The 72,089-nt window shown below is 41.8% G+C and overlaps 1 protein-coding gene across 1 annotated transcript; it reads right to left on the bottom strand.

The window, feature by feature from the left end:
- Nucleotides 1-17,814: 17,814 nt before the first annotated feature.
- On the bottom strand, nucleotides 17,815-64,766 carry LOC144668612 (very long chain fatty acid elongase 5-like). The gene is made up of 7 exons (XM_078530801.1): nucleotides 64,737-64,766; nucleotides 64,570-64,615; nucleotides 58,438-58,633; nucleotides 40,614-40,695; nucleotides 39,293-39,439; nucleotides 32,394-32,564; nucleotides 17,815-18,535 (listed from the first exon to the last, which is right to left on the bottom strand). The coding sequence occupies exons 6-7, from the start codon at nucleotides 32,553-32,555 to the stop codon at nucleotides 17,981-17,983; spliced, it is 717 nt and encodes a 238-aa protein (XP_078386927.1). The 5' UTR covers nucleotides 32,556-32,564; nucleotides 39,293-39,439; nucleotides 40,614-40,695; nucleotides 58,438-58,633; nucleotides 64,570-64,615; nucleotides 64,737-64,766; the 3' UTR covers nucleotides 17,815-17,980.
- Nucleotides 64,767-72,089: the final 7,323 nt, after the last annotated feature.

The raw sequence follows: 72,089 nt of genomic DNA, 5'->3' as shown, positions 1-72,089 counted from the left end.
CCTCTATTGATTAAAGACACTGATTCATTGAACTTGAGTGAAGTACACCAAGTGCTTGCCTTCTATCATTCTGCCACAGGTAGGTGCTATACATTTCTTCCATCCTCATAGGTCAACCCTTGCTGTAGACAGAACAATTACTTGTACATGAATTAGCTGGTTTAACATATGTTTAGACAATGACACTAATACAAAAGATTATCCTGACAAGATTCTCTTCAAGAATGCCTTAATCTATCACTATTTTTTGTCTTGACTAATGCTTTTACAGGAAGAAAGACTTGCATTTATGTAGAACTTTTCACAGTCACCACATCTGGAGTACTGTGTATAGTATTGACCTCCTTCTTTAAGGAAGGATGTAAATGCATTAGAAACAGTTCAGAGGAGGTTTACTAGACTAATACCAGGAATGAGGAAAGGTTGGATAGATTAGGCTTGTATCCACTGGAGTTTAGAACAGTAAGAGGCAACTTGATTGAAACCTTTAAGGTCCTGAGGAGTTTTGATAGAGTGGATGTGGAGAGGATGTTTCCTTTTGTGGGAGATTCTAGAACTAGGGGTCACGGTTTAAAAATAAGGGGTCAGTCATTTAAGACAGAGATGAGGAGAATTTTTTTCTCTCAGAGGGTCGTGAGTCTTTGGAACTCTTTTCCTCAAAAGGCAGTGAAAGCAGAGTCTTTGAATATTTTTAAGGCACAGCCAGATAGATTCTTGATAAACAAGGGGGTGAAAGTTATCAGGGGTAAGTAGGTATGTGGAGTGGAGGTTACAATCAGATCAGCCATGATCTTATTGAATGGCGGAGCAGGCTCAAGGGCTCAAAGCCTACTCCTGCTCCTGATTCAAATGTTTGTATGTCTCATACAGTTTACAGCCAATAAAGTACTTTTTGAAGTGTAGTCACTGCTATAATTTAGGAAACAAGGCAGCTAATTTCCACTCAGCAATCTTCCACAAACAGCAATATGATAATGACCAGATTTTCATTTTTACCATTATTAGAATTAAACAGTGAATAATCTTCCAACGCTCCACATTTTTCCCCTGAATTGTGATTTTTAATCATTTGCTTCCTTAATGATAATTAGATTCAGACTACACATGACAATGCCATATATAATTTGGTTCAGTGGTAATACTCACCTCTGGGTCAGAAAATTGTGGCCCCAGGACTTGATCATATAATAGGCTGACACTTCACTGCATTAGTGAGGGAGCACTGTGTTGTAGGAGGTGACATCTTTCAGATAAGATGTTAAACCATGCTGAGATGGATGTAAAAGATCCCATGACACTATCTGAGAAACAGCAAGGAGTTCTCCTAGGGCAGAATTTTAACCATGTCGGGTGGGCTTGGCAGGGCCGCTCGGGAAGCCAACCACCGCCCGCGATCGGAGCCGGAAGGCAATTTCACGCTGGGCGGGCCAAGTAAGGCCCGCCCAGCGTGAAATGCGAGCGGCAGCGCTCAGCACTGTGTGTGTGGGCAGGGGGAGGAGGGCGAGCGGGGTGAGTGCGAACTTTGCGCATGTGAGCGAGTGCACACTTCATAATCTCCCTGAGGCACAGAGACGTCTCAGGAAGATGACGTGTTATAAAAACAAATAAAAAAGAAAAGAAAAATGTAATGAAACATGCTCCATCATTTGACTCTGTCACATGAGCAGGGACATGTCATTAATTAAGTTTTTAAATTTTTACTGTATTTTTATTTGCTTCAGGAAACCTCATCCCGCCTGTGGATGAAGTTTCCTAAAAGGCCTTTTCACCTGCTTGCCAACCATAAGGTTGGACGGGCAGCGAAAAATTCAAGTTAATTGATCATTTAATGGCCTTAATAGACCTTTTAATTGTCAGCAGGCACACTGCCGACTCCAGCATGCGCCCGCCAAATGAAATACTGCACAACTGCACATTGACATCGGGATGCTCGCCCAACGTCAACACTCATCATTTTATACTTGAGCGGGTCAGGCACGTGCCCACCAGCCAAGCTAAAAATTTTACCTCTCGTGCTTTGGCTGATATTCATCCCCCAATCAACATCACCAAAGCAAATTCATTGATTATTCATCTCACCTGCTGTTTGTGGGATCTTGCTTTACGCAAATTGGCAGCTGTATTAGTCTACACGACAACAGTGACTGAACTTCAAAAGTCATCCATTACCTGTGAAGTGCTTTGGCAAATTTGAGGACTTAAAGGCCCGATATAAATTCAATGTATTTTTTTCTTTAAATTAATTAATGCTTGATCAATCGCAGATCTTTCAAAACAGGATGAAAATAAATATCAAATTCAACAACTTTAACTAAGAAGAGTTCAGACTTTTGATTCATCAGAAATGGGGACAGTACTTCAGAAAACATTTGTTGCTCTAGTCCTCTATGATGACCTGCCCACCAGTACAAGTGTATACACACCACCCTGGAAATCAATGAAACTGTAGTCACAGTCATCTGTAGTCTGCTAAGAGGGTCAACAAGCTTTCTCACTAATAATACTTTTCTCAGAAGGTCAAGGAGACAAGAAACAACTAAGACAAAATGAATCCCTGCAATTAATTTGATCAGCCCTGCTTGCATGCATTCCAGTGATACTCTAATAGAAAGGTAAGCCCTCCACTTGTCTAGCAGTTTGAAGTGTTCCCTCTAGATATTCAATAGGCTAGATATTCAATCGTGCCAATAGAAGATTTTCAGTTGTTCCTGCAGCGGTTAATTGCCTCTGAAGAATCTTGTAGCCTATGGAGTAAATGTCCACTCACTAGATGACATATGAGTTTCCAGATGTATACATAAGAGTTCAAAAAGCAAATCTCATTTACTCAATCTGTTCCACCAGCCACCAACAAAGTAAATAAACTTACCTTAAATGGCCTCTCCTGGTCCCTGATCTTCCTCCCACTGTTCTTCCCCTGAAGGCAAAGCCACAAAGGCTTCACATTCAGGACACAAGAGAATCCTGTAAACATGCAGTTGTCAGGATAATTTGTCCTTGTCCTCCTCAACCTCACTGGAGCCTTTGATATGGTCGCCCACACTATCCTCTTCCAATGCCTGACCTCCTTTAGAATCATAGAATCTAATAGCACCAAAAGTCAATGGTGGCTCTTTGAAGGAGCTGTCAATTTAGTCCCACGACTAAGCATTCCCCATAGCCCTATTAACTAATTAGTTCTCTCCAATTACATGTCCAATTGTTTTTTAAAGTTCCCATGGAATCTAATTCACCACTCTTTTGCCAACTATTTTAAATCTATGATGACCTCTGCTTACCAACCTACTTGCCAGAGGAAATAGTTTCTCCTTAGCCTTCCCTGGTCTAAGGAGAACAATCCCAGCTTCTCCTATTTCTCCACATAACTGAAATCCCTCATCCCTGGTATCATCCTGGAAAACCTCCTCTGTACCCTCTCCAAGTCTTGACATACTTTCTAAAGTGTGGTGCCAACATTGTACACAATACTGCAGCTGAGGCCTAACTAGTGATTTGTAAAGGTTCAACATGACTTCCTAGTTTTTGTATTCAATGCCCCTATTTACAAAGCCAAGTATCCCATATGCTTTCTTAACTGCCTTATCAACTTGCCCTGCTACCTTCAAGGATTTGTGACTACACCCTAAAGTCCTTCTGCAAGCCCCCTCATTTAGATTACATTGCCTGCCCATGAAGTTTCTGCCAAAGTGTATGACTTCACACTTATCTGCATTAAATTGCATCCATGTGCCTAAGCAGTTTACCAGACTGTCCATGTCCTTCTGAAGTCTGCTTGTATCCTCTGCACTATAGTGCCAAGTTTTGTATCATCCACAAACTTCAAAACTGTACGCCACATGCCAACTCCAGGTAATTTATATTTAACAAGAAAAGGAATAGTCCTAATATCAATCCCTGGGGGACCCTACCATATACTTCTCTCAGAAAAGCACCTGTTAACCATTCCTTCTTGCCTCATATCCCTTGGCCAATGACATACCCAAATAACCACCAGCCCTTTAATACCATGCTCTTCTACTTTCCCAATAAGTCTGTTATGTGGTACTTTATCAAATGCAATTTGAAAGTCCTTATGTACAACATCTACTGCAATACCTTCATCAACCCTCTCGGTCACATCATCATTGTCCGTCTCAGTGGCACTGCCTTCACTTGGTTCCACTCTTACCTATCCAGTTGTAGCCACTTATCCAACAATGGTTTTTCTTCCTACTGCATTGTCACCTCCAGAGTCCTTGGTTTAATTTAATAAGCATATGAAGACATTCTGTAAAACTCTTGAGATAGATTTCAAGAGTCATTAGCTAGGCCTGGAGGAAATATTTGACAGGGTTTTTTTGAATGGAGATGCCAAGTGTCTTTTGCCGTGTTCTCAGTTATAAATGCATCACATCAAGAGAAGCAGTTCAGGAGCTAACTTACAACAACAAAGAAATTAAAAATCTGGGCCAATGGCCTTACCAAATGACATGATTCCGATAACCTACAGTCTTCATATTGGAAGGCAAAATAACCCAAGCCCTGTTTTACCAAGCTTACCCATTTTGGCTTCTGGAATAGTGGTGGATTCAGATTTATTAATGTCCATCACCTGAAACTCAGTGATTGTGGTGAGGATGCCAGTGAAGATATCACTTTAAGAATGGCTTTTTCTGTCATAGTCTAAACCAGAACCCAGGAAGGTGCCTTCAGGTTCACAGTAGTGACCGTTTGCAAATCTAATCAGCACAGTATGCACAATGAGGAGCTTCCACAGGCATATCTCAGAGCCTCAGAGCTGTGTGTGTGACCACTCAGCAGTTACTTTGCTGCTGAGTTTCAAATTACTTAATTCTTAGTTTCAGGACTCTTTTTCACATTTATTCATGGGATGTGGGAGTAGCTGGCAAGGTCAGCATTTATTGCCCATTCTTAATTGGCCTTGAGAAGTGGATTTGAATAAGTCAAAGCCTATATTTCCTCCCAAAAGCAAATGAGTTACTAAGATTCTCCTCAGCATAGCAGTAGGTCGAAGTGAAGCAGTAATGTCCAGAACATATTGTAGTTATTACCAAATTCAAGGGAGAAGATGAGATTCTATTAGTGAGAAATTATTTAGTCACCACAAATTTGACATTGATGCACTTGAGATGCACAGTTTTAATGGGCTACGGTTCAATCACACTATCAACTCTATATCATCATGTAAAACTGGGAACTGATAATAGTAAGGCAATTTTGTTTCAGACCAAGTACAAAGTGAAAATCCAAGGTTTTTGAAATGCATTTCCACCTGACACACCCATCAGTCTAAAATGGACAGTCTTTGCCACATGTAATGGTAGGAAGTGAACTGAGATTTTATCCGCTTCAGGCAGCCCAACACATTAAAGTTACCACATTCAACATTAGGGAATATTAGGGAAATAATAGAAGTTTATATAAGAAATATAGACTAAAAGTACTGTACTTCCATTAAATGTCAAAAATTATCATTTGTAGTAAACTTAGCATTCAACTGGTGTCACAAAACAAAACAATCATTCACTAGTGTTATGTTTCAGCTGAGGAGGGGGACAAGCAAGGTCATTTTTTTCTCTTTCAACTCAAAGTCACTATTTAACACCAACAATCAACTGTAATTAGAGTAATCCAAAAACTAACCAATTTCAGGAATTTTACTACAATAAAAGCCAAATACTGAGGATGCAAGAAAACAAAAACAGAAAATGCTGGAAAAGCTCAGCAGGTCTGGCAGCATCTGTGGAAAGAGAAACACAGTTGGTGTTTTGAGTCCGTATGACTCTTCTTCAGAGCTGAAGAGAGGTAGAAATGTGATGGATTTTATACTGTTTAAGAGGGGGTGGAGCAGGTGGAGCAAAATAGACCTGGTCTGGACCTGGAAAAATTCATCGATTTTGCTTCCAATTTCTACCCTTCTCTCACCTTCACATGGTCCATCTCCGCTTTGCAGAACACCTTCCCTCAGCCTACAGGCATGTCCCAGACCTTCCTGTCACTTACCACTTCAACCCACCATCTTAATCTCATGTCCACATGTCCGTCCTTGGCCTGCTGCAATGTTCCAGTGAAGCCCAACGTAAACTGGAGGAACAGCACCTCACCTTCCGATTAGGCACTTTACAGCCTTCAGGACTTAACACTGAGTTCAATAACTTCAGACCATGAACTCTCTCCTCTCTTTTGACCCTTTTTTCAATGCAATTTCCACCCCTGTCTCCCCACACCCACCACCCGCCCGCCCTTCCCCCTCAACAGGTCCATCTTTCACTTGTTCTTATGTTTTGCTTTCACAGAGTGCAGACCCTTTTTCTGCTATTAACACATTCTGCTGTCTTACCCTTATGCCACCATCAGCACCTTTAGTCTTTAACGCTACCATTAACACTGCTTTTGTCGTGTCCATGACATCTTTGTCAAATTTCTCCTGAGCTCATACCTTCCCCCGACCTTCTATTTTGCTTAACCTGCTCCACCCCCTCTTAAACAGTATAAAATCCATCACGTTTCTACCTCTTCAGTTCTGAGGAAGAGTCATACGGATTCGAAATGTTAACTCTGTTTCTCTCTCTACAGGTGCTGCCAGACCTGCTGAGTTTTTCCAGCATATTCTGTTTTTATTAAGGAATTTTTACATTGCTTTCTACAGCTTTGGAATAGGTGTTCCTTAATGATGATTAGATCAAATTATGAATATATCTGATCTGTTACAATGGATTCTTTTTTAACATGACCTGATCTGTGTCATCAGTGACTACTTTTATGAATCTCAAGTTTCTCTTTGAAGAAAGTAATTTGCATAAATAATCAATTGGGTATAAATTAATTCTGTTTTGAGAAATGGATCTACTTTGACCCACCAGATTCACAAAACAATTTACACCTATTCAAGAATCTAATTTCCCATTTATTCTCCTCCTCCCGTTATTTATCTTGCTACCCTCCAATTAAGCTCCTGGTCCAAAGCACCACACTGTACTTTAATTATTTTTTTTATTCGTTCATGGGATGTGGGCATCGCTGCCTGGGCCAGCATTTATTGCCCTTCCTAGGCCATTTCAGAGGGCATTTAAGAGTCAACCACATTGCTTGTGGGTGTGGAGTCACATGTAGGCCAGACCAGGTAAGGATGGCAGATTTTCTTCCATAGATGCATTTTTTTTTATGACAATCAACAATGGTTTCATGGTCATCATTAGACTTTTAATTCCAGACTTTTATTAACTTCAAATTCCACCATCTGCCAAGGTGGGATTTGAACCCAGGACCCCAGAGCATAACCCTGGGTCTCTAGATTACCAGTGACAATACCATTACGCCACCATCTGTAATTTAGTGGGATGGAAGAAATGCCAGGCCTTTGATAATGGGTAAATATAAACATGCAAGTGAAGAAACCCAATAATGTAGCCTACCTTTCTTCTTCATTCTGCACATGCATCTAACCCTCGCTTCTTGTTCCTTATGGATGGTGCAACCAAAACTACAAACTTGGTATTTGGAGAAATGTGGACGCTAGCCTGCATTCTTATACTCTGCAATGCAACACAATGGAGTCACAACAGGCAGACATATTAAATCAGTTTTATAATTGCCATATAAAACTTTCTTCCCCAGCAAGTTCCTGTTGATTCACTATCCCTCTTCAGAAGACACTAGCTCTGTCCTGAGGATAGGGCTAGGACAACAGAGCTTCACCCAAATAGTCATTCTTCATATGTGAGCCTAGGCAGTAAGTGTAGTCAGGCCATCAATCCATGTTATCATAGCTTGAGTTCAACGCTCTCCTCATGAGATCTGCATATACTCGAACTTCCAATGGGATTTGTTAGTTAACAACCAAGACTACAACCCCACACAGTTTTCCTTTCCTTAACCCGGGGAAGCTAATTGGGACAGCTTATCATCATCGTGAATCTGAAGTTTACATCATGCCATTCACTGGACTCAGCAATAAAGTCACAGGATGAAAAAAATGGCAGAGATACCATAAATCATGGTGTATAAATTGACCCGGTGTACAAGACAACCCCATTTTTCCAACCCCAAAAATCATATTTTTGCATATACTCAGCATATAGTCAAGACTACCACCACCCCCCCGCCTCCCCCACCCACCGCCCCCCACCACCCTTTTCAGCAACAGCATGCTAAGCTCGCATTAGTAGTCAGCCTCAACTTTTTACCCACAAATGTATGTTTTACTTAGCAGCACTTTTTAACTGGTTGCAAGAGCTCAAGCAGGCGATAGGGGCTGTGTTACAAAGATGCGCAGGAGTTTAAGACATTCTGCGTTGAATGCCAATGATATTTCAAAATGGCAGCCACCCACACCCATGACAGCAGGTCACTTTTATACTCAGTGTATAAGTCAACCCCAGTTTTTTGGAGGGATTTTTCGAGGCTTCAAGGGTCAACTTATATGTTGACATCGATGGTAACATTTCTACACACTTGCAAGGAGTTGTTATGTAATAATACAGTAGGGAGTAACTACAAGGTTCGGATGACATTGTCAGCCACAAGAGTGAACCTTTTAGTATGAATGTCAGTGTCATAAACACTGAGATTAGATTACAGATTTAAAATCCCTGCTTTTTTATTATTATTTAGAAAATTATATATACTGGGATTCCTCTCAAGGCAAGTCTTTTTTTGGTCTCAGCATTTTAAACACAGATCTGTGTTTGATGTCTGTGGTCAAGGTCATATTGTAAATATGTTTTTGTGAGGTGCCAGTGTCATGGAGGATCCAAGTACCATGATAGTAAACAAAAATGAGACAAAGTGAAACAAGCATGATTTTATTTGATTAATTTTATTTAGATCTGTTCTGCTAAGTCTCTTGCAAGTTTCCATGTTAAACTGACAACATAGATTACTGCAGAACCTTCACAGAAGAGCATTGACAATATTATTACTGGAAACTGGCAACAAAGTAACCTGCAATTGATCACAGGAATATTGTATGTCCACAATATTTTACAAGCAATAAACACACAAACACAGAAGAAAAAAAACACAGCTTTACACTCAGCCCATCACTAACTAATGTGGTCATATTTCCTAACAGCTGAAACACTTTTCACTCTATTTCAAAGTACAGCCTTACTACACGCTTCAGCATGGCTCCATCTCCTTATGTCCTTCCAGCACTTCCTCCTTCAGAAACTTCTCCCAAAAATATACTTTTCCGTGGCATTTTACCAATCACAAGTTAGTGTTACTGAAAGGTAACGCTTAAATTCTCCACTGGTTGAAATCAAACCGAGTGCAATGGAAAATTGTTGTGGTTGTCATCTCAGTCCCAGGACATCACTGCAGGAGTTCCTCAGGGTGGTGTCCTAGGCCCAACCATCTTCAGCTGCTTCATCAATGACCTTCTTTCCATCATAAGGTCAGAAGTGGGGATGTTCGCTGATGATTGCACAATGTTCAGCACCATTCACAACTCCTCAGATACTGAAGCAGTCCATGTCCAAATGTAACAAGGCCTAGGCAATATTCAGGCTTGGGCTGATAAGTGGCAAGTAACATTCTTGCCATACAAGTGCCAAGCAATAACAATCTCCAACAAGAGAGAATCCAACCATCTCCCCTTGGTACTCAACAGCATTACCATTGTTGAAACCCCACAATCAACATCTGGAAGATATCAATGACCAGAAACTTAACTGGACCAGCCATATAAATGCTGTGACTGCAAGAGCAGGTCAGAGCCTGAGAATTATGCAGCGAGTAACTCACCTCCTGACTCCCTAAAGCCTGCCCACCATCTAAAAGACACAAATCAAGAGTGTGATAAAATACTCCCTACATGCCTGGATGATTGCAGCTCCAATAACATTCAAAAAAGCTCGACATCCAGGACAACGCAACCTACTTGATCGGCATCCATCAACTACTTTAAACATTCACTCCCTCCACTACTGGCTCAAAGCGGCAGCATATACAAGATGCACTGCAGTAACTTACCAACACTCTTTTGACAGTGCTTTCAAAATCCACACCCTATAAAGCCAAGGGCAATATTTGCATGGGAACACCACCACTTGCAAGTTCCTTTCAAAGCCACACACCATCCTGACATGGAACTATATCACCATTCCTTCACTGTCACTGGGTCAAAACCCTGGATCTCTCTCAAACAGCAAGGTTGGTGCATCTACATCACAAGGGCTGCAGAGTTAAAGGTGGTGGCTCTTCTCAAGGGCAATTAGGGATAGAAAGTAATGCTGTCCTTGCCAGCAACACTTGCATCCCACAAAAGAATAAAAATATAAATAAATAAAATGGTTTGAATTCACTTGTTACGCATGCTGTCTCTCAAACCCACAGCCTAAACTCCAACTGAGCACATGCAACACCAAGGCCTGAATTTTCCCAAGCTAAATAATTCTTTTGAACAACTGGTCATTTTCTTCGTAAGTACTTTGTTTACATCAGCAATATACTTGGAGTGTAATTACCAATGGTGTGACCAAAATGATCACTTTGGAATATTTGTACCTCAGTTCATGTTCAATAAGAACCTTTAATTAATATTAAACACAGTTTACTGGAACAAATAGTTAACATGCAAAGGACAAGATTTTAACACATTTACTGATGAATTTATGTAATAATGTGAGATTAATAGTATGTTTCAGTTAAGTTTCTGTTTAATGGTGCCTAAGATGTAGTTAGTGAAGTCCTCACTTCCTCACTCACACAACTGGCCTTTCAAAGTTTAGATAAATGTATAGCCAGCCCAGTTTCTATTCTCTTTCATTATGTAAATGTATTAATCTGAACATAGGTGTTTGCATCATTCTGATCAGGAATAGCATCTTCCATGACCTCAACTTGAAGCAGGGATGCACCTCTTAAAGCGGGGTTGCAACCCTGCTTGTGTTTTGCATTATCAACTCTGGAAGATTTGTTGGCTGCAGACATGAGCCTAAGGGGTGTCCATCATTTTCCTGATACATTGAAATCTTTAATGTCAAACATTAAGGAAATATGCTATTCCTGATCAGAATGATGCAAACACCTATGTTCAGATTAATACATTTACATAATGAAAGAGAATAGAAACTGGGCTGGCTATGCATTTATCTAAATTTTGAAAGGCCGGTTAATAATAAAAACAACAAAAAGCAGTGTATTAGCCACTGGCTGCACATTTTCATTTTAGCATCACTTTATAAATGCATAATATATTTAGACAACAGGTTGGCTTCATTCCGTGGTTATATCAATTCAAGGATAAATTCAGAATATTAAAAATATATAATTTGTACATGTTTTGTGTTGCAATGCTTTGTGCTGGCTTGTGTCCATTTCTATCAACCATTTCCAAACATGTAAATTTTAAACTGAGGTGATTTGGTGTCTCCAGGGAAATTCCATGTATACACAAAATAAATACACTATCTGTCATCTACCCGGGGCTTGAAACCATAAAATAAAGTATTGCATTGTTACTATAAATATATTAAGAAGCAAAATACACAGGCAATGAGCAAATTCTAACCAATGCCCACAGAAAATTGGGATAGAACTTTGGGATGAAACTTCTCCACAGATACATGTAAAAAAAAATTCCATGGAACTCACTTAACTCTCCACTTTTGAATTATAAAAAGCTAACTACTGAATTTTTCAGTGTATGCTGCATGCATTTAACTAGAAGATTTTTCAATCCCTTCACACACAGGAAAAATGGTCATTAGCTCCATCCTTGAAAATAAACTCAGTGAAACAGCTTCCAGCAATCTAGCTGCTTGACTTGTCTGTGCAAATCAAAAATGAAAGTTAAAAAAAATCTGTCACAAGTCAAAAACATTTCTACTGTTGCAAACACTCCAGAGCCTACATTAATGCCAGCCTACCATTTTGACCCTCTTGTCAATCAAGCTGGCATGCAACAACGAAACCTCAATTAATCATTACAAAGTACAGATAAGGAAATATTTGGCCCATCCAGCCCTTTTTTCCATAGGAACTAAGGGTTGATTTTAACTCTGGTGGGTATTATATGTATGTGCAGGGACCAGGGACAGCAACAAACTGTCATCAATTTGTGGATGTAAAACCCAGGCCATTTCAATTCTTGGACCTCATTAGCACATGAAGAGCTGGCAGCCTTTCCAACTGCCTCAGGTCTGGGCCACCTGTCCATGTAACCTGTACAATTTTCAGCATCTTCCATGACCTCAACTTGAAGCAGGGATGCACCTCTTAAAGCGGAGTTGCAACCCTGCTTGTGTTTTGCATTATCAAATCTGGAAGATTTGTTGGCTGCAGACATGAGCCTAAGGAGTGTCCATCATTTTCCTGATACATCGCTGGTGGTGTCAGTGAGGAAGTGAGGACTTCACCAACCACATCTTAGGGGTCACCATTAAACAGAAACTTAGCTGAAACAGCCATTAAATATTGTGGCTATAGGAGCAGATCATAAGCTGGGAATCCTGTGATGAGTAACTCACCTCCAGACTCCCCAAAGCCTGTTCACCATCTACAAGGCACAAGTCAGGAGTTTGATGGAATACTTGCACAAATAACTGCGGCTCCAACAACACTGAAGAAGCTTGGCATAATCCAGGACAAAGCAGCCTGCTTGATCAGCACCCCATCCACCACCTTAAACGTTCATTCCCTCCACCACCAGTGCAGTGACAACAGTGTGTACCATCTGTAAGATGCATTGCAGCAACTCACTAAGGCTCCTTCGACAGCACCTTCCAAACTTGTGACTTCTATTACCGAAGGCAGCAGACACACGAGAACACCACCACCTGCAAGAGCCCCGCCAAGCCACACACGATCCTGAGTTGAAAATATATCACCATTCCTTCACTGTCACTGAGTACGAATCTTGGAACCTTTCCGACAAGTACTGTAGGTATAGCAACACCTCATGGACTGCAGCAGTTCAAGAAAGAATCTCACCACGACCTTCTTAAGGGCAATTAGGGATGGCAATAATTGCTGGCCTTGCCAGTGAAGCTCACATCCCATGAATGAGTGTAAGGGGAAGTACTGTTCCTCTGAAGTGGCTGAGGGTCAATGCCAGGATCTGGGTTCAAAGTAGAAAGGGGTTCAATGATCTGACAAGCAGCAAGAGTGTCTACAGCTCTTCAACTATTTACCGCTCAATACCTCTCACAACCCTTCCACCAACACCCACAGACAGGAGGTCATAACTATCACCTCCTTCAACATACAAATGCAAGGACACACAAAGACACCTCCCTTGTTCATTCCAAACACGCTCACCTCTTACCTTTCTTGCCTCATGCCACACACTTCCATCATTCTCTTCTCACATTCTAATACGTTCACAGCCACCAGCTGCTCCCACTCTTCAAGTCACAAACACACTTCCTTTTACAGTCAACATCTCCCCATCATTGTTCCATCTTGCTTATTCCATACACATAGCGCGTCCACTATGTGCATGAACCTCACACATGTCCATTCACCTTCTTAACATACATACACTCATTTGCAGGAGAAGACCCCAGACAATGGCAGGGAGTGGGGCAACATGGATAAAGGAGACCCCAACGTCATTGGCCTCACACAGGCAGAGCAGGAAGCACTGGAGATCATTGGCCCAGGCTGAATCATGAACATCAGAGAAGCTGATGGCATATCCAAGCAGGTTATTTGCTCCCTTCATTCAACTCAGCTCACATGTAACAAGCTAAGCAACTTCAGTGTGTATTCTCCAGACTGTTAACTGATCCTGTGCAGCTTCTCTCTGACATTTAACTCTACTCCCTTCTCTCTTTCTTCAAAAACCTCCCCAACAAAAGGCTTCTGCAGAAGAACAGACCTTGATAGAGGTCAATCCCTGTGAGACACTCCAGCCCACAGTGTGGGATCAATAACAAGGTAGAGGGGAATGGAGAAACATTCAGGACAATGGGCAGGGGAGGTCTTGCTGGAGGCCAAAGCCATCTCCTAGCTCTGCTGAGGATGACAAGAGGTTAGGACATCCAGGGCCCAGCCATGAGTAGAAAATTGCTGGTCACACCCAGAAAAATCCAGAAGGTATTTGAGGCTAGGCCAAGGTGTCTCATCAACTGCAGCTGGGTGTGTGGAGGCGTCTGCCTCTGTGATGCCTTCTCGCTTGGCATCACCGCTCTTTAGTCTATCCTAGAGAGAGTGTGACAACCTCCAGGAATGCTGCAGTAGAACCAGCACTGTAGAAGTCCACACAGACATGATTTTCAGTTTTGATGGACACTCAATCAGCTGCCATGCAGACTCTGGGCTCCAGAAAGCAGAGAATGATGGATCGATGGATAGGGACTTTGGAGAGATTAATCACTTTCTCACCTTCTCTCCTTCAGCTGACCTGTAAATGGTAAACCCCAGCCCAAAGGGATTATCAGTGATTTGTTGGGAGTAGCATACATTTACCTTACTCAGGATGTCAGCACATCTCCACAAAGGCCCCCACCACTGCCCTTCCCCCAGAAGTTCCCCTCCAAAGCACTTACTATCCTGACTTGGAAATATATTACTGTTCCTTCACTGTCACTGGGTCAAAATCCTGGAACTCACTCCCTAACAGCACTGTGGGTGTACCCACACCACATGGACTGCAGCAGTTCAAGAAGGCAGCTCACCACCTTCTCAAGGGCATTTAGGGATGGGCAATAAATGCTGGTCTAGCCAGCAACACTCTCATCCCATGAATCTATAAAAAACGCACCAACCATGAACACCTCAAGCACCCACATGAGGAGCAGCATCCTTCCACCAGCTCTGCTGAGGCTAGTAGGAAAGCACCTCATTGGGAATCTCCTCCACTCCTCAGTTAGGTCCTGGAAAGTTATTCTTGGCCTGTAGACCATGTTTGCTGGGTTTGGTCGGCAGCAGGCAGACTATGCCCTCCCCCACCCCACCCTCACACCTGCTCCAACAACACCATCCCACTCGCCTGTGGTATTCTGAAAGAACAACCAGCTGTACTCATCTTCCAAATCTTTCTCCATCCAAAATAGAGAATGAAGTGTAGCTCCACAGAGGCCAATGGCTGGAAACATTTCTGTCAAACGAGACAGCAAAAGATCCAATGATCCAGTGAGCTGTATCTGAGAGCTGCCTTTTATGACGCTTCAGGATATCTCGGAGACCAAGAGATCCAGGTCTTGCTGGCCTGAGAGTGAGCAGAACATCAAAGTTGAATTAAAATGCCACCTGAGGCTAAACTGGGCTGAGTTGAAAGGTACCTCTTGCAATATTCTAACACAACAGGTCAGAAAGCAGTCATGTGTCACATTGGCCAGCTCAGATTCTTGCCTGCTTGTGCATTCCCGGTGATTAGTTTGGTGAAATCAATTAGAACAATCATTCTATTTGCACAGACCTGTATTTTCCTTACCTCTTCATAGACCAAGTTGAGTTTGGTCTGGTAGTTGGCAGTTAACCCCAAACATTCTCTATTGCTTTTGCACAACATTCTTCTATCCAATTAACTTGTCAGAAAACTTATCTTGGACCAATGGGGTTAACGTCCTTTAATTCCAAGCTGTCCTTTCCTGTGAGTTGGGTATATACACTAAATGCTTATATATAGTACCCATATTCATCATTAAGTTATGACATCTCATTACACTGCAATTCCCAGTTGTCATAACAACCTTGAGTTCAATTGTTGTGACAGCTTCTACCATTCATTTATATACACTTTACCAGATAATATCAGGAAAAGAATAAAAACAAAAAACTACTGCGGATGCTGGAAATCCAAAACAAAAACAGAATTACCTGGAAAAACTCAGCAGGTCTGGCAGCATCGGCGGAGAAGAAAAGAGTTGACATTCTGAGTTCAGTTCTGCTGAAGGGTCATGAGGACGCGAAACGTCAATTCTTTTCTTATCCGCCGATGCTGCCAGACCTGCTGAGTTTTTCCAGGTAATTCTGTTTTTGTTCAGGAAAAGAATATTGTTCAGGATAGGTTTAATCTTTCTGCTATTAATTTTCTTTCCTTTCGGTCTATTTTTTTCCTACTCTATCCACTTTACTTGTTTAAATCATCCCCACTGCCCTGATAACCCTCATTGCAAGGGTATTGGCACCAAAGCCTGTCCATCATCTACAAGGCACAAGTCAGGAGTGTGATGTAATACTCCCCACTTGCCTGGATGAGTGCAGCTCCCACAACAATCAAGAAGCTTGACACTGTCCAGGACAAAGCAGCCCCGCTTGATTGGCACCACATCCACAAACATTCACTCCCTCCACCACTGATGCACGGTAGCAGCAGTGTGTGTACCATCTACAAGATGCACTGTGGGATTCACCAAGCTCCTTAGACAGCACCTTCCAAACCCACAATCGTTACCATCTAGAAGGGCAAGGGCAGGTGATAGATGGGAGCACCACAACCTGGAAGTACCCCTCTAAGCCACACACCATCTTGACTTGGAAATACATCACTGTTCCTTCACTGTTGCTGGGTAAAAATCTTGGAACTCCCTCCCTAACAGCACTGTAGGTGTTCCTACAATACATGGACTGTAGTGGTTCAAGAAGGCAGCTCACCATCACCTTCTCAAGGGCAATTAGGGATGGGCAATAAATGCTGGCCTAGCCAGCGACATCCACATCCCATGAATGAGTAAAGAACAAAACTCTTATTCATGCAAAGATCATGATGTCTAAACAAGTGCTCCTAACACAGAACTTTTTCCAATGTCCTAAAACCTCCCTTCTCAAGTCTGTATTGACATATCTAACCAACTGATCCAGCAAACAGAGCCAGAAATAATCTCAAGATTACTACCCTTGAAGGTTTACACTTTAAATGAAACCCAATTCCTCAAATTTCTTCTTTCAGACTGCTGTCTCATCTTTCCCAGGGCACTGCGTCCTATGAACCTCCAGCTGCTATGAGAGTAAAAACCCAGCCAACTGCAGTTCATCCAAGTGTGAGAACAATGTCAACAACTGTGTCCAATCACTACAGTAGACATGGTCAGTTACTTGAAAGTTTCAAGTTCCAAAATGGAGTTTAAGCCAAACCTACTGTAGGAGACTGGATGGTATGGAATTATGTATAAGTTTGTAAAGTGTCGGGATGTATAATATTCTATGAAATAACCTATTCTGGAGTTTACTAACAGATCAATCTCCAACTGCAATGTGCAACAAGATGATTCAGATCTACTTACGGTCCATCTGTTAATAAAGTGATTGCTCATCAACATGAAATTCTTGACAGTAATATGTCAAGTATTAATAGCCTCAAGACAAGTAATTGGTTACACAAGTTATCAATTTGAATCATGAAAGTGCATCTGTTGTCATGTTTAATTGTTATATTAGAATTACATGTTATTACCTGGAAACTTGGTAGGTTACCTCCTGTTTCCTGCCCCATCTTCAGCAGAAAACCATCAGGTCTCCCAGGGAAACAGCATAAGTGGCAATTTTTAGACTTTTACTCTACTCCTCTGGAGAGTTTTAAGTTTCTGTTAATGTTATTCTGGAACCAGTTGCTGAGAAGTGTATAAAATCAATTGACTCACACTTTAGGATTTCCCACCCTTACTATTGGGAAGTGTCAACTCTCTGGCATGCTCTCACACTGACAACCATACCAAGGCCTGAACTCATCTCATGGGGAATAACTCAAACCAGTTTCTGTTTAATCATTTCAACAGCACAGGATAAAGTGCCGGCAGACTATCCTAGCATGGGAAGCTTTCTAAAATATAAAGCTACAATAATAGCAACAGGCAAGGACAAAGCAAAGTACCCTAATCAGTGAGTAAAGACCACGCCAAAAAGAAACATGCATAATTCTATTTTATATATCCACAAACATTTTATTTGTTGAAATCGCATATAACTGTTTTGTGTTTCTAAATTAAACAATTACACTTTTAAAACAATTTAAATATTAACACTTGGCTGGACTTTTAATTACAGGAAAGGAAAACAATGTTCAAGTCAAATTTCTCAATTATAGGCACATTTAGGTAGCTTTTTTGGAATTAAAAGCTTTGCGATAAAAGTTTAAGAATAGTCCCAGCATTGTCAAACCATACATGATACTGTAAATACAAAATCCATGAAAGAGGTATCCCCATGTTGCAAGAATCAAGTCCATAAGGAATTGAAGGATTTGTAACTGGGTCATTCTTTTCTTCCATGCAGGTCGCTGGACCGGGTTCAGTGCGCTCTGCCCATAGTAGAAATACAGGATGACATGAATAAATGAATTAATTGCAAGGAAAGGAGCGATGGCTGGCCAAGGGTAGTAATGATAGGTCAGGTCACTCAGGATCAGCATGCTACAATGGTGATAGGTGTGTAGGAAGGATATCTGACGCTTTCGGTGCCTTAAGATCATGAAGACGGTGTCAAGCAGTTCCAAGTTTTTTATCACCCAATACATGAAGTAGGCATAGTACAGCTCTGAAAAGAACTCCTTTTGAAAAATGGAAGTTGCGATGCTAATGCCACGCAGAAACAGGAGAGTGGTGTACAGGCTCATGATGCTACAGGCCATGTTATAGACTAATAGGATCTGCAGAATTTAACAAACACAGACATTTACATGGACTCGTAAGCAGCAACTATTCAAATCACATTCTGTTCAACTTAACAAATGACAGTGCCTAAGAAAATTGAATTAATTTGACTTCTAGCAACATAATTATGAAAATACATTTTAGGTTGAAGTGAAACTAGATGACTTTTGGATTTAAACCTATAAATTATTTAACCAGAGGCTTTTATGTTATATTATTTTCCTAATAATGATTGTAACTGTCTTTCACAGCACAACTCACTCACTTTCTGCTGCAGTGTAGCTGTAATCTTTAACTTGACGTGACTGGGTGTTTCCAAGGGCTGGAACTGGAAGTTCACAGGTGTGGATTATTTTGTGACTGAGTTACATCCTGTAGCTCACAGCTAATACACAGCATTATTGGAACAAGATCCTGGCTGCAACACCATCTCCACAGCCATGCTATTCAATCACAAAAAATAGCTGTGTTTCAAACAAATGATCACACTTTTATCACTCTTAGCCCATAAACTATTATTTTTTTTAAAACTTCTGCATCGTTAAACGACATGGCATGAAAATCAAACACACAAATGGGGGAGTTCATTGTTTTATCAAAAATAAACAATGAAACTGGAGAAGCTGGGGTTGTTCACTTTACAGCAGAGAAGGTTAAGGGGAGATTTAATAAAAGTGTTCAAAATTATGAGGGGTGTTGATAAAGTAGATAGGGAGAAACTGTTTCCACTGGCAGGAGAGTCAGTAACCCGAGGACACAAGCTTAAGATAATTGGCAAACAAGTTGGGGGAGATAAGGGGAATTTTCTTTTTCTACAAGTTATGATCTGTAATGTACTGCCCAAAAGGGGGGTGGAAGCAGAATCAACAGTAACTTTCAAAAGAGATATTGCTTAAAAAAGAAAAAATTGTGGGGCTGTGGGGCAGGGGCAGGGGCAGGGAACTAATGGATAGCTCTTTGAACAAGCTGACCCAAACATGACAGGCTGAATCATCTGCTTCTGTACTGCATGATTCCATGAATGAGGATGAAGAGATATATAATGCATGCACACGTTGACTGAATTATTTACACTTGGCGACTCCTTTTCGATAAGCTGCCACTACCAGTCATGTATCCAATATGCGTTTAATTAATTAATGTTTTAGATAAATTCAGAAATGAAAAATTTCAAACATTTCTTCCACTGTAATAACTTAAAACAGGATGGCAGCAACCCGATAGTGCAGCGCACTTGTACACAAAAAGGTCAGAGTTTAAGGAGATACATTCACACAGCAATCCCACACATGGCAAATTCCAGTCCCAGTTCAGCGATCTGGGAGAAATAAGCAGAACTCACACATTTTCTGCAAGAAACAGAGAGAAATGGTGGCTGAGTTAATCCAGTCTTGTTCACCCAGTAATATTAGGTTACAGTGTGGCATAACCAGTAGCTGGGGAATGATTGTGCATTGGAAAAAAAAGGGAATAAAAAACAAGTTAGTGCAGAATGAATTTACGAGAATTATCCATCTTAACTCTCGCAAATCCTGAGATGTATTATATCTTTTTTAAATTTGACATTACTTTCCCCCCTCCCAATTTAGGTGTACTGAACTCCCTAAAAACACACCAATTTCTCACAGTCCATCTGGAACTTCTCTTCCAGTGCAGAGTAAGGAACAGCATACAAGCTTTAGCCTGCAACAAACTGCCTGTTCCCACTCTACTCACTAATAATCAGGATTATGGTCTTGGAAGAACACTATGTCAGGGAGGGGGTTGCAGTGGGGGTGGGGGGGGGTGGTGGGGGGGTGGTGGTGATCGGTGACAGATGGCAATGATGAGAAATGTACATTTCCCCAAAGCTGCACAAGTCTTTAAGTGTGTCTGGAGTAAAAGATACTTTTATCTGCCGAGGCACGGAATGCAATCAGTAGCTCTCACCTCCATGTGACAGCAGCACTAAGTACAAGATGCTAAGCTTGCCTTGAAGTCACATCACATGTGCTGACTGTTCATGGGCATGTGAATTGAGGGACAAGTATTACAATGACATGGTGACTACACTGCAATACAATATGCAACTTTCAGCTGGTAAATCCCAGCTGACAAATAAACTCGATTTTAAAAACGCAATAATGTGCTCAGGTAAAATCTTACTGATTGCTGTCCTGCTGCTGAAGTCAAGTCAAGCTGCAAAGTACTAAGATTAACTACACCAGGCATTGGTGTAGAAGGTGCTTATAATTAATACTTAGTTAGGTTGACATGCTACCCCTCAATAAAAATGTGTATCTCTGGTCTCTAATTTTCATATCTAGCACATGATGGCATTCAATTAATTTTGGGTATCCCATCTTTTCCCTATCTAACTAGAATCACAGCATAGAGAAGGCTGAGTTTTTAATCTTTCCCTTACCACGAGACAAGGTCACAGTGACCTCCACATAACAACAATAATGCAACCTACTGTAATACCATATCCATTACAGAGAAAGAGAACATCAGGGTAATAAATTAGGCCTCTCCTGGGACTGCAGCAGCTGTCAGGAAGCAACATCCAGAAAGCAGCAGATATACAGCAGCAACGGACATTTTAAAACATCAAAGCTTGTAGCTATGATGTGGGCACAGAAAGGATTTACACAGCCTCATCCTCGTGTGGACTTGAGCTAACTTTGCATGTAAAATTAATAAACTTTCAGGATGCCCATTTGGAAAGTTGTAATCACCAAGTGCACACATCCCCTCCTGATCTGTGAAACCAACCTCCACTGCATTGAATGGCACGCTTATTGCCTGTGAACCCTGCCCAATTCAATAAAATCTACCTCTGAAATGCATTGTAAGAGATTAGAATTAAGATTAGATTCAGAAGTATACAATTCCATGTTGCCTTTGACCCAGATTGCCTACGAGTGGCTAAAAACTAAGAGATGCCAAAAGCAAGGTAATTACATCTGTAACTCATACCCTTGCCATTTCTGATAACAAGGGCAAAAAAAAAATGACCCTGTATGTTCCCTGTAGTGAAAGGCTTAGTAGTGTTGCATCAAAGTGAGATGATTGGCCCAGTGAGGAGGTCAGTGTTAATGGAGAACAATGGAAATCGGATATCTCAAACACGATAGCACAAAAATCTTCAAATATCACTGGTGCAGATTTATTGCACAATTACGAATCAACTTTTCAGGGATATCATTCTGAGGCTATGGGATGATAAAGTACTTTATAGATTATAGGACTACATTTAACTAGCTATGTTTTGTTAGGAATCAAAGCACCACAGCTGAGAAATTGTGTGCAAACCCTTAACACATTCATTTGACATTTGTTTGTGCACTATTTAAGAGGCATTAACCTATTCTTATTTGAAATAAGCTGTTAAATTGGATAAAGCAATGCTACATTAAGTGTTCATATGCTAATATCGTGCACAATAATTTCTCAACTCATAGAATCCAAAATGTAATATTTGCCTTTTGAAATTAGAGTTCATAAAATTTGTGGGGAATAAATATTCAAATTGACACCGTTACAGCTAATAGTGTTTAATTAAAAGGTGCAATTAATGTTGGAAATTGATATATTGAATTATTAATGGTTTCATATTAATTATTAATCCTTACATGGCTGATATATTGGCTATGGTTCTCATTGAGAAACTCCAGTCTCCTAGTTTCCTGGGTGCTTCCTCTGTTATCCATGACACTGGACTTCCCTGCAGTTTGGCACATAAAGGTACATGCTCCTGAAGGCTTTATTAAGCAAGACCCACTTGTGTCTTGGAGTGAAGTGGGGTCAAAGAGTTAGGGATAATTGGGCCAGGGCATGCAGACATAATTTAGCTGCCATTTTAAAGTCATATATTCTGCCTTTACTTGTATACTTCCAATATAAATTCCTATGTCCATATTTATAGTGGAAACTGCCCATGTAAACTTATCACACTGTAATTAAACCCTCTTGCCAGTGGTAGCACTGTCTCTCTCTACTGGGAGGAGAGTGTAATTACACCGTGACAGGTTTCACAAAGGCACTTTTTGTTCTGAATGTGGAATTTATAAGGGAACAATGTTCACAAGATGGAGCATGTAGTTTTAATAATATCAATACATTATAGAAATGTAATTTGTGAAGTTACTGTAGAACACTTTGGCACAATTTGGATTGTCAGTATGGCTGTGCATATATTGGGGACCACGCTGTTTGAGGATTGAGATATTTAACAATAGTTCTTGGGATTTTCCAGGATCAAGGTGTTGCTGCTTTATTGCCCTGTGTTGGGACTGGAAGTGGGTTAATAATTTCTAGTTGAATCTTAACTTCATTAGGAGGTGTCCTATGTATGTATGGGAGGAGTCTCAATTGTGTTTGTAGCAGAAAAGACCCCCGAGATGACCTGATGCCTCCTGAGTTCCAAATGCAGATCATATATTACATTCTTTGGTACTAAAATGAGATTCATGGCTGCTAGGCTACACAGCTACACAATGCAGCTGAAGAGGCTTTCCCGTATTTTCTACAATAAGAGCCTTTCCATTCTGATAATAAACCTCAGTATATATGCAGTCTATAAATATATACATATATATGGAGTCAGAAAATGTCACTACCTCTTTAATACTAACAGCCAAATTGTTGTGCCTCATTAAGTCTAAAACACAACAAGATCTGATTGAAAGAAAACAATATTCACTTAAATGTCATCCCCAGCTAATAGTAATTCAAACTATGAACTCTGAATAAATATTTTCAATTAATAAAGGGATAGTAAGTCCTGCTACTGCAAGTATAAAATCCTTGTAAACTATACAAATCGTAATACTCAGCACACTAAACATTGCTAACCTATCACAAGAGTATACTGAAAAATAGCATAATTTAGAAATGTTAAACACTTCTGCATCAAATGTGCTTTCAATCAGCATTTTTCTTAAATTGTTTTTGTTGAGAAATACTGCAGATTGGCCAGACAGTCTGCATAGCAAAAGCAAAATGCAAATTACCTTTACATCCCGTTTATAGAAATATTGATCCAAAGAGGCTGTTTTGCGGGGGGAGAAAAGGTTAGGCACTGGTTGGGAACCAGCTATGTGGATTTAACAAGGTTCAGCTGCTCAGTTAAATGTGTTCAAGGAACTATTAGAAATAACCGGTATGAATAGCAGAAATTCTAACAGTGCACAAATTGGTTCAGAATTAGAGTCCATCAGAATTTTGAGATGGTAAATGTCAGAGATAAAATTTTCATACAGTATTGGATTTTATGAAGGGAAGGTAGTTGAATCTCTCGCAAACACTGGTTTGTGGAGGTAATTAGCCATAGTCCACAAAAGATCATAGGCAGCTCTCTCCATTACAGGGAGATCATTGATTTTCAGTAACTTGAGGGTCACCACTCTGCATGTGTGGAGCAAGATGAGGGGGCAAGCCTCCATGAACTACCACAGCTGGTACAGGGATTGAACCCGCACTGTTGGTGTCATTCTGCATCACACTCCAGCCATTCAGCCAACTTCACCTTAGATTCAGATCTTTCCCTCTATGAAATGAATACCTTATGACTGGTAACTATTTATACTGATCCAAACAGCACAGCAGCTTTGCAAACCTGGGTGTGAAATGCTGCCCCAATTGACGATCGCACTCAGACTTCCACGAATGGCAAATAGTGTAGATCGTGAAGAACTTTCCCATATCGTACTCCCACTCTGACCATCCTCTCAGCAGGAGAGCAATGTTCAGTTCAAGGAAATACAAATTATCTCAGATGCACTAACATATTTTTAATGCAAGAAAATAATGGAAACATGAAGTTTATTCAGCTTTTGTGAATAATATGTTTTCTTTTAATCAAAGAAAGTGCTCTTAGTAATATGTTACTAATGACATCTCATGTTTATGCGACACCTTTAAATGTTGTAAAAGTTTCCAAGGTCCTTATGAGACAAAAATTGAATCCAAGTCAAAGGAAACATTTGGACATGTGTCCAAAGCTTGGTCAGAGGTAGATTTTAAGGAGTACCTTAAAGGAGAAGAGACAGAGGTTAAAGGAGGGAATACAAGGACTTGGGGCCCAGGCAGCTGAAGGCACAGCTGACAATGGCAGGACAACGGAATTGGGGGATGCTCAAGAGGCCAGAGTTGGGGGAACACAGATGTCTTGAATGGTTGTTGGGCTGGAGGACATTACAGCCAAAGAGAAAGCCAGTTACATGATGCCAGACACCTTCTGCTCACCTTCTGCTTACTTTTAATAATATCTGACTTGCATGATACCACTATGAATTAATCAAAGTATGAATTGTGCTCTGAAATTAAACTATACACTCTTTGTTTAATTCGATGTTTTACAACTGACAAGTCACTTTAAGACTTTGGAAAGTGTCACATGTGCCCAATCAGCAGAAAGCAAACTGGGATCTTTAATCTCAGTAGAAGTCAATATACAACAAAAGAAAAATCAACCAACCAAATCATCAACTACTAGCTGTAACTTAGGGCAGCATTTTCCCCCCATCGGAGGGGATTGTGCGGGAGCGGGCGCGTTCCCGATCGGCGCCCCCGGTCGGGGGGCGTGGCATCATTTTACGTGGGCAGGCCAATTAAGGCCCACCCAGCGTGATGTCTGCTCAGAAGTGCTTGCGCTCCCTGTGCGGGCGGGGGAGGGAATTCCCTGAGTCGGGAGTGCGCCCTTCCGTGCATGTGCACGAAAGAGTGCGCGGATCTCCGTGAGGCAAAGTGCTGCCTCAGGGAGATCGGCTCAAGATTCAAACTTTCATGAAAGGCAGAAAAAAGATTCCTGACATGTCCCCTCACGTGACACTGTCACATGAGCTCGGACATGTCAATTTCTTTTATTTAGATATTTCATACAAATTTTAAAACCCTTATGAAACCTCATCCTGACCATGGATGAGGTTTCATGTTTTTTCTGAAGGCCACCTGGGCTCTTCGCCTGCCCACCAACCTTAAGGTTGGACGGGCAGGTCCATTAATCACTCGCTGAACTGAAAATCTAAATGACACGGGGTGATGTCGGGACCCACGCCCAACATCACCCTGCGTCATTTTACGCATCAGCGAGCAGGCCCTGCCCCCCCGCTCGTCAATCGGAAGATGCAGCCCATAAGTTTAACAACCACTATATGCAACAAAAACTTCACTAAATTTTCATACCCCATCACCCAAAACTTTCACCCACACATGCTTCCCTTCTCTATTCCAGAGCTTGCCCTGAAATTTGCTTCTCTGATATTTTCCTGGTCTTGATGCACCATTGTAACACCAATGTCCCTCAATCTCCTGCTCTCCTTTGTACATGCACCAACATCCTCTGCATCAAACTGGCTTCATTACTTGGCAAGCCCGTTGGTATTTGACACAGCCCCATGTTCTCTGCTTCTGGTAGCTGTTTTCTGATCCATATAAAATGGTCAGAGCACCAGACTCTATGCTTCCAACTCCAAACTCCATCCTACTCAACATGCTCTAAATTCTCAATCCAATCACCCAGAAAACTCAAATGCCATTACCTCAGCTTCTCCCCTCCCCTATCCCCAGCTGACTGAAAGCTCATCTCTCCCCTCCACTCTGGTCATCACTCCTTGGGTTCAACATCCTGCCTGCCACACACACACACACACCCCCCCGCCCCCGCCACCCACCCACCCATTCCAAGCACTTGGAAGAGTAAGAAAAAAGTAAGGAAAAAAGCCAGTCATCACAATGAGAGAGGTGTGGGAGAACTGTAGAACAAAGAAGCTACAGAAAACAGGAGAGGCAAAAAGAATAAGAGACAGCTGAAAGAAAGAGACTTTATCTTTCTTGAGCAATGACCACAGATGATCAATATGTGAGAAAAAATAATTAGCTAGCAACAAATTTACAGCAGTAATTCAATATGGAGGTTTAACTGACATTCACAGAGTGCTTAGCTTTGTTCTCTGTCTTTATGGCATTGCCAAAAATGCTCCATTGAACAACTGCCTCACAGCTCAGTGCCAGCCAAACAGGAACTGTGGTTAATAATCACCCTCAACCCAGTTCCTCAAACAAACAGCCACTATATGGCTCAGTACTGCAGCTCCACCATCCTCAACATGCTAAGCTATGGAGTATCACGCCATGAGTTTGTGCCTGCACTTTTATCTGACACTGTGTTCCAATCCTGGCTGATGACTTGCCATTAGGGAAGGGAGAGAAAAGCTGAAAGGAGAGTCAGCAAAGGATTTTATATGCAGTCAGGTATTGAGCGACAGTGACAAAGTCTACAAACAGGTTGCCTGCCTACCCTCTCCAGCATCTTGCAAAGACAGCAATGGGAGTGGGAAAGAAAAAAATCTCTTTGTTGGTGTAGGTATGCTACTGCATCCCTTGAAGTCTTATCCTTCCATTGTATGCTTGATGGTAGGTTGGCACCATATTACAGTATTTGAATTTCAAATTATTCAAAACACAATCTGAAAACACTGAGCCTTTTGTGTTTTATTCTCAATCTTCGCCTTTTTTTTGCACATGTAATATTCAACATTCTAATTTTCTGAAACAACATTTATTACAGTGAAATAAACAAATGCTCACAATGCAAGCACAGCTCAAATTCTGTATAAAATGGGTGATATTATTCTAAACAGTCCATTAGGAATAAATCAAATGTGGCTATTGTTCAGAAAGAAAAGGGAAGAAACACATTGCAACAACATTACTAAAGTCTAAAATTAAACTATTTTTTAAGTGTATGGGAAGCAAGGGAACCATTATCAATATAACTATGTAACAGTGCGTCCAATACTAACTCAGATAATGTATCATATTCTGGTACACTACTGAAATCAATAGCCCCAGGAAAAAAGGGATTTCAGATCCAGGCTGAATTTATCAAACAGATTTAGACAAGATGGCCGATGTCAAATGTTTATACCTCTCTCTCTGTCTGTGTAACACTTTCTCTGTAGTTTACGATTGTCTCCCAGCTATTCATAAACATGTAACTTCAGTGCCTAGGAAATGACACCAGATTTACTGCTTTATTACTTTAAAACCATATAAATATGAAAGCAAAAGAGAGAAATGGGGCGAGAGAGAGAGGCAGAAAAGGGCATCAGTGAGTCAAGTATACTGTCAGCGAAAGCAGGAAGCAGTCCACAGTTTAGTATATATGCTGCTTCCAAATAAATTCAACTTAATTCAGGCTTTACATTTTACTTTATCATTTTAAAAAATTCTTTCATGGGATGTGGGTGTCGCTGACAGCATTCGTTGCCCATCCCTAGCTGCCTTTGAACTGAGTGGTTTGCTAAGCCACTTCAGAGGGCAAGTTCAGAGTCAACCACATTACTGTGGACTCTCGTGTAGGCCAGACTGGGTAGGGATGGCAGATTTCCTTCCCTAAAAGGGCATTAGTGAAGCAGATGGGTTTTTACAACAATCGATGATAGTTTCATGAGGCTAGCTTTGTAACTCCAGATTTATTAATTGAATTTAAATTCCACCAGCTGCCACTGATGGGATTTGAACCCATGTCTCCAGAGCATAGTCTGGGCCTCCGGATTACTAGTCCAGTGACATTATCACTATGCCACTATCTCCCCTAATATCATCCAAATTAACGATTGGGTTTTTGAGATGAACTCAAGCTTTTGATTCTAGCTGTCAATCATTGAGATATCAATTTCACTGTACATATCAGGTCATTTCATGGAAATGCTCTAGTATTACTTGACACGAGTTATAAGTATTATGCATCTGTTGAATATCCCAATACATTTTGCTGGATCTATGCATCCCACAAATCAAATGCAAGGGTTAAACTTCACCTTTTATTAAATAAAACCCTATGTATTGTATTCTTCCGATGGTTCGGGTTAAAATGTATTTTATTAGTTAACATAGGATTAGAATCAAATAATTATCTGTACTATCAGCTGATTGAATGTGTTCTTAATATTAATGCTGAAATATTTTATACAATTACACAGGAAGAATTGTTACAGTTCTCAGAAAAATCCACCTCCAGGATGCATATTTTGGGATATGTTGCATTGCAATTTTAACCAGAATTATTTTGTTTTTGCTCCCGAGTATGTAGATTTTAGCTGGGAACGATTCCATTGGCACAATAGTCCCACTTATCCAAAGTGCTGTTTGTCACATCTGAATCGTTACGAGCATCAGAAAGCAGTGTGACTGTGCAGGACATTATGATTGAGCCCCTCCATTTCTTAACCTGATGTTGCTGGAAACTGTGAACATCTGGATGCCAGTCAGATAGAAACTTTGGTCAATTTTTCTTTCCCCTCACTGTGGGCTTGGAGGCTAATTGCAGCGTACTAACCCCTGGCCACACCAGCTAACTCAGCACCGACCTGGAACTCTTATTAAAAAGTACCACACTGGGTGGTGTATTTACATACTAGATCACTGGGGGCATCCTGGGCCTGTTCTAAAGCAGCCACTCTTTGTCATGCTTTTCTTGTCCCTGAAATTATCTCAGGCACACACAATGTTTCCACTTCACAGTGCATAATAACTGACAAAGCTATCACTTGCTGGCACTCGTCCATCCTGAAAGCGACTCCAATGTTTTGTTGGAAGGTTAGAATTTAAAATACAAGTTTTGCGTTCGTCTGCTGCTAAAAGCAAAAAAAAAGGGGTTTTAATTGATATTAATGTTTCCATTTTCACTCATATTGTTAGCACAAGGCCTTATTTATAATCTACACGAACTCCACGGCGTAATCTGCAATCCATCAATCTCATTAATCCATCAGAATTTGGTTTTGACAACCAAGGACAAATGATCAAGTTGCCACTGTTACTGTAATTAACACAATAACTTTGCTTGAAAAAAACATATTGCACCAATCAGTATATTAACACGCCCTGCCTGTATTTAGCATGTTCTTGCAGATAATTTGTTGCAACAATGTGCAACTGTTACTTAGGAACTCACCACAGCAGCTGATTACAGCTGAATGAGCAATGTGGCAATAAAAACTATAGAAATGAATTAGTGTATTACAGAAACACATGTGTCTTCACAATTAATAAATTCCACTCCATCAAATTGTGATTTAATTATGCATTATGTATGTTAGGCATGAATCATTCATGTACATTATTACCCAAGTGGGAAAATAGCAAATAGACATATCAACAGGATTCAGAACTGCTTTTTGTCAAATATAACAGCGGGAATAATAATTTTAAAATACACACAGCCGCCAAAACCAATACTAAACCTAATACACTTTTAAATAAAGTTTAATATGAAACTGGTCAAGTTTAAGAGTGATCACTGGCACAGCAGTGGTAAAACATGTAACTGTAACAAGTCTTATTTAGCCCAGGTATAAAAAAATCAGACTTGCTCAGAGGGTGAATGACTAACTCAGAAGATTAGTGCTATTTAAATGGAAAACAAATAGCCAACACACCGTGCATGAAGAATAAAAGAAAGATAGAGAAAAAGAAAGAACATGCACTTTTATAGCACCTTTCATAAGGTCAGGACACCCCAAAGCACTTCACAGCCAATGAAGTACCTTTTGAAGTGTAGTTGTTGTTGTAGGAAACACAGCAGCCAATCTGCACACAGCCAGCTCCCACAAATAGCAATGTGATAATGACTAAATAATCTGTTTTTATTAGTAATGATGGTTACATATTGCACAGAAGAACTCCCCTGCTCTCCTTTGAATAGTGTCATGGGATCTTTTATGTCTGCCTGAGAGGAAATACGGGGCCTTGGTTTAACATCTTATCCGAATTGATGGCACCTCCAACAGTGCAGCACTCCCTCAGTACTGCACTGGAGTGTTGGTCTAGATTCATATGCTCAAGTCTTGGAGTAGAACTTGGACCCACAACCTTCTGACACAAAGACAAGAGTGCTACCAACTGAGCCACGGCTGACAGCTGAATAGCTGCACATATCTCACATCCCCTTTTAAAATGTTGCCAATTGTACCTGTTAGCTATAAAATCAAACACTGGACAGAAGTAAATTTAAACCATAACCATGGCTGAAATGCACAATGCATTTGCCCTTGTTAGTCGGACACTGGCAGTTCAATGTTGTTGAAGCAGCTACCCAGAAATAAAGCTGTGTTGCTATATCAGCTCCTTCAAACCAAATCAGGAGCAGCAATGATACTGCTACAGAAAGAAAAATGTGACATCAACCACCCCAGTAAGAGTTGACTCCCTCAATGTGGGGTGCAAAGTTTGGGACACGAGGAGAATTAAAAACACTTTCCTTAAAACGTCATACACCCACAATCTTTTTGTTAAATGAACAAAATTAAAATTAAAAATCAATAGCCAATTAAATCCTGAAGCCCATTTTAACTGGTCTTAAAATCCTAGTTTAAAAAATGTTAATCTACTGTTTTGACAGTTTAGAAAACAGCACAGCATCAAATGGGCAGATAAACCAGTATGATAGCTGGCATTTACAGCACATTTCTCCCCTCTGCTGCAGAAGGTGCTCATTCTCACTAGACCTTACATCTGCACTGGGTGCCACTATATGATATGTCATTCAAGTGGTCATTCTTCATTAGTGAGCATTTGCAGGCTGTTCAACCATGAGGGGTGATGGCGGAGGCTGTCAGGGCTGAGCTTGATCCAGTCTTCAGCTGCTAGCAAAAAAAAAAGCACGCACTCACACGCACAATTCTATAGCAGGATGTTTCTGGAAGTAATCAGCGGGAGTAACCCTCTTGTCCCCAGCCAGATAGTTAGGGCCAATGCCCTGTCACTTCACGGGCTGAGAACACCTAAATCAGCAAAGATGGAGGTTCAATCCTGAGTCCTTTCTGATTTGCATGACTCAATTCTACAATGCCCTGAGCAAACACCAACTGAATTATTAGGAAAGATCTGCAGTCAATATTTTAAGAAAAGCCTCAGGCAGCTCCGTTTGGATTTTTAATGATAGAATAGAGATGACTGCCCCATCTATTAACTTAGATTATTAACTGTGCCTATGCACAGCCATATCCCTCCTTCTCCGCTGGAGTAGTGGAATTAGGGAATATAACTACAGATATACTGCTGCATCAACCTGTTTTAGTGCTGGACATTACCTAAATATAAACACAGCACAAACATTCTTATTTGATGTTCTGCAATTGCTTCATCATGATATTTTTTCCTGGTTAAATTTTATTCCAACAGCACACTTACTGACCATTTGATTTCTAAACCATCTACGGTGTACAGGACTCACAATATAAACTAATTAATGAAATTGGTCAGCACTTCTTAGATCATTAGCTCTGCTTGAAACACTCGTCAGAAATACCACGGTATTAGATACATGTGGATTTGTCATTGCTTTAATGTTTTTGTCAATAATTGTGACTGAAGCAAATGGAAATGGTAGCTAATGTGTCACACAAACTCACTGAGTAAAAACAATCTGCTGTTAAAAACAGCAACTGCTAGAAATACTCAGCAGCAGGTCAGGCAGAATCTGTTGAGGGAAAACACAGTTAACATTTCAGGTCAATGATCTGGTGTTCTGATATTCTGGAACGGCTGCAGTCAGATTCCCTCATCAAAAGCAAATTGGGACTTTGTAGATCATAAACAAAGTTCACTTTTTTAAACTGAGTTCAAGGAGTGTTGTAAATATGTTCAATTTTCCCTGGTAATTATGAAAACTTTTTTTGAAGAAATCACATCCCTAGCTGTCACAGTGCCTTTATTTCATTGAGAATACCAGGCAACAAAATATGATATCACACATTAACCAAATTAATCTGCAATAACTTGCTTTCCACTCCGATGGTCACTAGACACAAGTGAACTTTATCTAGCTTATGCAGCAGCCACATCAAGAGGAAGCAACATTCTCACCTTCTGCAATTCTAGAGGTTTTGTATATTTCTGCCAGTAGGTGGAGAAGATGATCATTGCTATGTAGAGACAAGCCATTGGGATTGACTTCAAATTCAGAAGCCGAGTATAAAAGCTCCCTCCGGTGGCCAGTTCTGGATTAACAGGCTGCAAATTTTCCATAGCAAGATGCTGAAAATAAACATGAACACTGATTTATTGAGAGTTAGGGACTATAGAAGCTGCTTTTATGTACATTTCACAGTAAAGCAATTCCAACACTCAAAAGGGTTATCAGCTCTTCACCCATACATTTTTATTCATTCTTAGAAACTTCTATTTACAAAATCAAATTTACCTCTGATACAGTAAGGACTTGCATTTATATAGTGCCTTTCACAACCATTCTCAAGAAGTCATATTCCACTCAAAACATTTATTCAGTTTCTCACTCCACTGCTGCCAGTCCTGCTGAGTATTTCCAGCACTTTCTGTTTTTATTTATGAAATACAAATTGTGTTTGACAAATCTATTAGTGGTTTTTGAGGTTGTAACTATTAGGGGTAGATAATGGGGAACCAGTGGACATAGTGTATTTGGATTTTCAAATAAGGTGCCACATGAGGTTATTACACAAAATTATGGTTCGTGGGATTGGGGATATTATATTAACATGGATTGCAGATCAGTTAATGGACAGAAGACAAAGGGTAGGAATAAACAGGTCATTTTTGAGTTGGCAATCAAAACTAGTGGGATCCTGCCATGATCAGTGCTTGTGCCTCAGCTATTTACAATCTATATCAATGACTAAGATGAAGGGACCTATTGTAATGTATCCAAGTTTTCTGGCAATACAAAGTTTGATGGGGATGAAAACTGTGAGGACACAAAGAGGCTGCTAAGGCATATGGATAGGTTAAGTGAGTAGGCAAACAAATCACAGAACATAGGGTGGAATTTTATGCAGGCGGGATTTTACGGTCCCGCCGAAGCCAATGGAATTTTGAACAGCTCACCGCATTTTACAACCCAGGCGCGACAGGGCCAGAACATTCTGCCCAAAGGAACATAGGACTTAGGAGGAGTAGGCCATTTGGCCTTTCAAGCCTGCTCTGCCATTCGATAAAATCATGGTTGATCGGGTCATGGTCTCATCTCCACCTTCCTGTCTGCCCCCATAACCCTCGACTCCCTTGTCTATCAAAAATCTGTCTAACTCAGCCTTAAATAAATTCACTGATCCAGCCTGGGGAACCTACTTGCTGGGGAAGTGAATTCCACAGACTAAAGACCCTCTTGAGAGGAAAAAAATTCTCCTCATCTCCATCTTAAAAGGGAGACCTCATTTTCTTGAACCGTGTCCCCTAGTTTTCATCTCCCTTACAAGAGGAAACATCCTCCCAGTATCCACCCACCCTATTGTTCCCTCAGGATCTTATATGTTTCAGTAAGATCACCTGTCATTCTTCTAAATTCCAATGGGTTTGGGCCCAACCTGTTCAACCTTTCTTCATAAGATACATGCTTCATCCCAGCAATGAGTCAAGTGAACCTTCTTTGAACAGCTTCTAATGCAATTATATCTTTATTTAAATAAGGAGACCTAAACCATACATAGTACTCCAGATAAGCCCTGTAAAGCTGCAGCAAAACTTCCCTACTTTTATAATTCATTCTCCTTGCAATAAACACCAACTTGCCATTTGCCTTCCTAATCACTTGCTGTACCTGCATACTAACTTCTTGTGATTCATGTACTAGGACACCCAGATCCCTCTATACGACTGAGTTCTGATATATCTCTCCATTTAAACAGTACACTGCTTTTCTATTCTTGCTGCCAAAATGGACAAATTCACATTTTCCCACATTATACTCCAGCTGTCATTTTTTTGCCCACTCACTTATCCTATCTATATTCTTTTGTAGACTCTTTACCCCCTCTGGACAACTTACTTTCCTATCTTGACATCATCATCAAATTTAGCTACCATACATTTGGTCCCTTCATCCAAGTCATTGATGTAGATTATAAATAGTTAAGGCCCCAGTACTGATCCCTGTAGCACTCCACTAGTTACAACTTGCCAACCCAAAAAACCCATTTATCCCTAGTATCTGCTTCCTGATAGCTAACCAATCCTTTATCCTGCTAATATGTTACCCATCTTACCAAATGCCATTTGGAAATCCAAATATACTGCACCTACAAGTTCCCCTTTATCCACCTTGCTGGTTCCTTCCTCAAAGGACTCTAACAAATTAGTTAAACATGATTTCCCTTTCACAAAACCATATTGACTCTGCCTGATCCCATAATGACTTTCTAGGTATCCTGCTATAATCTCCTTAATAATGGATTTTAGCAATTTCCTTATGGCAGATGTTAGGCTAACTGGCCTGTAGTTTCCTGCTTTCTGTCTCCCTCCTTTCTTGAATATGTCCGAAAGAGGCCGAGATGGATCATCCACTTACCTGGTCAGCCAGGTCAGTAAGAACAACATATTTCCTTCCCTCAAGGACATCAGTGAACCAGACAGGTTTTTACAACAATCAACAATGGGTCATTAGACTTTTAATTCCAGGTTTTCAATGCATACAAATTCCACTATCTGCTGTGGCGAGATTCAAACTTGGGTCCTCAGAGCATTACCCTGGGTCTCTGGATTACTAGTCCAGCGACAATAGCAATACGCCATCGCCTCCCCTTAAATACAGATTTACAGCTGGAAGATCTTAGTCTGAACTCACTAGCAGCTGCGCTCCTGAGTCGAGCTTGTTTTCAGTAAAGCATTAAATTTCATTTTGCTATGATAACCAGCTACATGGTAGGATTCAGATGTGTCAGTAGTGTCAGATTTTATTCAATAACACTTTGCAAAGTGCCATGGGATGTTTTACTAAGTTAAAGATACTGTGTAAATAAAATTGTTGTTGTAAGGACCCACAAACTGTATGTCCCATGAAGATCCAGTAATTCTCTCTTGCAGTTCTGTTAATTAGTTGGTTTGAGAAGATTTGGCCATTTGAATGTGATGGGACTGCTAGTTTAAGTCTGTTAGTATAATGCTAAAATGAATTGATAACAGTCAAAAATTACACAACATACAAGAATTACCGTAAATTAAAATTACCGTTAAAATGTGCCATCCCAAAAGTACACAAGGCATGTATAATAACAGCTGAACTTAAATAAGTGCTATACTAACAATTGTTAGTTTCTATGGAAAACTGTGGGGTAGAGGGCAGGGTCACCAATGGCAAATACCTTTCACTAAGAAGCATAAGTAAATGCAATGTAAAAATAAATATAAATTCAACTTCAAAAAACACAATATAAATAGTTGTTTGGTAACACAAACTTGAGTATTGCTGAAAAAATACATTTTGTTGAAGCTTTTCACCTTGACTCATCAGGGCAATCGCAAGAACCAAAACCAATGACACTGGTGTTCTTGCAATTGCCCTGATGAGGTAAGATGAAAAACTTTAAAACATCTTTATTCAGCAATAAACACAATACACTTGAAATATATTCTGCAGTTAGTTTGGCCAGGTTGTTGGATTTGCAGATATGATCACATCCCAATCTCCTCCTACTTTACAAGAGTTTTAAGTGATTTTATTATTGAAAGAGCAAGGACAGAATTCTGCCCTTGGAGGGTGGGCTCAGCAGGGGCAGTCGGGAATCTGCCCACCGCCCGCGATCGGCACCAGACATGTGACTCTGTCACAGGAGCAGGGACATGTTATTAATTCAATTGTAAAACTTTTATTTGCATTTGGAAGCTTCATCCCACCCGTGGATGAGGTTTCCAAAAAAAATGCAAAGGCCACTTGGCCTTTTCGCCTGCCCTGCCATCCATTAGGTTGGACGGGCAGTGAAAAATTTAAGTTAATTGATCACTTACTGGCCTTAACAGGCATTTTAATTTTCGGCGGGTGCACTGCTGGCTCCGGAGCGCACCCGCCAACCGAACTATCGCGCGACAGCACATTGACGTCTGCACGTTCGACTGACATCAACGCATGTCATTTCACGCTCGAGAAGGTCGGGTGCATGCCTGCCCAAGTGAAAATTTCTGCTCCAAGTTTTTGCTTTCAGTATCATATTCTATTGTAACATTGATAAATGCTTTCCATTCCAACATTTTTCCTCTCAACTCCTGCGACCAGTGCGAAGGTGGTGGTGTAGTGCCAATGTCACTGGACTAGTAATCCAGGCTAATGCTCTGGAGACATGGGTTCAAATCACACAATGGCAAATGATGAAATTTAAATTCAATTCATAAAATCTAGAATTGAAAGCTAGCTTCAGTAATGGATACCATGAAACGATCATCAACTGTCGTAAAACCCCATCTGCACTAATGTCCTTCAGGGAAGGAAATCTTCCATCCTGACCTGGTCTGGCCTATATGTAACTCCAGACCCACAGCAATATGGCTGACTCTTAACTGCCCTCTGAAATGGCCTAGCAAGTCACTCAGTTCAAGGGCAATTAGGGGAACAAATGTTGGCCTTGCCAGCGACACCTACATCCCATGAAAGAATGCAGAGAAAAACAATGTTAGTGTTTTATTTAAAAACATATAATTTTTAACTATGCCTCATGCAGATGATGCCTCTTCCTCTTTTACACAGGTCTTGCTAAATATTTTCATGGCCCAAGGAAAACAAAGTTTCACCTGTTTACTCCAGTATCAGGTCTGAAAACGTGAGCACCGTGTGATTGTGCTGTTGAGATAAGACGAATATGCTGCATGCATTTGAATTATCGATGCATTACTAATAGATTGGGTTTAGCTAACAAGATCTTGGTTCAAAAATAATACATGGATGGCTAAGTACATACAGTACCAGTAAAATACACAGAATGGTTATGTGATTTAATTCCATTTTTAGACTTACACAGACGTAAGAATTATTGAAAGATAATTAAGCTCACTGGACTGGTACATTATAATGGCTTTTTAAAGATTTTCTCAGGGGCTTTTCTGCATGCATTTTTATTACAGTCATAGGTCATGCTACTTTTGATGAGGCCCATAATAAGGTGCCAGCAAAAATCACCAGTTCACATAAGTCATAGGTAAAGAAACAGGTTAACATCTCACCTTCCGTTGATCAAACTAAATGGAAGTCAGACTATTTATAATATTTGTTATTGTACAGAATCCAGATGTAGAACAAGAGGTGCTGGGGTTATCTGCATGGGGGTAATCCCAGTACCTCCAAGTGGGTGTTCCTGTAGCTTTAGCAGCATGGGGTTGAGTGGGGCATCCTGGGGTCTAGAAGCATTGGAAGGAGTTACTAGGGTCTATTAGCAATAAAGAAAGAGGGATCTAAGGAAAGGGTGCCATTAGCTAGGCGACCATAAGGCAGCCATTTGGCATATTAGAACTGCTTCAGGTTTCTGGCAAGGTGTATGTTAGGAGGCAGTTATGGGGGAAATGTTACATTCTGCTTGCACTGGGAGGGGAGGCCTGCTCTTTACTAGTACGGGTATCTGGATTACTAGGGAAAGCAGTCCTCAAGTCTAAGAGCGGGGGAGTGGGGATCATGGATCACAAGTCTGATATCAGTGAGTGCTGTATAGAAGCTAAGGATTTAGCCCATTGGGAAAGGTTTAGGAGCAGAGAACCCCAGTCTGGCTGCAGATCCGATGGTGCCTGGTACCATTTGGGATGGTGTTCACACAACTTCTGAGAGCAGTGGAGGGGGGGAGGAACTAGGAGTTATGGTGAACTGAGGAATGGAAACCTGGGGTCAACCAGCAAAGGGGAGGGGAGAGGGGAAGACAGGAGGCAGTAACTTTGGGGAATCTGGGACAACAGCCCCCTCTCACCTGTAGATGTTCCCTTGACAAAAAACCCACGCATCTTCAATCTGCTTCCAGAGTTTCAGGCCCAATTTGACATACAGTTGAAAACACAATGGAAGCTGATGCTAGAACAGGCCCAGGAGACCAGGGCAGGGTTCAGAGTTGTTTTGACAGGACAAAAATGTGTCAAACACAGGAGGTGGGAGGGCCAGGAGGTACAGCTATTTCAGGTGGGTGGGAGTGAGAGGGGTCCAAGCTGTAAAAGACAGACCAGCGGAGGGGGGAGCAGAGGGGCAGGGAATTATGGCAACAACAGAGTAGCAGTCAGCAGATGGGAACAGGCTTGTTTTTTTAAATAATAGCAGGCCATACCTTGTAATTCTCAATGCACACCAGGAGGCAGAAAGCAGACCCATCTGGATCACAGACTTCAACATCAGAATAAAATTCAAGGCCCCAACTCAGCTGTCCTATTTCTGACAAGTGTTGAACGATGCTATGGGTACATTAAAATATTCTTTGCAACATGTTTACTTCGGTTCCCATTATATTTTACTCCTGTCATGATCAATTGGGAGATTTTTTTTACAGTTTAATTTGTTCAATTTCTGTTCAATAATTGGTAGATCTTACTGAAGCTTGTAGTTACTGCGTTCTGATTGAGTGCCTCCTACCTTTTGTTAGTGATTAGATTGGTTCATGTTCTAGTTCATTGGTAAGTTTTGGCTGCATTTCTTGGCCATTGAGCCATAATTTATTAAATATGAAATCTGACTGAATTAGGAGGAGTAAGACCAAAGCAAGTTTTAAAAAATGTAACTCCCAAATGAAAGCAAATCAAAGGGTCTGATAGAGAAAATACAATAGGGCAAAGAAGAGGTGTGCACTGTCACAGTTTTAGAATATAACCAGGAGATCTCCTGTGACGCTGATCACGGTAGCTCAGGGGATGTTTTATAATAGGGGAGTTCTCTACATAACTTCTCCCAAGCTCACCTGCTGCGTAAATATTCTTCCGATCTGCAATGGTCAACATTTGTTAATTAAAAGCAGTTAAAGCTCATGCTTTAATCAGTAAAAGAATGTATTCACCTCTTGGCTTTGTTATTTTCTGGAAATTTTGTTCAACAGTGGATATATTTCCTGAAATAATGTTACGTCTCTTTTCCTCTGTAGCTGTGCTGGAATATGCTTGCTTGCCTGCTTTTCGATGTAGGTGAAGGGGATGTTCGGCACTGCCTGCAGGTCACAGAGAAAAGCCAAACATGATACAAATCATTGCCCAAAGACTGTGCTATTCAGCACTAAAAATAGATCTTTGCTTTCATAGGTCAGTTGACATTTTGTACTTACTCACTGCTTCTGAAATTGAGTGAGTGGAACACTAACTTAACTGGGAGCACCTGGTGAAATTTACACCTCCAGCTACAGTGCAATCTGTGGGCTCGTATTCATGTTTGTAACAAATGCCCGAATGGGTTGTGGGGGAACCAGGTAGCACAGACCCATTATCCATGCCCCTCCCTCCTGCCATAGAATGCAACAACTTCCGTTGCAGCATTTGTACAACAGATGCTGGTGGCAAGAGGAGTATTTCAAGGAAGGGCGATTCCTCCTAATTCCATGTACAATATACACATAGGGCTCTTGGCTTTTGCTTTTTTGATGTGTTTATAACTCTTGGAATGTCTTTTGAGGTTTATTTAAGTTCTAGCCATTAGAAAATCTCCATTTTATTGGTTTTTAAAATTTTCCCCAATGGTGGACAGTTTTCAAACACAAGAGTTTTGCAAGATGAAGGAGATTAGCCAGACGAAAAACAGGCAGGGGAAAAGGCTAAGAATTTGAACTGAGAAGGAGCCAAGAGATAGTCATAAAGGTAATGTTAGGGTAGCATAGTGGTTATGATAGTTACCACGGCAGCTAGGGAATTTAAGTTCAGTTAATTAAGTGAACCCGGAATAAAAAAGTTAGTGTGAGTAATAATGATTGTGAAACTACTGGATTGTTCTAAAAACACATCTGGTTTGCTGATCATCTCGTTTGCTGATGTCCTTTAGGGAAAGAAACCTGCTGTCCCTTTCCAGTCTGGTCTCGATGGGACTCCAGACTGACAGCAATGTGATTGACTTATACCTGTCCTCCAAAATGACCTAGCAAGCCACTCAGCTGTCACCAACACCTTCTCATGGGCAAATAGGAATGGGCACTAAATGCTGGCCTTGCCAGTAATGCCCACATCCCTCAAATGAATAAGCAAAAACATTGCATGGGCCACTGACAAAGAAAGAATATAAAACTGTATTTAAGTAATGTATTTCATGGGACGCTCCAAAGCATTTCATAGTCTATAAATTACCTTTGAAGCAGATGTGTAAATATAATAATTACATAAATTATTTCAGTGACTTACCGTTGACGCACTGTAGAAGAGAGAAAAGATTCTGCAACCCACACCAGTTCTGAAAGAACCAAATTTTGTGGCATTCACATAACTGCAAGAATTAAGAAATTTCAAGTTCACACATATGTCATTGAGGAAAATAAGCAATGGTACATAATAAGTAGTATAGAAATGTTAAAATGGTGGAAGAAAAAAACAAGTCAGGAATCTTTATTACACCATTTAACTCCTCTGGCCATCATGCTCATGTCCAAAAGCTTTTAGATTCTTCTTTAACACCAAGCATATAAATAACCAATGGTGAACTAGCCCAGGTAGACGATGATGTGGGAATTAAAAAGGATCAGTTAAGACGGATACTGAAGAAAATACCTTAAGTAAATTTGCTTTCCTATTGGTGCTGATGCTACGCCAATCCTCCTACTGTCTACCATTAGATCAAAAGGTTTTTTTTTAAATCATTCATGCGACGTGGGTGTCACTGGCTAGACCAACATTTATTGCCCATCTGTAATTGCCTTGAGAAGGTAGTGGTGAGCTGCCTTCTTGACCCGCTGCAGTCCATGTAGTGTAGGTACACCCACAGTACAGTTAGGGAGGGAGTTCTAGGATTTTGACCAAGCGATAGTGAAGGAATGGTGATATATTTCCAAGTCAGGTTCATGAGTTGCTTGGAGGGGAATTTCCAGGTGGTGGTGTTCTCATGCGTCTGCTGCCCTTGTCCTTCTAGATGGTAGTGGTTGTGGGTTTGGTAAATGCTGTCTAAGGAGCCTTGGTCAATTCCCGCAGTGCATCTTGGAGATGGTTCACACTGTTGCCACTGTACGTCACCGGTGGAGTGAGTGAATGTTTGTGGATGGGGCGCCAACCAAGCAGGCTGCTTACTCCTGGATGGCGTCAAGCTTCTTGAGTGTTGTTGGAGCTGCAATAATCTGGGCAAATGAGAGTATTCCATCCCACTCCTGACATGCATCTTGTAGATGGTGGACAGGCTTTGGGGAGTCAGGAGGTGAATGACTCACTGCAGAGTCACTCTGGCCTGCTCTTGTAGCCAGTGTTTATATGGCTGGTCCAGTTCAGTTTCTGGTCAATGGTAACCCCTAGGATATTGATAGTGGGGGATTCAGTGATACTAATGCCATTGAATGTCAAGGGAAGATGGTTAGATTCTCTCTTGTCAGAGATGGTCATTGCCTAGTACTTGTGTGGCATGGATGTTACTTGCCACTTGTCAGCTCAAGTCCAGATATTATCCAGGTCTCTCTGCATTTGGACATGGACTGCTTCAGTGTCCAAGGAGTCGCGAATGGTGCTGAACATTGTGCATTTGTCTGCGAATATCCCCATTTCTAACCTTATGATGGAAGGAAGGTTATTGATGAAGCAGCTGAAGTTGGTTGGGCCGAGGACATTACCCTAAGGAACTCCTGCAGTGATGTCCTGGGACTGAGATGACTGACCTCCAACCACCAACCACCACAACCATCTTCCTTTGTGCTAAGTACGATTCCAACGAGTGGAGACTCTTCCCTCTGATTCCCATTGACTCCAGTTTTGCTAGGACTCCTTGATCCCACATTCAGTCAAACGCTGCCTTGATGTCAAAGGCAGTCACTCTCACCTCACCTCTGGAGTTCAGCTCTTTTGTCCAGGTTTGAACCAAGGCTGTAATGAGGTTCTTGTAAATGAATGGCAGTGGATAATTAGTCTGTATCAGGAACAAAAATCTGTAGTGCTGTGCTCCTGCAATTGCCAGTAAAGACCAAACACGTGATGTTTGGAGATTATGCAAAAAGCTGCTTCCCACACATATTTAATTACATGGATGCCTCACATTTCATTTCCCATGAAATCACTCAGGAATCATCTTTTATATGTTGACAAGTAGGTCAACATGTACACACTCCTATTTGGAGGTTTTACGTATTGACTTTGTGATATCCATCAGATATTGTCCAGTGAAATAGCATTGATTTTGTTCTCAAGTGGGTATACTTTCAAGAGTCTGGTCAGGACTAACATGGCATTTTTCTCTGTAAGTTGTTCTGAGTTTGGAGGAGGAGAGACACAAAAGTACATGATACATTAGTAATTGCGATAATGTTACCATCTATCTGTTATTTAAAATTCTTTCATAGATCACACAACACACTTTAGATGACATACTTAATGAATTGCTCAACTATTCTGCTCAATTAATCATTCGCATTTGCTCAGGTATCTCGTCAATGCCATTGCCAATCAGGATCCAGGAACTGAATGCCACTTATCCAACCAAATTACTCGTCAAAATATTTTTGGACACTATTTTCCTGCTTCACACAGCACAGGCAAAATGCTACACAGCGAAAACAAAATAGTTAAACTTTGCCATGAAAATTAATCATTTCATGTTTGAACTGCCTACATGAAGCTTCCCTTCACTCTCTATGGTTAAACTTGAACTGTTCTGACCCTCTGTCAGGGACATGGGTTATGCTTGAGTTTCATAGTTCGAGACTCCACTTGAACTTTGGTGCTGTGGATACTAGCTCCCGCCAACCAGTTGTGTGTGATTAAGAGAGATACACCATGATGATAACTGGGACAGTTAACTGAACATTAGGTGGACCTTGATGGGAATAAATTCATTGTAGCAATTACACTCCAAAGTTTCCTTTTGCAGTATTTTGCTTATTTTTTCACAGGAGTATTCTAGAAAGTCTGGAAATAATAGCGGTTAGTTAATGCCACTAATTTGAATGTTTATTCAGCCCAGGATAAAGGGCAGTTATTAAAAGGATTGAATATTGGACATCCTTGTTATTATGTAGGTTAAGTTGTCAGCGAACATTTGTTGGCATTAGTTGGAACAAGTGGAAAGTATTGAATGGGGTCAGGCTGGAGTGAAAATGTAAGGAGACTTCAAGTTCATTTTAAGGCAAGTGAATTTGCAATAGATGCCTAAGAGAGAAGTTTTGCTTACAATCTATGAACCTGCTGCCTACATACAGATTAAGAATCAGATTTTACCTGCCCAATCCACAAAGACACAACGTAGGAGAGTCGGTCCATGAAATCAATGAGCATCTGAGCCCGAAGTCACTTGTTATTACAAAACAGTTCAAGTTTGACCGGGGGGGGGGGGGGCTAAAGTGAGGATGAGAATATTTCTCAGTTTGTAGGAAGATTGAGGAAATTGTCTGAAACATATGATCTTGATGGTTTCTCAGTGATGTAAGAAACCACTTTGTCTGCAGTTTGAAGAAAATGTCAATAAAGTGGAAAGCATTGGTAGAAGCCAGATACAGGACTGCTTGAACTCTCAAAATAACACAGAATGAGGATTGATCCCAGGCATGTTCGCAAGATACAAACCACAGGATCCAATTGATCCAGGCTGAAGAGGCACTTAACCATGGTGGAGGTGTGTTGGGAATTATCATCCAGGCCAACCTGTTTCACTAAGAAGGTTAAATGTCATAACTGTAGACAATTGGGTCACTTAACTAAGTGTTACCTAACGTCAGTAGGCAATGAAACATTGGGGGCAGGGAGAAAAAGACCACTACCACATCATTCCTCACAGTGCCAAAATATGAATAGAAGAAGAGAGAAAAGTCCAGTGTTCAGTGCTTTGATGAGGAACCTGAGGCAGAATCCACATCACAAAGGGAGATGGATGAAGTAGAAAGATGTTTTCCTGTATATTCCATAACAGGAAAGGAACAACAGGAGAATGGGGTCCCTATCTAGCTAGGGGATTTAAGCATAAATTTGAATTGTATGTTGAGGCTGCAGTAACTATTTTGTCACCAAATTACTTGAGGAATAGGATCTGAAAATTGCCCTACAAAATCAATGTTTCAACAAAATGCGGAAATCTGAAAAGCAATTGTCTGCAATTGTAGCTATGGGAAAATGTCCCTCATTGGTGTCTGATATTGGTTTTGCAGGCTGAAGTTAAACTGGGTCAATATTAAGATCACCACTCAAAAATCCACAAGCATACTTGTGGTAAGGGACAAGTCCTTATCCAGTCCAAAACCTGGTAGTGAAAGGTATCCAAGTACAGTTTAATGTGAAGGAGAATATGAAGAAAAAATGTTTGAAGCCCAGAATGGTAACATAAGCTCTACAGGAATAAAGATTTTGGAAAATCTAGATAAATTACATCTACCGCATCACCCTCATCTATTCTTGCTTACCTTTTCAAAAATTAAAAGAGGTTGGTCAAGCAAGAAATTCCCTTTTGAAATGCTCTGCAGGAAAGGATATCAGCAGAATTAAATCACATGAAGTGCGAGCGTCATTCAGAAAATAGACCATAGTGACTGGCCAAGCCAAAATGTACCTGCTGTAAAAACTGACATTGGTAGAAGAACTTATGGTGACTACTGAGTAAGTCTAAACCCTAATCTGGATCTTCATAAATATCTTCTGGCGAGGGCTGAAGAACATTTTGCCAATCTCAGTGTTGCCCATCAATTTTATAAATCAGATCTTTCCTAGGCTTACTTGTAATTGGAGCTTGCTGTTAAAACTCAAAAATGGGAGGCTACATATTATTTAGAAAATAAGAATCTAAATAGGGTAGAGGAGCAAAGGGACCTGGAAGTATAAATAAACAAACCAAATACACAAACCAAAAGTAGCAACAGAAGTTAACAAGACCATAAAAAAGCAAACCTAACACAGGAGTTTATTTCGAGGGAACTGGTTCGTACAAGTTTTTCGCAGGGAGCACTTAGGTGGGGCAAAAGACCCTGCAGACCACCTATGGTCTACTCACCCACTTTCACTTGCCACCACAAAAAACTCATCAGAATTAAGGGGAAGAATGGCATTGCTTTTGATGAGGTACCAATGAGGTGATGTCCGCTTCCAAGTCAGAGCTTAAGCCTCAAATTGGACTCCACGTTCAACCAGTACCTCTTCTTTGTTTTCAGTCCCAGAAGTCATGAAAGTCTGATCTCGTAGTTGCTTGTTGTTGGGATTAGGAGAAGGTGCTTGAATGGTGGGGCTGAGGGTTCTGGCCTGTTCTCTCACACGGCCTCAGCCATGGCATTGCCTATCAGTGACCTGCATTTTGGACCAACTCGTACACTACCTGGAGGACCCTCACAGACCACCAGTGGTCTGCAGAACACATTTTGAGAACCACTGTTCTAGGGGGATAGAATTGAAACATAAAGAAGTTATGTCAAGCTTGTATCGAACTTTGGTTAGACTACACCTGCTGTACCATGTACGATTCTGGTCGCCATGTTATAAAAAAAGATATAGAGGCATTGGAAGGGGTGCAAAAATAATTTACAAGGGTGATACCAGAACTGTGACATTATACCTATCAGGAGAGGATGAACAGGCTGGATCTCTTCCCTCTTGAGAAAGAAAAGTTGAGGAATGACCTAATAAAGATCTTTAAAAGAAAGGTTTCAATGGAATGAAAATGGAGTGTATTTCCCATTTGTGGGGAAGACCATAACTAGAGGCTATCTTTATTAGATAGTCACCAAGAAATCCAATAGGACTTTCAGAAGAAACTCCTTTACCCAGAGAGCGGTAAGAGGTGGAACTTGCTATCATGGTTGAAGAGAACACTATAAATACATTTAAGGGGAGGTTAGAAAAGCATGTGAAGGAGAAGGGAACAGAAAGTTATGCTAATGAGGAAAGATGGGAGGAGTCTCAGGTGGAACATTTGAACCCAATGGCTGTTACTGTGCTGCAGTCGTGGTAGACTCCCCATTGTTCGAGTATGTCCAAGCTATAAGTGATTTCAAAGGGCACATTTTTTACAGCTAAACTTACCTAAGGAATTTGTTTAAAGTGCATAAAGGATGCATTCTGCTGACCCACTCTCTCGGCTGCTTTCATATGAACCCAGAGGCAAGGAGGATCCAAGGCGACCTGGTAGCTTGGCAGCTGCAGTAGACGACAGGTACAGGGTATTTCTCTGCTTTCACACTTTGCTGCAGTCCACCGAGGATTATTAATCATGACTAATGCCATGATATCACTATAGGTCAAGACAAGGAAGTGGGTCCCAAGAAGCAACTCAGCCTGTACAGGGATTGAATCCGTGCTGTTGGTATTATTCTGCACCACACGCTTTGCTAACTGAATGAACCAGCTCCTATACTGTTTTGTATAGGATCATAAAAGCATAAGAAATACAGGCAGGAATAGGCTATTCAGCCACTCAGGCCTGCTCTGTCATTCAATGAGATCATGGCTGAACTGATTGTGCCCTTAACTCTACTTTCTTCCCTGCCCCCATGTCCTTCAACTCCCTTGTATATCAACTTTCTGTCTAACTCAGGCTTGAACATATTCAATAACTCAGCCTCCACTGGTGTACCCACCTGGGGCAGAGAATTTCAAAGATCAACGGCCCTCAGAGAAGAAATTCCTCCTCATCTCTAACCTAAATGGGAGGCTCCTTATTCTGAAATTGTGCCCCCAGTTCTGAATTCCCCCAAAAGGGGAAACATTCCCTTAGCATCTACCCTGTCAAGCCCCCTCAGAATCTTATACATTTCAATAAGGTCACCTTTCATTCTTCTAAACTCCAATAAACCCCTATAAATAGACACAGGCTGAAACTGTGGTTCTTGGGTTTGGAGGAGCTTGCATGTCATGTGCAACTCTAAGTAGAACTTTATAAAAGTGTGTAAATATTGGCTCAATTTTTAGCCTTCACCACTGGCTTTCTGGAATATAACACCTAGCTCTAAAATAAAAGCAGCTAGTCTGGGGAGGTGCCAGAGGACTGGAGAACAGCTAATGTGGTTCCGCTGTTGAAGGGTTGTAGAGATAAGCCAAGGAACTACAGACCAGTGAGTCTCACGTCAGTGGTAGGGAAACTATTGGAGAAAATTCTGAAGGAGAGAATCTATCTCCACTTGGAGAGGCAAGGTTTGATCAGGGATAGTCAGCATGGCTTTGTCAGAGGGAGGTTCTGCCTAACAAATTTGATTGAATTTTTTGAGGAGGTGACCAGGTGTGTAGATGAAGGTAGTGCAGTTGATGTAGTTTATATGGATTTCAGCAAAGCCTTTGACAAGATCCCACATGGGAAACTTAAAAAGGCAAATGCACATGGGATACAGGGTAATTTGATAAGGTGGATTCTTAATTGACTCAGTTGTAGGAGACAGAGTGTGATGACAGAAGGATGCTTTAGTGACTGGAAGCCAGTGTCCAGTGGTGTACCACAGGGATCTGTGCTGGGTCCCCTATTATTCATCATTTATATAAACGACATAGATGACTATGTGGGGGGTAGGATTAGTAAGTTTGCAGATGACACAAAGATTGGCCGGGTGGTTAACAGTGTGGTTGAGTGTCTTGGGCTACAGGAAGATATAGACAGGATGGTCAAATGGGCAGATAAAATTTAACCCCAAAAAGTGTGAGGTGATACACTTTGGAAGGAGTAATTTGACAAGGAAGTATTCAATGAACGGCATGACACTAAAAAGTTCTGAGGAACAAAGGGACCTTGGCGTGTGTGTCCATAGATCTCTGAAGGCGGAGGGGCATGTTAGTGCGGTGGTGAAGGCACTATATGGGACACTTGCCTTTATCAATCGAGGTATAGATTACAAAAGTAGGGAGATCATGTTGGAGTTGTATAGAACCTTGGTGAGGCCATAGCTGGAGTACTACGTGCAGTTCTGGTCGCCACATTATAGGAAGGATGTGATTGCACTGGAGGGGGTGCAGAGGAGATTCACCAGGATGTTGCCTGGGATGAAACATTTAAGTTATGAAGAGAGGTTGGTTAGACTTGGGTTGTTTTCGTTGGAGCAGAGAAGACTGAGGGGCGACCTGATCATGGTGTACAAGATTATGAGGGGCATGGACAGGGCAGATAGAGAGCAGCTGTTCCCCTTAGTTGAAGGGTTAGTCATGAGGGAACATAAGTTGAAGGTAAGGGGCAGGAAGTTTAGGGGGGATGTGAGGAAAAACCTTTTTACCCAGTGGGTGGTGATGGTCTGGAATGCGCTGCCTGGGAGGGTGGTGGAGGCGGGTTGCCTCACATCTTTTTAAAAGTACCTGGATGAGCACTTGGGACATCATAACATTCAAGGCTATGGGCCAAATGCTGGTAAATGGGATTAGGTAGGTAGGTCGGGTGTTTCTCGCGTGTCGGTGCAGACTCAATGGGCCGAAGGGCCTCTTCTGCACTGTGAGATTTTGTGATTTGTGAATATAGGCCCAATCTGCTCAATCTTTCCTTCATCCCAGAAATCAACCAAGTGAACCTTCTCTGAACTCCCTCCATTGCAAATATGTCTCCTTAAATAAGGAGACTAAAACTGGTCACACTACTCCAGGTATGTTCTCACCAATGCCCTTTACAGCTGTAAGACCTGCCTATTTTAATAGTCCATCCCCAATGTGGGACTGTGGCTCAGCAAGTAGTGCCCTTGCTTCTGAGTCAGAAGCTCCTGGTTCAAGTCCCACTCTTGAACTTGTTGGCAGCGGAAGGACCGTTCATCACAATAGTTCAAACAGGCTGATAATCAGTTTGCTAATCCTTCCAATGTTTGCCCACTGAAACAGTCTGTGTCTATATACAGCATGACCTGGACAACATTCAGGCTTGAGCTGATGCGTGGTGTGAATTTAACTTTTTGCCACTTAAGCGCCAGGCAATGACCATCTCCAACAAGAGAGAATCTAACCATCTCCCTTTGACATTCAATGACATCTGTCACTGAATCCCAAACCATCAACGTCCTGGGGGATACCATTGACCAGAAACTTAAATCGGCCAACTATATAAAACACTGTGGCTAATTGAGCAGGTCAGAGGCTGGTAATTCTGCAGCTCACCACCTGACTCCCCAAAGCCTGTTCACCATCCACAAGGCACAAGTTAGGAATATGGTGGAATACTCTCCACTTGCCTGGATGAGTGCAGCTCCAACAACACTCAAGAAGCTGAACACAATCCAGGATAATGCAGTCCACTTGATCAGCACTCCATCTACCATCTTAAACATTCACTCCCTCCAACACCGAAGCACAGTGGCAGCAGTGTGTACCATCTACAGGATGCACTGCACCAACTCAGCAAGGCTCCCTCAACAGCACCTTCCAAACTCGCAACCTCTACCACCTAGAAGGACAAAGGCAGCAGACATGTAGGCACAGCACCACCCAACAAGTCCCCACCAAGCCACACACCATCTTGACTTGGAACTATACCTTCACTGTTGCTGGGTTAGAATTCTGGAACTCCTTTCCTCAAAGCACTGTGGGTATACCTATACCACATGGGCTGCAACAGCTCAAGAAGGCAGCTCACCACCACCTTCTCAAGGGCAATTAGAGATGAGCAACACATGCTGGTCTTGTCAGTGATACTCATTTAGCATGAAAGAATTTTTTTTAAATTCCCAAAGAGGAAAGAAAAGTGCGCAAAAAAGATACAAAACAAACAAACCTTCTCTGAATTGCTTCTAATTCAAGTATATTCTTCGTTAAACACGGAAACCACAATTGTAGGCAAATATGCCCTGACATCTTTAGTGTGTTTTATTTAACAAATTAGGTTTAGAAATATAACTGAACGATTATCCAGTTATATCAAGTGGTTGCACCAAAATCCTGTTCAGCAGTAGCAAGACTTCCCTACATTTATGCTCCATCCCCCTTGCAATGAAGGCCAAATTTCCATTTGCCTTCCTGATTACCTGCTGTTTCTGCATGCTAACCGTTTATGATTCATGTTCAGGGTCACTCAGTCCCTCTGTACTGCAGCATTCTCTCTCCATTTTAAAAATATTCTGCATTTCTATTCTTCCTAAAGTGGACAACCTCACATTTTCCCATCTGCCAATTGTTTGACCTTTCACTTACATAAGAATGTAAGAACATAAGAACTAGGAGCAGGAGTAGGCAATTCAGCCCCTCGAGCCTGCCCCGCCATTCAATACGATCGTGGCTAATCTCATTTCGGCCTCAACTCCAATTTCTAGCCCTCTCCCCATAACCTTTCAACCCGTTAATAATTAAAAATCTGCCTATCTCCTCCTTAAATTTATTCAGCGTCCCAGCATCCACTGCACTCTGAGGTAGTGAATTCCACAGATTCACGACCCTTTGAGAAAAATAATTCCTCCTCATCTCTGATTTAAATCTACCACCCCTTAGCCTAAAACTATGGCCTCTCGTTCTAGAATGCCCCACAAGGGGAAACATCTGCTCCACGTATACTTTGTCTATCCCCTTTAGCATCTTATATACCTCAATTAGATCTCCTCTCATCCTTCTAAACTCTAGCGAGTATAGGCATAAACTGCTCAATCTCTCCTCATAAGACAAGCCCCGCATCTCTGGAATCAATCTAGTGAACCTCCTCTGAACTGCCTCCAGTGCAACTACATCCTTCCTCAAGGGACTAAAACTGTGCACAGTACTCCAGGTGCGGTCTCACCAATGCCTTGTACAGTTGCAACAACACTTCTCTATTTTTATACTCTATTCCCTTAGCAATAAATGCCAAAATTCCATTTGCCTTCGTTATTACCTGCTGTACCTACATACTAGCTTTTTATTCTTCTGACCAAAATGGATAACCTCACACTTATCCACGTTAAACTCTTTCTGCCAAATTTTGGCCCATTCACCTAACCTGTCCATATCCATTTGTAAATTTCTTATTTCTTCACTGCAACTTATTTTCCCACCTATTTTGTGTCATCTGCAAATTTAGCTATAGTACCTTCTATCCCTGAATCCAAGTCGTTAATATAGATTGTAAATAGTTGGGGCCCCAAGGACCGAACCCTGTGGCACTCCACTAGCTACAGCTTGCCATCCAGAAAAAGACCCATTTATCCCGACTCTCTGCTTTCTGTATACTTGTAGAAGCTTTTGCTATCAGTTTTTACATTTTGCGCTAGCTTTCTTTCATAATTTACCTTTGCTCTTTTTATTATTTTTTTAGTAACCCTTTGTTGATCTTTAAAAGTTTCCCAATCTTCCAGCCTGCCACTGACCTTTGCAATTTGGCATGCCTTTGTTTTTGCCTTTATGTCATCCTTAACTTGCTTGCTTAGCCATGGATGCTTTTTCCCCCTTACCATCTTTCTTCCTTTTTGGAATATATTTTACTTGGGAGGAATTGAATATCTCCTTAAATATCTGCCATTGTTCATCAACTGTCCTACCTTGTAGTTTTCCTGCCCAGTCCACTAGGGCCAAATCTGCCCTCATGCCTATGTAGTTATCTTTGTTTAACTCCAAAACATTGGTGTGGGACTCAAGTTTCTCGCTCTCAAACTGAACTTGAAATTCTAGCATGCTATGATCACTCTTCCTTCGAGGATCCTTTACTATGAGATCATTAATTAATCACATCTCATTACACAAAACCAAATCCAGAATAGCCTACTCCCTGGTTGTTCCACAACATTTAACCTATCTATGTCTCTTTGCAGACACTTAATGTCCTCCTCACAACTTATTTTCTACCTATCTTTGTATTGTCATCAGATTTAGCTACAATACCTTTCCCTTCATCCAAACCACTAATCTAGATTGTAAGTAGTTGAGGCCCCAGCACCGATCCCTGTGGACTCCACTAGTCACGGTTTGCCAACCTGAAAATGACCCGGCTCCGTTTCTTGTTAGCTTGCCAAACCTCTATCCCTGCTAATAAATTACCTCCAACACAATGAGCTCTTATCTTGTGTAGTAACTTTTTATGTGCCACCTTTTTGGAAATCCAAACACCTCTACTGCTTCCCCTATACCAGTTCTAATAAATTGGTCAGTAAACAAGCACAAAGGTAGTGGCTCATGACTGAGTGCAGCTCAAGACTGAGTGTGAACTTGGGAATAAATGAAGGAGTTTTAAGGGTTAATCTCTTTCTAAAATCTAATCAAGTTTGGATTTAGCATTTAACTACAATTCATTGTTAAAGTTAAGTTTCTTTCAGCCTTAGTCAGGGATCAAAAAGCTCCCTGCTGGAAAAACAGCTAGTTAGTTAATTAGGTAGCTAATTATAACTAGTTTCTCTAGCCAGCAGTGCCTGACTCAACTCTGTAGAATTTCAGCTAGTATAAATACAGGCGTATAAAGTAAGCAAACACGAAGGTAGCAGCTCATAACGGAGTGAGGGGTTGGGAATTTGAGTAAGCGAGGGAATTTGAAGTGAGGGAATTTGAAGGGAAGGAGGAGGTGCTGTCCTGGCCTTTTACAATAAAGGTGTGGCCTGAGAGAGGGAGCCAGGAACCAGCGGCAGAACGTGAGAGCTGAAGCCCAGAAGCATTAAATAAGTGAGCAGATGGGTAAGTGGTTGGTGAGTTTTAAATTCTCTTCTCTCTATAAACCATTGTCATAATAACCATCTGGTTCACTAATGTCCTTTATGGAAGGAAACCTGCCGTCCTTACCTGGTCTGGCCTACATGTAACTCCAGACCCACAGCAATGTGATTGACTCTTAAATGGCCTAGAAAGCCACTCAGTTGTATCAAACCACTAAAAAGTAAATTAAAAGGAATAAAACTGGACAGAATCAACCTAGGCACCAGAAATGACAACTCAGCAAACCCTGTAAAGTCCTCCTTACTGACATCTGGGAGCTTGTGCCAAAACTGTGAGAGATGACTCACAGACTGCTCAAGCAACAGCCTCGCATAGTCATACTCATCGAATCATACCTTACAGATAATGTCCTAGACCATCACCATTCCTGGGTATGTCCTGTCCTACCAGCATGACAGAAACAGCAGCACAGTGGTATACAGTTAGCAGGGAGTTGCCCTGGGAGTCCTCAAAATCGACTCTGAACAACATGAAGTCTCATGGCAAGGAAACCACCTGATTATCATGGACCGCAACCACCCCCCCTCCCCACTGTCCCTCAGCTGACGAATCAGTGCTCCTCCATGTTGAACACCACTTGGAGGAAGCACCGAGAGTGGAAAGGGCGCAGAATGTACTCTGGGTGGGGGACCTCAATGTCCATCACCAAGATGGCTCGGCAGCACCACTACAGGCCAAACTGGCCAAGTCCTAAAGGACATAGCTGCTGGACTGGGTCTGTAGCAGGTGGTGAGAGAACCAACAAGAGGGGAAAACACATTTGACCTCATCCTCACCAACCTGACTGCCGCAGATGCATCTCTCCATGACAGTATCGGTTGGAGTGACCACCTCACAGTGCTTGTGGAGACGAAGTCTCATCTTCACACTGAAAATACCCTCCGTCGTGTTGTGTGGCACTACCACCGTGCTAAATGGAATAAATTTCGAACAGATCCAGCAACTCAAGAATGGGCAACCATGAGGCGCTGTGGGTATCAGCAGCAGCAGAATTGTATTCAATCACAATCTGTGACCTAATGGCCCGGCATACTCCTCACTCTACCATTACCACCAAGCCAGGGGATCAACCTTGGTTCAATGAAGAGTGCAGGAGGGCATGCCAGGAGCAGCACCAGGCATACCAAAAAATTAGGCGTCAACCTAATGAGGCTACGACACAGGGCTACTTGCGTGCCAAACAGCATAAGCAGCAAGCAATAGACAGAGCTAAGTGGTCCCACAACCAATGGATCAGATCTAAGCTCTGCAGCCCTACCACATCCAGTCGTGAAAGGTGGTGGATAATTAAACAACTCACTGGAGGAAGGGGCTCCACAAATATCCCCATCCTCAGTGAGGGGACAGCCCAGCATATCAGTGCAAAAGATAAGGCTGAAGCATTTGCAACAACCTTCAGGCAGAAATGCTGAGTGGATGATCCATCTCGGCCTCCCCCAGAGGTCCCCAACATTACAAATGTCAGTCTTCACCTAATTTGATACACTCTATGTGATATCAAGAAATGGCTGAAGGCACTGCATACTTCAAAGGCTGTGGGCCTTAACAATATTCCAGCAATAGTACTGAAGACTTGTGCTCCAGAACTTGTCACACCGCTTGCCAAGCTGTTCCAGTACAGCTACAACACTGGTATCTACCCGGCAATGTGGAAAATTGCCCAGGTATGTCCTGTACACAAAAAGCAGGACAAATCCAATCCGGCCAATTGCTGCCCCATCAGTCTACTCTGGGTCATCAGTAAAGTGATGGAAAGGGTCATCAACAGTGCCATCGAGCGGCACTTGCTTAGCAATAACCTGCTCACTGATGTTCAGTTTGGGTTCCACCAGGGTCACTCAGCTTCTGACCTCATTACAGCCTTGGTTCAAACATGGGCAAAAAAGCTGAACTCAAAAGGGGAAGTGAAAGTGACTGCCCTTGACATCAAGGCAGCATTTGGCTGAGTGTGGCATCAAGGAGCCCTAGCAAAACTGGAGTCAATGGGAATCAGGGGGAAAACTCTCCGCTGGTTGTAGTCATACCTAGTGCAAAGGAAGATGATTGTGGTTGTTGGAGGTCAATCATCTCAGCTCCAGAACATCACTGCAGGAGTTCCTCAGGGTAGGGTCTGAGGCCCAACTATCTTCAGCTACTTGGTCAATGGCCTTCCTTCCTTCATAAGGTCAGAAGTGGGAGGTGGTCATTCACTGATGATTGCACATGCGCCATCCGTGACTCCTCAGATACTGAAGCTGTCCATGTCCAAATGCAGCAACATCTGGGCTTGAGCTGACGGGTGGCAAGTAACATTCATGCCACAGCATTGCCAGGCAATGACCATCTCCAACAAGAGAGAATCTAATCATCTCCCCTTGACATTCAATGGTATTACCATCACTGATATTTCACTAATGTAAAGGAAATATCTTTTCTTTTCCTAATATTACTGTGGGATATTGAAGCTTATGCAGACTTTTTTTTTTAATTGCTCATGGGATGTGGGCAACGCTGGCCAGCATTTATTGCCTATCTCTAATTGCCCTAGCTCAGAGGGCATTTAAGAGTCATATTGGAGTCTGGAGTCACTTACTTCCTTTATTTTTTTCCCGAAAGTGCTTGCCATAGGGACAACATGAAAGATTTTATAGTCGGGAAAAGTAACTTCCAAAGAAAGGTTGAAACAATGGGATTTACTTGGTCAGGAGTCATATCTTAATGAACCAGATGGGGTTTTATGACAATCGACAATGGCTTTATGGTCATCATCAAACTTTTAATTCCAGATTTTTAGTGAATTCAAATTTCACCATCTGCCGTGGTGGATTCAACCCCAGGTCCCCAGAGGATTATCCTGGGTCTCTGCATTACCAGTCCGGTGACAATACCACTATACCACCACCGCCTCCCCCTGTGTGTATGTATGTTTGTGTGGGTCTAGTTCAATTAAACTGCAGAGTCAGGCTGCAAGTTTGGAATCATCAAAAGAGGTTAAGTGTAAAACAGGCATCTGAAATGGAGATGGATAAGCTAGGATGAAGTCTCAGCAGGTATAGTGTGAATGGAAGTTGCATTTTTAGATAAGGTGGGAGGTTGTGAAATTTTCAAAGTGACATGATGACATGTTTACAACTGGCAAGATAAATAAGGCAAAATTATTAAGTTTATTTTTCCTGAAAGTGCTGGCCATAATGACAACATGAAAGATTTTTATGCTCTGGGAAAAGTAACTTCCAAAGGAAGGTTGAAATAATGGAATTTACAGATCAAAAAGGAAGGAAATATATTTAAAGTAAGATGAAAAGCTATATGGGTGTGGCCATGTGAGATCTTGAAAGGTGGACTGTGTGAAACAGACTTGTGGAAAAAACCTCTAGCCACCCTGGGGAAGTTTGCTGTTCTAGTAACCAAGGTTGTGTTAAAGGCCTTTGGAGTCCATTGTCGAGTGAGAGGGAGAGAAAAGCCAAGAAATACCTCTTTTATAGCAACATTGGGTGCTTGTGATAATATTGCTGGATGTTTTATAGATTAAGAATCTATTTGGACTGTTGCCCGAAAGGGGTGTGTAGTTGAGAGTCTAGTTAAGTAAAAAACCTGTGAGAACTGTTTTCAAACTAAATGCAACTGTGTAACTGTAGTCTTCTGTGTTTAAGTTTTCTTTTATTTTGTTAATAAAAGTTTAAATTTAATCTTTAAAGTCTCAAAAGGTAGTAGTGAACTCATTGCTTCTGACTTCAGTGCACAAACCTTCTTGTAATAAATACAAATTACAAAATCGCTGTGATAGCACATCCAAGTCTCCCTTTGGGATTTGGTCAGCCTGGCAAATACCAATTGCCATATCATAGCACCACCAAAATCCTAGGGGTAACCATTGACCAGAAATTGAACTGGAGTAGCCATATAAACACTGTGGCTACAAGGGCGGGTCAGAGGCTAGGAGTAAGTAACTCACCTCCTGACTCCCCAAAGCCTGTCCACCAACTACAAGGCACAAGTTAGGAGTGTGATGGAATACTCTCCACTTGCCTGGATGAGTGCAGCTCCAACAACAGTCAAGAAGCTTGACACCATCCAGGGCAAAGCAACCCACTTAATTGGCACCCCATCCACATTCATTCCCTCCATTACCGATGCACTGTGGCAGCAGTATATACCATCTACAAGATGCATTGTAAGAACTCACCAAGGCTCCTTAGACAGCACCTTCCAAACCCACAACCAATACCATTCAGAAGGACAAGGGCAGCAGGCACATGGGAACACCACCACCTGGAAGTTCCAATCCAAGCCACTCACCATCCTGACTTGGAAATATATCGCCATTCCTTCACTATCGCTGGATTGAAATCCTGGAACTCCCTCCCTAACAGCACTGTGGGTGTACCTACACCACATGGGCTGCAGAGGTTCAAGAAGGCAGCTCACACCACCTTTTCAAGGCCAATTAGGGATGGGCAATAAATGCTGATCCAGCCAGCAATGCCCACATTCCAAGAATGAATAGAATAAAATAAAAATGATCTTGGTTCAGGAGATCCAGATGTACAATCAGTTTTGGTGGGTTAGAAATAGCAAAGGAATTAAGTCACTGGTTGGACTAGTTTATAAACGCCCTAACATTATCTATACAATAGGACCAAGTATACATCAATAAATTATGGGGGCTTGCAAGAAAGGTGCTGCGATAATCGTGGGTGTCTTTAATCTTCACAACGATTGGACAAATCTAATTGGCAAAGCTAGCCTGGAGGATGATTTCACAGAGTATATTCGGATAGTTTCTTAGAACAATACATTCTGGAACCTACCAGGGACCAGGCTATTTTGGACCTGGTAATGTGTAATGAGGTAGGATTAATTAAAGATCTCACAGTAAAGCACCGTCTAGGCAAGAGTGATCATAACATGATAGAATTCACAATCAGAGTATGAAATGTGAGTCCATAATTATTGTCTTAAACTTAAATAAAGGCAATTACAAGGGTATGAAGACAAAGTTGGCTGAAGTGGGCTGGGCAAATAGTTAAAAGGTAAGCTGGTGGAGAAGCAGTGGCAGACATTTAAGGAGATATCTCATAACTCTCAACAACGATATATTCCATGAGAAGAAATACTCCACCAGAAGGATGCACCATCCATGGCTCACTAAGGAAGTTAAGGGTAGCATCAAACTGAATGAAAAGGCATACAATGCTGTGGAGATTAATGAAAGGCCAGAAGATGTGGAATGACTAAAAAATTAATAAAGAGGAAGAAATTAGAGTATAAGGGAAAACCAGCAAGAAATATTAAAACTGACAGTAAAAGCTTCTACAAGTATCTATAAAGGAAAAGACTAGCTAAAGTGAGCACTGGTCCCTTAGAGAGTGAGAGTGGGGAATTAATAATGGGAAAGGAGGAAATGGCAGAGGCTTTGAACAAGTGTTTTGCATCTGTCTTAACAGTGGAGGGCAGAAAAAAGCGTCCCAAAAATAGTCGAAAATTAGGAGGCAAAAGAGAGGGAGGAACTTAAAACAATCACCTTCACTACAGAAAAAGTAACGGGACTTAAGGCTGCCAAGTCCCCTGACCGATAGCCTGCACCCTAGGGTCTTAAAGTAAGTGGCTGCAGAGATAGTGAATGTGTTGGTTGTAGTCCTCCAAAATTCCCTTGCTTCTGGAAAGTCCCTCACTGCTGGAAAGTCCCAGTTGATTGGAAAACCAAAAATGTAACATCACTGTTCAAGAAAAGAGGGAGACAGAAAGCAGGAAACTATAAGCTTAATGTCTATCATTGAGAAAATGCTGGAATCTATTAGTAAGTAGATAGTAGCAGGACATTTAGAAAATCATAATACGATCAGGCAGAGTCAACATGGTTTTGTGAAAGGGGAATTGTGTTTTACAAATTTATTAGAGTTACCCAAGGATGTAATAAGCAAGTTTGATAAAGGTGAACCAATAGATGTAGTGTATTGGATTTCCAAAAGACTTTGTATAAGTTGCCATATAAAAGGTTACTATAGAAGATAAGAGCTTATAGTGTTAGGGATGATATATTAGCATGGATAGAGGCATGGCCAACTAACAAGAAACAGAGAGTCACTATAAATGTGTCATTTCAGGATAGCTGACTGTAACTAGTGAAATGCCACAGGGATCAGTGCTCGGGGCTCAACTATTTACAATTTATATTAATGACTTGGATGAAAGGACCAAGTGTTATGTAGCCCAATTTGCTGATCAGGAAAGCAAGTTGTGTGGAGGAAACAAAAAGTCTGCAAAGGGATACGGATAGGTTTAAGTGAGTGGGCAAAAATCTGGCAGATGGAGTATAATGTGGGAAAATGTGAGGTTGTCCACTTCAGCAGGAAGAATAGAAATGCAGAATATTTTTTAAATGGAGAGAGAATGCAAAATACTACAGTACAGAGGGATCTGGATGTCCTTGTACATGAATCACAAAAAGTTAACATGCAGGTACAGCAAGTAATTAGGAAGGCAAACAGAATGTTGACCTTTATTGCAAAGGGGATGGAATATAAAAATATGAAAGTCTTGCTACAACTATACAGTGCATTAGTGAGACAACACCTGGAGTACTGCGTACAATTTTGGTCACCTTACTTAAGAAGGGACATACTTGTATTGGAAGAGAAGGTTCACTAAGCTGATTCCTTGAATTAGGGGTTTGTCTTATGATGAGTTTTCTTATGAGGAAAGGCTGAGCAGGTTAGGCCTATACCCATTGGAGTTCGGAAGGATGAAACTGATCTTATTAAAACATAAGATTCAGAGGGTGTTGGACAGGGTAAATGTTGAGAGGATGTTTTCCCTTGTGAGGGAATTTAGAACTAGGAGGCACAGTTTCAAAATAAGGGGGCTCCCTTTTAAGGCAGAGGTGAAGAGCAATCTCTTCTCTCAGAGGGTTGTTGGTCTTTGGAATTCTCTTCCCCATTGGGCTGTGGAGGGTCAGTTGTTGAGTATGTTCCAGACAGAGATCAAAAGATTTCTACATATTAAAAACATCGAGAGATACAGGGATAGTGCAGGAAACTAGTGTTGAAGTAGAAGATCAGCCATGATTTCATTGAATGGCAGTGTGCTTGAAGGGCTGAATGGCCTACTCCTGTTACTATTTCTGATGTTCTTATGTTCCCTAGCGAGAAGTGAAGACTGGGTTTTTTTAATTCTTTCATGGTTGTGGGCGTCACAGGGTAGGCCAGCATTTATTGCCCATTCCTAATTGCCCTTGAGGTGATGATGAAGAGCCGCCTTCTTGAACCGCTGCAGTCCTTGTGGTGTAGGTACACCCACAGTGCTGTTAGGGAGTTCCAAGATTTTAACCCAGTCACAGTGAAGGAATGGCAATATAGTTCCAAGTCATGATGATGTGTGGCTTGGAGGGGAACTTGGTGTTCCCATGCATCTTGCCCCTCTGAGGTGGTAGAGGTCACAGGCTTGGAAGGTGCTGTTGAAGGAGATTAAATATATTCAAGGTGGAGTTAGACAGATTTGTGATTGACAAAGGAGTCAAGGGATATGAGGGGGCAGGGGGCGGTTGTGGGGAGGCGTAGCCAGGGAAGTGGAGTCAAGGCCACAGTGAGACCAGCCATGATCTCACTGAATGGCAGAGCAGGCTGTTTGGGAAGGGGTGGGTGCGGGGGTTGGGGGTGGTGCAGATAGCCTTCTCCTGCTCCTATTTCTTATGTTCTTATGTCAAACACGATTTCCCTTTCACAAAATCGTGCTGACTCTGATTGTATGTCCTATGCAAATGCATTGTGGAACGTAAACAAAAAAGTATTTTTATAATGTATCAATAAGGGTATTATGAAAGAAGAATGAAATTTCATAATTTAAGTTTTGAAAGAGTGGCATAATTATTACAACTAAGCCCCTGTATCTTTTGGTTTTAATAAGGTAAGTAATTATTTTAACTTCTACCAGTCATGTGATATGCTGATTCAGTAAATTTGATTACTGCAGCACAGGGAAATAAGGTCACATTTAGGCCACAGATTCAATAGTAAACCTCAAGGTTGCAGTCAAGAACCTGGACTACCTGCTTGGAACATCACAAGAGAGCTATTATCTTTGAGTAAAAACTTCAAGGACACATATATAACCTTACCCTTAAATGTCTGCAGGTTAGAATGAAACTAAATACTTTGTTATGCAACAATGTGCTTCTTGACAAAGTGATTTTTCATTTTAACAGAAGTACTTATACTCTGGCGCAGTTATACTTTTTTAATCAAAGCATTTTCCACCTACATTCATAGATTCTGGCAGCATAATTATCCAAGTTGGTGTATTACACAATTCAAGGTCAGGGTACAGAGGGAGTTGTGTTCCATTTTTAGGACACAAGCGCAGTACCCACAGCAATAATATAAATTATAAAATTTATAATTTTAACCAGAAAATTATAAATCGGGGTGTCCAACATACAGCCCATGGGCCAGAGTCCAGCCTGCCAATGGTTTCTATCCAGCCCACCTGTCAGTATTCGAAATACAGAAAAGTAACAAGTAAGCGGAAGTGACAGATTGGAGGAGCTGCTCCTCCAATCACACGTTTACTGCTGATAGGCTCACCAGTGAGAGAAACAGTCTGTAATTGGAGGAGCAGCAAGTAGTGGGAAAATGCATAGCCGCGCTCAGCCTGAGGCCTGTGGTCTGTAGCAGCAGTAGTGTGAGAGGCAGCAGCTACAGTGGGGTGGGAAGACAACAAAGAATTGGCTGTTGGGGGAGGGGGGGGCAGGAGAGGCAGCGACAAGAGAGCGGCTACAGCGGTGAGAGGCAACAAGGAAGCAGCTGAGAGGGCTGGGCGGGAGAGGCTGTCTACTGTCAATATTCAGCGAGGTTCAATATCTCTAAGGAGCAAGGTCACCAAGCAGGTCACTTGAGACATTTACGGGTTAACACTATACCCACTGACAAAACGCCAATGATGATGAGGAGTCTGGCGATGTGACACCAGAAAGAAAAGTAATGGATGGCATCCTCACCACATTTCTCCCTGTCTGTGAGCTGAAAACAAAACATTTTCACTGTTTGGAATGGGTCACGGAGCTATGCCAATCACTGTCGTCCCAAGTGTTTTCGAGAGAGAAAGCCAAGGAAATTGGAACGTCGTCCGAGAATTCTCTCAAGCACTCCCAGGAAGTGGCTACAGAGCATCACTATCAGTGGATCCAAAGTTTGGTTGGTTGGTTGGCGGGGGGGACAGAAAAAAATCTGAAAGAGTGGCTGTGCAACACGAGGAATAAAGGGGTGTCAGATCAGTGGAAGGTAAATAAATGCCAGGTATGCAGTTAGAGATCACAGGAGGGAAAAAAAGCAAACACATCAAGCTATGTAAGAAACAAAGGAGAGCTGTATACCTTACTTGTGACTTTGCCAGATAAACAATCTCCTTTAACTGCAGTAGGTTCTATTTCCCATGTATAACATGTAGCTGCTCTGATGAATTGCAGTTTCAAAAATCTTTAGTGGAAACGGTTTATTCTGATTTAGAGAGTACTGCTGATTGGGATGAATTGTCAGACCTGGTTGTCGCAAACGACATCACCCTGTCAGTTGAAGAATCATGTACGCTCCAAGACATGACCACCAGTCTTGAGAATAGTCGTACCAAGGTTGATGTGCGCATCCGCTGCGAGAAGACCAAGGCAATGACAACTGGGCAGCAAGAAGGCCCATTACCAGAAGGAAACAGAAAATAGAAGACGTCAACTGCTTCCCCTACTGAGGAAGCAACATCTCCAGCGAGGTTGACGTAGAGATTGATAAGCACACAAGAATAAGCAAAGCAGCATTGTTCTTCCAGTGGCTCCAAATGGTGTGGGCAGCCATCAAGAACCATCAACAAGCTGCGACTCTACATGTCCATAGTAGTACCAACAGCAATCCATGCCAGTGAGACATGGAAAAGAACAGCAAAGGTGTCACAAAAGTTGGGTGTCTTTCACCAGCACTGCCTACATAAGATCCTGGGTGTCACATGGAGACACAGCATCACCAACGAGGAAGTACTACAGAGGATCAGTCAGAGGCGCCTGCAGGGCATCGTGACAGAGAGACGACTGAGGCTGGCAGGACTGGTCCTTTACTCCCAGACTTAAACCCCGCCAGATTGGTAATACAATGATCGCCACCAGGTGGAAGACGACGACAGGACTTGTCAAAGACCAGCAAAGTAGTGTGAAGGAGGACCTCCAAGAGCTGGACAGCATCTGGGCTGGAGTGGAAAAGATTGCGATGGACCAAGGCCAATGGTAGAGTCTTGCTGCCCATCGTCCCACATGGGACTGGATTCTTGCTGCCCATCGTCCAGCATGGGACCGCAGTCTTGCTGCCCATAGTTCCTCTGGCCCCAGGCAGGACAAAGTCTGAGTAAGTTGAATGGGGATGCCAGCAATTGATTGGATACTGCATGACACAAATATATAAATTTTAAAATGAAAGATATTGATGGGATAGGGAAGCTATTCTGGGACAGGGGAATCCAGGGTTTTAAAACCTGAGTGCGGCTGCTCAGGAGTGAAATCAGGAAGCACTTTTTCTCACAAAGGGTGGTGGAAATCTCGAATTCTCTCCCTCAATAGTCTGTGGATGCCTGGGAATAATTGCAGCCTTCAAGATGGAGGTTGCCATTTTTTTTTATTATTAGGGAAAGGCATCATGGAAGATGAATTTGTGGTACAAACCAGCTAGGATCCAACAGAATGATAGAACAGGCTCGAAGGGCTGAACGGTCAATTGGTGCTCCTATTCCTGAATTTCTAATCCTTCGTCTTTCCAAAATGTGCTTACCCGGCCCTGTCTGTGAGAGAAATAAAATTGAAATGCGGCCCCTCACCTGAAAAGGCTGCTGTAAACCATCACTGAGAGTGAGGTGTTCTTAAGCAAGAACATGACTAAGCTAATTCCAGCTTTATTATGTAACTGCAAATCTACTTAAAGGAAAGATGGATTAACTCTTGTAAACATTCATTCACAGGTCCAGCTAAACCATTTGGATGAATTTTCAAAATAACTACTTCTACTGCTTTTACCATGCTCCCCAGTTACAGGAACACCCAAACTAGCGCTCTCATGACCAGGTCAGACACCACATCAATAACAGTGAAATTCTGCACGAAATAACTGACGATCAAACAACTCTGAACCGGCAGAAAGGTGGTGGCTCACTGAAAAAGTGTCCAACTGATCTAAAGTGCGTTTGTGCTATCTGCAGAAGTCTCCAACTGTTCAAGCTGCTGTATTAAAAAGAAAATAACATTAAAACAATTACGCCAAGTGCCCTGGAAATTATAAACTGTAGCGATTAAGGAGTCGTGCAACAACAGTAGAGAGCTGCTGCACTATATCAATCCAAACCCACTGGAGAGTTCACTCTGTCCTTCGCTGAGCAATCGTCCCCCTCAGTTACATTTTAAAATGGTCAATTACCAGGCACGTTCTGTATATCTAGTTTGCGGATCATGACATTTTTTTTTGAGAAGACAGGTTTAACGCTTGAATAATTTAATGACGCTGAACTTTCAAGCTGGTTTACAAATACATCTCTTTTGTCCGCCTCCCAGTGCAAACTTTAGCCTCAATTAAGCAATTCTTTCCTGCTTGTTTAGCTAATATCTTGCATTTTTTTTAAAAAAAGAAAATACCTCGGCGGTGCTGGTTGATCCTCGTGTTCTTTACACACGCAGCGCCCTGAAAAAACAAAGTGAAAAAATCCCTGTACTCAGCTTTAATAAAATAAACACATTGTTCGACAAAAGTTACAAAATAAGGAGCAAAACGCTTCATTTAGAACGAAATGCCGATCATGTACCTTCAATTGACGTCTCGCAGTTTCTAAACTGCACCAAATGTTTTTTTTTCCGGAATGAACTTCTTGCCAATCATGACGTTGACCATTTTTCGGGGGGTTAGACCTATCAGGATGGAATATTAAATGAAACTGAATGAGGGAAGGGACGCCAGGATATATGTCAAGGAGCTTGCAAAACCTGCCACTGAAAGCTGGCGGGGGAGAGGGAGCTTCCGGTAAAACCCCACATAAAGCCAAACTATAATTAAACACACGTCATTCATTGTATTAAACTTTCTCGTTTACTGTTTACAGAAAAATATCTTTAGTTTTTAACTTGCATCTTTCAAAATTAACGATTTGCAGACTAAGGCCGTAGTTATACTGCAGCTAATGTCTTAAGGTTGACTCTGCTGACTGAGATGGGTAAAAGTCAGTATTTTGTTTAAGCACCTGATGACCTCAGGTTGACTGGTATCATGGAACAGCAATGACTTTGCATGTCTGCATGTCATTCTACAATGATTGCTAATATGCAATCTTAGAAGATTGCAACATGTACACCAAGCTGCATTGCAGAGGTCAATTCTGCCTCAAACTGCCCTTTCCTCAAGCAGTCTAAATCTCCATGATGGCCACTAAGGCTTTCTACCAGGAGGTCTTAACGTTAAGGAATTCTGAGCACAAGATTTTTTTATGCCAGCTACATGCCCGAGGTGAAGTAACTGTTTTTCCACATGTCAAAATGAACAGTGAATATCGGGAGGCTATTCCTTCGCTATTCCTAAGCGTATCTGGTGCAGCAAGGGGACAATAGCACCCACATGGTGATGTAAAGAGACACATGACCTGAGACTAGAGTCAGTTGCAGACTGGATAGAGACCTGTGTAGAAGCAAGCATGGAGTTAGCTCATGGCTTGGGCTATGTACATAGTTATGTGCTGGCAATAAACACTTAATGTTCAACCATACAAGGCTCAGAACCTCTTCATGAGACCGACTGAATATACAACATACAACAGGAATCAAATTGGGAATCTCTCTGGTCTGTAAGGCTCACTGATGCACTTATTGAATCAACTTTTTTTTATTCATTCATGGGATGTGGGTGTCACTGTCTAGTCTAGCATTTATTCCCCATCCCTAATTGCCCTTGGGAAGGTGGTGGTGTGCTGCCTTCTTGAACCTCTGCAGTCCAAGTGGTGTAGGTACATCCACAGTGCTGTTAGGAAGGGAGTTCCAGGATTTTGACCCAGCGACAGTAAAGGAATGGCAATATATTTCTAAGTCAGAGTGGTGAGTGGCTTCAAGTGGAACTTCCAGCTGGTGGCATTCCCACGTGTCGGCTGCCCTTGTCTTTCTAGATGGTAGAGGTCGTGGGTTTGGAAGATGCTGCGTAAGGAGCCTTGGTGAGTTGCTGCAGTGCATCTTGTAGATGGTATACACTGCTGCCACTGTGTGTCGGTGGTGAAGGAGTGAATGTTTGTGGATGTAGTGCTAATCAAGCAGGCCTATATGGTGTCCTAGATGCTTTGCCCTAGATGGTGTCAAGCTTCGAATGCTGTTGGAACTGCACTAATCCAGGTAAGTGGAGAGTATTCCATCACATTCCTGACTTGTGCCTTATAGATGTTTGGGAGTCAGGAGATGAGTTACTTGCCACAGGATTCGCAACTTCTGACCTGCTCTTGTAGCCACAATATTTATACGGCTAGTCCAGTTCTGTTTCTGGTCAATGGTAATAACCCCCAGGATATTGATAGTGGGGAATTCAGCGATGGTAATGCCATTGAATGTCAAGGGGCAATGGTTAGATTCTCTCTTGTTGTAGATGGTCATTGCCTGGCACTTGTGTTGCGCAAATGTTACTTGCCTCTTGTCAGACCAAGTCCGGATATTGTCCAGGTCTTGCTGCATTTGGACATGAACTGCTTCAATATCTGAGGAGTCATGAATGGTGCTGAACATTGTGCAATCATCAGTGAACATCCCCATTTCTGACCTTATGATGGAAGGAAGGCCATTGATGAAGCAGCTGAAAATGGTTGGTTCAAGGACACTACCCTGAGGAACTCCTGCAACTGGAACTGGAACTGAGATGTTTGACCTCCAACAACCATAACCATCTTCCTTTGTGCTAGGTATGACTCCAACCAGCGGAGAGTTTTGTCCCTCATTCTCATTGACTCCGGTTTTGCTAGGGCACCTTAATGCCATACTCAGTCAAATGCTGCGCTGATGTCAAGGGCAGTTACTCCCACCTTACTTCTGGGATTCAGCTCTTTTGCCATGTTTCAACCAAGGCTGTAATGAGGTCAGGAGCTGAGTGGCCCTGGCACAACCCAAACTGAGCGTCAGTGAGCAGGTTATTGCTAAGCAACTGGCACTTGATAGCACTGTTGATCACTTCCATCACTTTACTGATGAACAAGTGTAGACTGGTGGGGTGGTAATTGGCAGGATTGGATTTGTCCTGCTTCTTGTGTACAGGACATACCTGGGCAATTTTCCACATAGCCAGGTAGGTGCCAGTGTTATAGCTGTACTGGAACAGCTTGGCTAGGGGCACGGCAAGTCTGAAGCACAAGTCTTCAGTACTATTGCCAGAATGTTGTCAGGGCCCATAGCCTTTGCACTATCCAGTGCCTTCAGCCATTTCTTGATATCACATGGAGTGAATCGAATTGGTTGAAGATTGGCATCTGTAATGCTGGGGACCTCTGGAGGAGGCCGAGATGGATCATCCACTCGGCACTTTTGGCTGAAGGTTGTTGCGAATGCTTCAGCCTTATCTTTTGCACTGCTATGCTGGGCTCCTCCATCATTGAGGATGGGGATATTTGTAGAGCTTCCTCCTCCAGTGAGTTGTTTAATTGTCTATCGCCGTTCACGACTGGATATGGCAGGACTGCAGAGCTTAGATCTGATCCATTGGTTGTGGAATTGCTTATCTCTGTCTATCACTTGCTGCTTATGCTGTTTGGCACACAAGCAGTCCTGTGTTATAGCATTACCAGGTTGACACCTCATTTTTAGGTATGCCTGGTTCTGCTCCTGAGATGCCCTCCTGCACACTTCATTGAGTGAAAAAAGAGTCATTAAAGGAGCTCCCTCTTTTGCCTTCACTCTGGAAAGTGAGGGGAGAAGAAATTTAGTCGCAGACCAGAAATCCATTAAACTATAGATCAGTCTTACATGCAAATATTGATTGGCCTGTTTCAGGTTATCACCACCAAATTTTCTCCTTCAGTGTAGAACCTCCACACCGAGCTTCTACATCTGCAATAATTTAGCTCTCAATCTTCCGGCGAGATAGGAAGCTGGAACCAATATTTGACAAATTAAAGCATTGCTCTTCTGTGAAACAAGCAGACACTGCCTCTAACATTTCCTGCATGAAGTTGGTAACTTGGAATAAATTAGTTTTAAGAATGTGGAAAATGAAAGAGGAGAGATCTTCAAATGCAGTTTACAATCCTTCTGAGGATTTGCTGTTCTCGGAAATTATTCCACAAAATCTAGCCTGCCCCAACTCACCTCACTCCCTAAACAAGAGTTAATCCTGTCTCAACTTCAATTCCGAAATGAATCTGGTTCTATTCGCTCCCTGTACATCATGTCAAGTGACAGATATGATTGTGGGAACAAAATCAATCGCTTTACCACACCCTGTATAGAAACACAATTACCCTGAACAGGGTGGAAACACACCTGCAGGTCACTCATCCTACATTCAGCAACCAAAGTCAAGAAACAATTAATTTGAAGACAAAGATCTAAATCAACAGCTGGCAGGATTAGCCTTTCCAAACAACAGATTAAAGACTACAGCTCCATTAAGATTTTGCCAATAGTTTAATCTACATCCCAACTTGTTATACTGAGGCTTGTTTTACACTCTCGGGCCTTTGGAATGTGGAGCGAGTCCCTCTAAACTAAAGCAATATGGGTATTTCTTTCATTAACTTGTTATCTGGGTTAGATGCAAATGTGGAAATCGAAACACAAGTAGATCAGCCATGATCTTATTGAATGGCGGAACAGGCTTGAGGGGCCGAATGGTCTACTCCTGTTCCTATTTATGTTCTATGTCACTACTACTCCCTCCTTTTGATTCTCACATTCTCAGCTCACTTGCTGTTTGTTCACTGTCTTCCACTGGCACTCCTATCACTTACACTCGCTCACATTTTTCACCCATTTCTCCCTTCTCTTCTGCCTGTTCCCCTACAATTTCTTTGTTGACACTTCTTCTCATCTGCAGTTGAACTAGTCTCTTAAAAAAATAAGTCAAACGCAGGAATGGAAGAGAGGCAGGGTATTCAGCAAAATCAAACGAACAAACATTAATACAACGAGATGATAAAATGGAGCACAGGCACTCCATATTAGGAGCAAAATACAGAAAGGAAGTGCAGCAAAAACTGCGTAGGGAACAAACATGATGTTTGGGATGTGGATTCTTTCTTAGAACTTGGAGTATCTTCAGTTAGACTCCCACGACATGGCAGAGGGTCAGGATATTCCATTTAGGTTATTACTGACTGAACACACTCTCCTTCCTTCTGTTTTCTGTCCAGATACACTTGACATCTTGCCAGCCAGCCAACAGGAGCAACGACTCGCAATGGAAAGCCTCATATTCAGACATCCTCCCTGAAATATTGGCCATGTGGAGTGGTTTCCAATGCACTAATGAGCAGCATCACAAATAGCCAGGCTTGTGAGCAATGTCAGAGGTTGCAGCCTCTCTCTCACAATTTATAACAGCTGCTTCACAAACCTTAAGATTGTTTCTTTTTGTTAGCCCAACGTTCCTGACCTTTGCGACAAGAGCTTATTACTACGGGTGCTGGTAATCGGAAATAAAACAGAAAAAGTTGGAAATGCTCAGCAGGTCTGGCAGTATCTGTGGAGAGAGAAACAAGGTTAATGTTTCAGGTCAGTGACCTTTCACCAGAACGGGGAGTGCTTAGAGATGTAATAGTTTTTAAGCAAGACAGAGAAATGGGGGAAGGGGAGAAAAATACAAAGTACAACAAAAATGTCAATAACACGGTGGAATGCAAGAGAGACTATTCTATGTAAAAATCAACCCCATGGTTTTTGGCTGAAAAAAAATTGTCGTTTCTCATCTACCTCGTGAAAAAGTTGACCCTACTTTTACAGTGATCAAAGCCCAATAATTTCAGAACCGAAGTACAGTCTCTGCAATCACATCAAAAACCTCCATTCATTAAAAAAGTTACATTTAGCACATTTCCTCCAGTTCCCGCTTGTCAATTGAGGCAGGAGGTATATAGATCAATTCTGATTTTTAGGGGACAGATAGAAGAGTAATAAACAGAACACATGGTAACAATTCAGGGACCAACTTCCAGAGCAAACTTTAAAGGAACAACCGCCCAACTTTTGGGTCCTCAACTTCCCCCCCAGTCTTCCTGGGGAGGGGAGGCTCAGGCCTTGCCACTCAGGCCCTTGCGAATGCTGACTCAATGCAATTGGCCTGTACCAAAGCAGAGGTCAGAGCTGGGAGCTGTCAGCGTGACATTTTTGAACATTGTGGACCTTCCCTATTCTTCTCTGTCCTTGCCCTAAGTAGCATTGAAACCCACGCTCAGCCAAAGCCACCGCTTCCTCTCCTGGGTTGTGGGGCTGGTGGGGTTGGTGGGGGGGGGGGGGGAGTGGAAGGGGAGGCTCTGGGGAGGCTCCTTAATAAAAACAGAGAAAGAGAGGGACGGACAATAAACAGCGTTGCTTCCTCCATTATCATGTGGATTCTCTTGAGAGCCATGATAGATGAGAGCAAGAATCCAGAAGGCTGTGTTGTCTGCCCAGGGCCAGGGTTCAAAATATCTGCTCAGGGCTGGAGAGGAACTTGCAGTGGGAGCGGGAGGATCCAGTCACTGTGGCCCACATAGGCTCCAACAACATAGGTAGAACTAGGAAAGAGGTTCTGTATAGAGAGTACAAGGAGCTCAGCATTAAATTATAAACAGAACACAAAGGTAATAATCTCTGGATTACCACCTGTGTAGCTTCAGAATCACCACCAACTGGGAAATTTAAGGAATATAAAAATCCAAACCCATGCACATGTTTTGAACTATAAAATACAAAAGCCAAGCTGCAGCCAACAGCACAGGGCTGGGCAGCAAGGGGCTAATTCAGACATTTAGTAAAATACAGTGGCTCATCAAAGGATTCGGCCATAGACTGATTGCTATCATGGGACAATGGTACCAGGGAAATGCCATTACCTGCCATTAGCTGATGCAATTAAGAGACCGATTACCCTACACAATGGTGCAATAAACATGCCATCGATATTGTACAATTCAGGAATTGTAGTACAACTAAAGCCAGCATCATAGACAATGGTACTGGAATCTGGCCACTATAACTATGATTGGTCCTTCCCAAGGAGAGGAATGGGTCATTCAAACCTCCATCAACCTCGGGGCCAGGTGCTGTTACTGTATTGCCTCAATTACAGGTAGGTGAATTGATAAACAATGTGAGCTGATCAGATTCATCTGGGTTATTTTTCATGAAATTGCTGTATTGTTTCAACCAGCATGAGCTGAGTATATTCGTCTGGACCATGCCTGAAATAAACTAAGAGGTGTTAAATACCAGACATTGAAACAGAATGAACAACAGGAAATATGTTTTATATGTTTGAGTTGAATCATTATAAAAAGAGCATATCGGAATGTGGGGCTGTAGTCAGAAGGGTCAGGACTGGTCATCTTGACTCAAGACCTACAATCAACACCAGACAGACCAGCCATGTTGGGGGTTGTAAGTGTTTCAGCCAAATCGTAGAGATATTAGTCTGAGGGTTTTGTAAGGTTTGGGGACAAGCGCATAGTGATTTGTCTGCATTTTGCCAGATTTAAAACAAGTCATGGTGACTTCATTTTGGCTAAAGGGGGATAGCTGTCGACTTGCAGAAGGGTTCAACTGGAAATTGAAGTTGCTAATTTCAGCTAGCCGCAGTAAGGTTTGCGTCAATTTGGGGGACCTGTTGTAGAAGGTCTGTTTATTTTTTTGAGCTGGTGGTCAGTCAAACTCCAGGACGTTTTGTGCTGGGGCGGGTTGTTTATTTTTGGGGGTGGGGGGGGACGGGTTTCTGTGTTATTTCAATAGAGCCAATCTCTATGTCTGTGTATTTTTCTTCTTTATAAATCCTTAATTCCAAGAATTGTTTGGAAGGTGGGGGGGGGTGGAAATGGGAACCTCTTACACCTGAGTCATGTGCAAATTGGCATCGGATAAATAAAATTAGAGACACGAATGTGTGGTTGAAAGATTGGTGTGAGAGAAGTGGGTTCCGGTTCATGCAGCACTGGCACCAGTGGGGGCTATAC

The sequence above is a fragment of the Cetorhinus maximus genome, chromosome 27 (assembly GCF_964194155.1).
Source record: "Cetorhinus maximus chromosome 27, sCetMax3.hap1.1, whole genome shotgun sequence".
In the NCBI taxonomy this organism is placed as follows: domain Eukaryota; kingdom Metazoa; phylum Chordata; class Chondrichthyes; order Lamniformes; family Cetorhinidae; genus Cetorhinus; species Cetorhinus maximus.
Note: the sequence above shows the minus strand (reverse complement) of the source record. Positions and strands in the feature narration are given on the sequence as shown.

Excerpts from the sequence above, each read along its gene's own strand:
- LOC144668612 (XM_078530801.1), bottom strand. The coding sequence starts at position 32,555 with ATGGAAAATTTGCAGCCTGTTAATCCAGAACTGGCCACCGGAGGGAGC. Across the intron at positions 18,536-32,393 it reads AACCTCTAGAATTGCAGAAG|ATCCTATTAGTCTATAACAT; the intron begins GTGAGAATGTTG and ends TAAATTCTGCAG.